Source organism: Lytechinus variegatus, chromosome 2 (genome assembly GCF_018143015.1).
Source record: "Lytechinus variegatus isolate NC3 chromosome 2, Lvar_3.0, whole genome shotgun sequence".
NCBI classification, from domain to species: Eukaryota; Metazoa; Echinodermata; class Echinoidea; order Temnopleuroida; family Toxopneustidae; genus Lytechinus; species Lytechinus variegatus.
In genome coordinates, this window is record NC_054741.1 from 41,265,888 (window position 1) to 41,337,976 (window position 72,089).

General features: G+C 36.8%; 1 long non-coding RNA gene and 1 pseudogene across 1 annotated transcript; one reads left to right on the forward strand and one right to left on the reverse strand.

Moving 5' to 3' along the window:
* Positions 1 to 15,020: 15,020 nt before the first annotated feature.
* Positions 15,021 to 26,276, forward strand: LOC121408102. Its single transcript, XR_005968993.1, has 2 exons — positions 15,021 to 15,797; positions 26,148 to 26,276. It is a non-coding gene; the product is annotated as an uncharacterized LOC121408102 (long non-coding RNA).
* Positions 26,277 to 42,861: 16,585 nt separating this feature from the next.
* On the reverse strand, positions 42,862 to 56,761 carry LOC121408103 (annotated as a pseudogene).
* Positions 56,762 to 72,089: the final 15,328 nt, after the last annotated feature.

Below are 72,089 nucleotides of genomic sequence, written 5' to 3' on the forward strand. Positions count from 1 at the left end.
TTAAGGCGTTACGCGCGGAAACGCGCGCGCATGCGTGCACGTGCGCAAAATTTTGAAATGCTAAGAATGACCTGAAACGTACTCTGGTTTGGTTAAAAAGTGATTTTGAGCATTTTTAAATTTTGACGCGCGCGTACGCGCGCGTCGTGACGTTTAGGTAAATTTTAATGACATGACCTGATGACCCTTGACCTGAAGTTGATGTGATGTTAATTTGATTGATTTTTAATACTTGATAATGGAGATATGATTGATAATAAGATTTTACAAAATGGCGCCTAGATGACGTCATCATGATCTGATAACCTTGAAAAGCTTATTCTGATGTGTCCATGACAGATCCTATGTATGACGAAAAAATCAGCAAAATTGATTCAGCTGATTCGGAGAAAAAGTGGCGACAAACATAGGTGCGAAAAATAAATCAATGAAATGCTAACAATTACAATTAAAATACTAGAATTTAATTCGTCATGCGGACGAATTAGGTGGTCTGTCTTTATTCTCGCCATCATGATTTATAGACACAGATCTTCACGGATCAACACGGCAATGCCGGCATGATCCGGGGAGGTCCGGGATAGTTTTGCCCCAGATGACTGAACACGGCATGAACACGGCAGCTTCACACGGATCTACACGGATCATGCCGGCAGAGCACGTAGTCAACATGGACAAACACGTCAGCAACACGGACCTACACGTCAGCTACACGGACCAACACGTCAGCAACACGGACCAACACGTCAGCAACACGGACCTACACGTCAGCTACACGGACCAACACGTTAGCAACACGGACCAACACGTCAGCAACACGGACCAACACGTCAAATGCGTTATCCATTGAGCCACGATATTCCCCATAGAGATTACACGTAAGCAATTTTGAGAATTACAATTCAAATTTTGCAAGCGAAATACGGGCATGATCCCGGCATCTGATCAAAAAATGGAGGGCACACTTCCGATAGCCCAGAATCTCAGCTACAACATACTAAAAGCTCAGGGGAAACTGACAAGAAACAATGGAGATATGTCTCACGAAATAGCGGAATGTCGAATCTAGTTTTGAGAAAAAGTCATGTCCCATAGAGATTACACGCAAAATGAGGAAAAATGACATGCCTCTTTTTATCGCTGTTTTACGCAATGATGCGTTTCTCAAAACGAAAATTCATGGTGACTGAGGAGAAAGAGTACATTCTAAACTACAACATATCGAAATCCGGGCGAAAAACAGTCTATATTCGAGAAGTTACACTCGAATTCGCATAAATTTGATGACGTCATTTTTGAAAAAATGAAATTTTTAGTTTAGGCGCCATTTTGATGACGTCATGATATAATTTAGGGACATTGATGACATGAAATCGAATCTACAACTCATACTCTATCGATATATGAAAAAAAAATTGGGGGTCAACGGACTATTTAAAGAGCTACAGTGAATTTTCAATAGGCATGTTTTTGCCCATATATGGCCTATAGTGAGAGCTCGCACGCACACGTGCTGCAGAGTTTAACGGGTGTTAATTTCGTCATTAATGGTCGTAGAGAGCTAAATTTGGTATCAAATTGCTCAGAATTATATTATCAATGCAATGATGTAAAAAAAACGGTGTTTCTGAGTTTCGTTAAGGTGTAATGCGCGGAAACGCGCGCGCATACGTGCCCGCGCGCAAATTTTTGAAATGCTTAAAATGACCTGAAACGTACTCTCGTTCGGTCAAAAAGTGATTTTGAGCTTTTTGAAATTTTGACGCGCGCGTACGTGCGCGTCGTGACCTCCAGGTGACCTTTGATGACATGACCTGATGACCTTTGACCTGAAGTTGATGTGATCTTAATTTAATTGATTTTTGATAATTGATAATGGAGATATGATTGATAATGTGATTTTACAAAATGGCGCCTAGATGACGTCATCATGACCCGATGACCTTGAAAAGCTTATTTTGACGTGTCCATGATAGATCCTTTAGATGACATGAAATTCAATGATATTGATTAAGTCTATTTTGAGATAACCTGGCGACAAGAAAATCCGTAAAAATAAATAAATAAATAATAATAAAAATAAGAAAATTCTGACGAAATTAAGAGGTGATCTGTCATAAATGACAGACCACCTAATAAGGCATATTTCAATTTTCACTATTTTTGTCTCACCTGCAACGCAGTGTGAGACTATAGGCGCCGCTCTTCCGACGGTGGCGGCGTCAACACCAAATCTTAACCGAAGGTTAAGTTTTTGAAATGACAGCATAACTCAGAAAGTATATGGACCTAGTTCATTAAACTTGACCATAAGGTTAATCAAGTATTACTGAACATCCTGCCTGAGTTTCATGTCACATGACCAAGGTCAAAGGTCACTTAGGGTCAATGAACTTAGACCATGTTGGGGGAATCAACATCAAAATCTTAACCTAAGATTTACTACACTGCGCTATACTTACCTATACCATCTCATCAAATTGCTATTCGTTACCCTGACTCGAATAGCCACCGGTAAAAAACTCCCCGAAAGAGGCTAACTGCAATCAGATAGCCTGGGAAACCCGTCACGGGACGAGACCCATAAAACCCCCTCGCCACATACAAGCCTCCTCTTTCGTTACCGCGACGTCGTTGAGTACACTCGAAACGTTTAGCCACCGCGCAAATTTTTTTTATGAATCACGATGTCTGAAGAAATAACTGAAATAAACATTATTATTTTCCAACCCTAAAGATCTCAATAAAAAGGGGAGATCAACTCGGTCAAGATAAAGCCGAGGGCCATTATCTCGGTCAAGACAAAGCCGAGAAATAATAACAGCACGATGATAAGGCGGCCAAGATAAAGCCGAAGAATAAGAAGTCTAACACTTATAACCCGGCCAAGACAACGCCGGCTAATGACACTACACAATCAGACACCCAGCCCCTTAGGCGGGAGGTAGACAAGGGTACGGATAAATCGGAAGAGGCTGTTTACACTCCTTCCGATCGGGGTAACTCCTCATCAAAGAGTATAGGGCGGGCAAGAAGAAGCCTCGCGATGACCACTCGTGTTCTAATGACAATCAGGCTCGAGTTAACGACCCACTACAATCCCTATATTTTATAAGAAGCTTCGACTGGCCCGGGATTGTGACCGGTCAGTCCATTCATTGCCAGACCCCGCCGAGACGGGTCATCATCAGTTATCTATAGTACAGTCCACCAGGTTGGTGTATCATCGTACTTGTAGAATTGTGCAAGAGTTCATACAGTGCTGTGGAATTAAGATCTATTCTACGTACATGCGGTCTAAAATAATAATTAAGAGAAATTATTAACAATTGTAGTAGTTGGATCTTGGAAGCCTTGCAGGCGATCCTCCCCCATCGGGTGCTGCAATCGACCCATCCCGACCCCTAGCCGCCCGAGACAATGAGCTAATGAAAACTCGACTCATTCTAGACCATAATTCAATGCTCTAGACGTAGAGAGAGAGGCCTAGATCGCCTCATGCAGATCGCGGAGTTGGGGCTAATGATAACTCGCCTCGTACTAGCCGTAGATAATAGGAGTTTTCCATCGTGGGAGAATCTGATTCGGAATTCGATTACCACCGACCCAATTCATTAGAAGAGATTGGGGGCGATTTCCCCCCATCAAATTCTTATACACTGTAAAAAAAAAAAAAAAAAAAAAGTGATTTTACAGAAAATAAACAGAAGATTATGCAGAAAGCAATAAAAGAATCATTCTGTAAATTCATTAAACAGGAACTTTTCTGCAATTCAACAGAACAGACCCTGCTGCAGGAACTTCTTTTATTTTAAGGAAAATTTTTCTAACAGTGTAGCAGCTCCTTGCATTCCCTGAAAGCTGCCCAGCAAATGGGATTCGATTGAAGAGATTCACCATTAGGGGTACGAGAGAGTTCTGGCTTACTCAAACGCGATACTCCGACTAGTGGGAACATGCTTTTTAAATACTGCCCTCATCTTCGGGCCGAAAACAGTATACCAGTAGCGTATACGTAGCGAATAATGAGCGAGAGAGAAGTCAATCTTCCGCCTGAACTCGTCCGTCTGCGATCAAGATGGACGTTCCGTATATAGATCCTGCTTTCGGGACGTCCGCTCTCAGATAAGCAACACTCTCGGCTTATACCCATCAGTAAAGAAGTCTCGAACTTTATCGGTTTGCCGCTCAAGACTTTGAGGATTTTTTTGTGCATCCCTTCGGCCCCGGACGTTGCTTTCCGTGTCGGGGATGTGGGAGCGAGGAAGACTAGATCGGGCCGTAACCCTCGCCGCGGCACTGGTTACCACTCAGCCGACTATCAGCTTACAGTTGCAGCGCTGGACGTGGCCGCCCGGAGCGGTATGGTTTTCGCGATGTACTAGGGGTATCTGATATCCGCTCGTAGTGAAGCTGAGCGGCTTGGACCGAGTCTCTACCAATGACAAGAACTTATTGCTAGAGTCACAAAATCGCTGATCTCCTGTATGAGCAAGCAGCAATCAACACTGCTATGCACAAGGGCAAGGAGGGCTAAAGACTAGATGCTCTCAAGATGATTGAGAAAGGGGCAGCTACTGAGCTGGACTTCTCATTCTCAATAAGCTTCCTTGCGAAGGTAAGGACTTGTTTATGGACACTTTCAAGAAGTATTGCACAAGTCTTTTTCAGCCAACACCACAGCTGACAAGACATTTTATTAGCTCTCCTCGAGTAGACCTAGTCCGCCAGGCCCTAGTCCAGGGCCAGGCCCAGACCAGAGACCTCCATACGCTAGCTCTAGCTCCATACCCTAGACCTATAATGAACTTAAAGGGTCATCCCCCTCTTCCCTCGCTCTGGTAGCGACGCCAGGAATGAAAGGGGCCGCTGGGAAAGTCATAGGAATCCTCATGGTGGGGGACGGGGCCGCCAGGCGTTCTTTCAATGCACCAAATTCAGGGCCCCCACTCATAACCGGGACTTATGACAATCTAACACTAACCCTTCCCCACAAGCAGTAGGGAGAAGACTATTTCTTTGCCTTTACTTTTCATTATTTGAAATCTGTTCCAAGTCCATAGCTATATGTAATATTGAGGTGTTCATGTGCCAAAAAAAAAAAAAAAAAAAAAAAACTACCCTTTCATATCAGAAGAACATAGAAAGGAGGAAATAGTGGTGATGGATGAGGTTGTCAAAATCATACCAGGCAAATCATACAGGCATAATGGTAAAACTTGCCAAACTTGGGTTACTTACAAAGTTGCGTTCACTTGTATAGAATGTAGACCTAGTAATATTCTTGATAATTTTGTGGCATCTGAGGTATATATCTACACTATTTTTGGCTTATAAAGCAATGACAGAAGTAACTTGTAGATGTGGTTTATGGAGTGGTCTTTGGATGCTCAGACAGTCTTGAGATCTCAAACCAAGGCCTGAGGGTGGTGAACCCTTAAGAATTGCTGCTATTGTCCATCAGTTTCTACCACACTTGCCACAATGATATCAGCTTCTCCTTGGAAATATTTATGACATAAATCTACTGTGTGTTCCAATGATAAAGATTCCCATACAATCCCAGAGTTCTCAATCAGGGATTGTGATTAAGATAATATTTCAATGTTCGTAATAGAAATCTGAGTTTAGAAATATTCCATAATTCTTTTTACCCAATTTATTGTGAGCCCGGCAGCCACTGTGCAGCTCCAGACCGATGAGGCTCTATACTCTAAATGTTGAACGCCGAACAGGGTGGTAGCAAATACCCCCCCACACCTGTTTGTGAGAAGTACATTCTACCAACTGATCCAACTAACTGGTTCTGAAAGTGTACAAGGGGTGGTCAATTTTTTGCCTACATCAAATTGAAGGCCAATATGGTATCTCATTTATTTTGCCTGCAACTTTCATCAGGAATTGGTTAATGATAATAAATCAGTTCTTGTTTAGCACATATCACATTATGTCCAAAGACCTGGATATTATTACCCTGGGGTTTCGAGGAATAAAGTCCTGCCAGGTACCCATTCACCTCTCTTGGATTGAGTGCTGCGCAATGTGGATAAAAAAAAAAAAAAAAAAAATTTGCTGAAGGTAATTATGCCATGACTGGGATATGAGCCCACGACCCTCAGTTACTAAGTTGGAAGACTAATCCACAGGGCCACAACGCTCCACATCATCTGTACGATATTCATTAATATGAAAATGTCATTGGTTTGATCATGAAGCCCTCGTATGATATCAAATAGTCCCTATGGACCTTGCAGCAATCCAACAACTATCAAAAGGGTTGAGCAAGTGCTGTGTAAAGAGGTCTCCATCCAAAATAACTATTTGAAAAGGATAGAAAAGACAATTCTAGATTTGTTAGGGATTCCACCAGAAAGGTTATATCTTATGATATGACAGGTTTGTTCTCAAACCAGGGCCCTGTCTTACAAAGAGTTACGATTGATCCAATCAATCGTCCAATTCATCGTAACTATATTGAAATCCATCAGTGTCGTAAAATTTTTTCTACAGGAAATTTGCATAATGTCATTTGTAAACAAGAGAAGCTCATTGAAATTTTAAGAAAACAATGAATGCATGAATATACATCATAATTAGAACACTCATGATTCTAGACTCCAGAGATACTTCAGATGGTGTGGCAGTTTACAAATTGATCCAATTTCTGCCTCTTTAAGTCAGATAGCAGATTTATTTCCTTTATTATTTGATGAAGGTTTATCAGTCTCTTTTATAAGGGGTTACTGGTCAACCATAGCAGCCATTCATTCAGGCTTCTATAATAGGGAAACTACCTCAATTCAGCTGTCCTTACTAGACCTGATTTCCTAGCTAAGAAATAGAAACCCCTAAATCCTGTGATGTTCTTCCAACCATTAGGGGGATATCATGGCTGAATGGATAACGCACTTGACTAGCGTCCTTGGAGTCCCAGGTTCAAGTCCTGGGGTGAACAATGTGATTTTACAGTCTCTCGTCAGTTTCCGAAGATAGGTTATGTTGTCCCGTACGTGCCTTAAAGTGGTACATTGATTAAAGTACATTCGCACTTCCCACCAACTGTTCATTAGTTCAATAGAACCTCACAGCCCTGTTAATCCAATTACAATTTCTCGAAGGTTAGTGCAGGGGATCAGGTCAGATGGAGAAAATGCCATTTTATCAGGATTCTTTAGAGCCCACGATTCACGGGGCATAGCAGTATCTTGGGCACTTTTCAGGGTACCTCTTTGGAGGAGATCCTCCAGGCATCCTATTGGACCTATTCAATATCTTGTATCTTATTACTTATTTGATGTAATAGCCAAGACACAGGTTTTGCCTTGGCGGTTCTTGTCTTGTCCTAATTTTTCCTAGGCTATTTCCAGTTGATATATTTCATTAACATGGTTGATGATTCTTATCCCTTTATTACAAGAGTAGCTTCTCCAGTTGGGAGACTACTCCATTTTACAGTAAATCAGTTTCTTTATCATTGTTTTGCCTACTTGTCTGGAAAGGGTCTCGTTTCTGCCCCTCCTCCAGTTTTTCCGTGCTATTCTAGCAATTTGATGAGATGGTATAGGTAAGTATAGCGCAGTGTAGTAAATCAGAATGCTCAGTAGTGAGCATATTATTTACTAACAAGCTATACTTACCTATAGCTCCCCTCCCGTCCTCCCCAGCAGACCTCGCCCCTCCTTGGCAACGAAAGAGGAGGCTTGTATGTGGCGAGGGGGTTTTATGGGTCTCGTCCCGTGACGGGTTTCCCAGGCTATCTGATTGCAGTTAGCCTCTTTCGGGGAGTTTTTTACCGGTGGCTATTCGAGTCAGGGTAACGAATAGCAATTTGATGAGATGGTATAGGTAAGTATAGCTTGTTAGTAAATAATATGCTCACTACTGAGCATTCTGGTTAAGTTTTTGAAATGTCATCATAACTTAGAAAAAATATGGACCTAGTTCATGAAACTTGGACATAAGATTAATCAAGTTTCATTGAACATCCTGCATGAGTTTCATGTCACATGACCAAGGTCATTTAGGGTCACTGAACTTTGGCCGAATTGGGGTATCTGTTGAATTACCATTATAACTTTGAAAGTTTATTGGTCTAGTTCATTAAACTTGGACATAAGAGTATTCAAGTATCACTGAACATCCTGTGCGCATTTCAGGTCACATGACTTAGGTCAAAGGTCATTGAACTTTGGCCGAATTGGGTGTATCTCTTGAATTACCATTATAACTTTGAAAGTTTATGGATCTGATTCATGAAACTTGGACATAATAGTAATCAAGTATCACCGAACATCCTGTGTGCATGTTTCAGGTCACATGATTAAGGTCAAAGGTCATTTAGGGTCAATGAACTTTGACCGAATCGGGGGTATCTGTTGAATTACCATTATAACTTTGAAAGTTTATTGGTCTAGTTCATTAAACTTAGACATAAGAGTAATCAAGTATCACTGAACATCCTGTGCGCATTTCAGGTCACATGACTAAGGTCAAATGTCAAGGAACTTTGGCCGAATTGGGTGTATCTATTGATTTACCATCATAACTTTGAAAGTTTATGGATCTGATTCATGAAACTTGGACATAAGAGTAATCAAGTATCACTGAACATCCTATGCAAGTTTCAGGTCACATGAACAAGGTCAAAGGTCGTGTAAGGTCAATGAACTTTCGCCGTGTTTTTTTTTTTTGAATTACCATCATATCTCTGTCAGTTTATTGGTCTAGTTCAGAGAAATTTCTACTGTGCCGTCGGTGGTTAAGTGAGTGCACACTTGGCATCGTGGCTTCGCCCCCAAAAGGCAACAAAAGATGTGGCAAGCCACTGTCTTACTGTCCACCCCCCTAACCACACATGTGACGCACAGAGTGTCTTGTATTGCATAATGTGTACCAAATGCCCGGGGTCTCTTACATTGGTGAAACCAGCACCAAATTTCGCACCAGATTCAATAACCACAAAAGCTCCATCTCCAAAAACAAAAAGGACTTTCCTGTGGCCGACCACTTCAACCTTCCTAATCACTCTGTCAAAGATATCAAAGTCTGCATCTTCAGCGGAGGATACAGATCAGCAGAGGAATGGAAATGGGCTGAGCTGAGACATATTGTCAAAAGCCGCACATTTGAAAGCGGCCTCAACAAAGATCTGTCTTGGCTCAACGCATTCACATTCTTAGATAATCATATCTTTCTCCTTAATTTCCTTAATTCAGCTTTCATGTTCATTATAATCTCTCTGTGCAATGTGCAGCGTGCGCGGTCTCAGCTAGACACTCTTATTATTACTGTCACAAGTCGAGTTCCTAAATTGTCATTTTTTAAAGAATATATTTTGCTTACTTTTATCTCCAAAAATTTAACTGAGGAAAAGATTCCTTAATATTTACGTTTAAACAAAATACTGGTCAATGATTGGGCCTATTCAAATGTATAGCAAAATAGCTTCGTGGCAAATTGCCGCTCGTCACTATGGTAATAATGCAAATTAGTTCACCGAGCGTACGTGGCTCGTAATTGAATCTGTACAAATGTATACATGTACACGTATGTGCCACGCCCAAGTTTATACGTCGGGTAAGGTGTATTGGGTGATGTACAAGCTAGTAGCAGGCATTAAGTTTTTTGCTTTCGTTGAGTGAAGACATGAAGTCGTCTTAGTTTAATTCCTGCCAGTCGCCATTTTTATGTTTCCTGAGTTGTATTTTCGAGTTATTTAGTCACCAAATGAATCTTATTTTTTGAAGTCTTCAGTAATTGTTTACCAAGCTTTTAATCAACTTATGAGACATGTAGAGAAGTCGTCCTTTTTGGTGTATCTGAAAAACTCACTGCGGTGGTAAGCAACGATTGTATTTATTTATCTCTCGCCATCTTTAAGGCAAAATACGACTTTTGAAAGCATGTGAATGCTAAATATTGAACTGATTTCAAATTAATAGTTCTTGAGTATTGCTATAGATTAAACTCAATTACTAAATGGAAAAAACGGAAGAAATGAATAGCTAATGTGATCGAAGCCTCTTTTGTAGATCATTTCCATCATTGATTGTTAATTTATTATTCTTGTGAAATGTTTTAAAGAGCATATGAAAGGATGGTTCAGTCTTTTGAAATGATTTATTTATAAAAGATTTGTTTACCTCGATCTTTAATGCGTTAGGTAAAATGAGGAAATGTAATCCAAACGGACATGATTGGCATGTATGCTTCGGGATGAATGCGAATGTTTGTTTGGGTAAATATAATTCTTAATCTCAAAGATCCTATTCTCGAAAGACATTTTGGATTATTGTTTTAATATAAAGTTCCATCGTCGGGACTGGGGTCGGCTACCCTATTGGGTACGATTATGCAGCCAATACTGATCGTCAAGGACAGCTCAAGGTCGTTTTGGGACGTCGCAACATCGTTCAGATCACCAATTTGTCGCAGAAATATCGACAGCGCCATCACTGGCAAGAGTTGGAACTGTGTTTCAAAACCAAGGGGCTCCACCCTACCGCGAACTGATAATCAGGTTTCGTGTGAATGCGTGTGTGTGATTGGGTGTGGGTGTTTCATTTAGTCCGTGAATATTTTTCCTCTTCAATTGATATATGAGTCAAACTCTCAAATGTATTTCGAACACACTAGTGTTCAATTAGGTTTTCCAAGCTTTTGTAATTAATAATAACTCCTTTCCTCTGTTGTAAATTGACATGGGAACAAGAACTTATTAATTAAATGATATTATGAAATTTACTCAAAGTGTCAGGGTTTGTTGCACTGAGTATCCATTCACAAGTCTACCTCTCTCTTTTCTTTCCGGACCCCAATATAGGGCCGTGACAATTACGAAATATTTTTATTGTTACGAAACTTTAAATCATACTCTTTTATTATTACGTAACTTACGTCATTAATGATCATTTACCCCAAAGCGTGCAATATACATTCATAACATCATTTTGCGCACCTAGCAGCAGTTACCCTAGTCCCGCTGAGATCGCGCACGCTACAACTGTCATTCAAACTTGTCACAATTCACAAATCTTCCCTGAAGAAGGTAGAGGTCTACCGAAAATTAGGAGAGTGAATAAAAGAACTAGGGACAGTGATTTTCCGTTTCAAAAAATGCCTTTTCCATTTGAGAAAATCCCAAATTCCGTTTCAGCATGTCAGAAAACGGAAATTCCGTTTCCCCACAGACTTTGTACACACGAAAAAGTGGCAATTCCGTTTACACATTGAATAGCAAAATCACAACACGTACACTCGCACTGGTCAAAATTTGTATCTGCTACTGTATCAACAACACAATAGAATCCGTTCTAATCGGATCTATGCGGGTGCATAAATTATTTTTATGAACATATTTAGCATGCATACATCCTCACCGTTCACATTATTAGCATTATTTTACGATGAAATGATATTTCATCGATTATTTTGGGCTTTTTTTGACATCGGTATCATCTGTCAACGACTTTCACCAATCCGCCATCTTGCATTTTAAGACCACGATATCGTGCTGTTACATCTTCAAACATAGAGGGCAGCAACACACGACCGTGTAGTTGGAACGATATGTGTGCATATATGAAGCTCAACCCAAAGGGCCTTGGCTCAACCCGGACGGCGCCGGGGTACAATCGAGTGTGCTAATGTCGAATGCAGTAACGATGTGTGAATTGTCATGATTGTAGCGAAGTGAGATCGTGTTTTCTGGGGTTTTGTGGCCATTTAATATTCTCATTTTGTTGTGATTTTGGAGTAATTTCTGTTGATATTCTGTGTATTTCGAGGGAAAATACGTTTTCCGTGATTTTCCGTTTGAAATGCCACTTTCCGTTTCAAAAGGCCCTTTCCGTGAATTCCGTCCGTTTTCCGCGATCGCGGAAAATCACTGTCCCTAAAGAACTGAATTGTTGGCATTGCAAAAACTGCATTACTCATGAGTTTGTTTCGCATTTCTGATGTATGTATAAATACATATACATATATAGAGAAAGTGAGAGAGCACCATATAGTAACGAGTCAACAGCAACTTGCTTTTAGATCCAAGTGGTTTAACCCCTTCATGTAGATTTGTCATTATTATTGTAACTGATGATTATTTGATCAACAATACAGGCTCTTATTTTCGAAACATGCAAATTGCCTATACCCGATGTTCGTTATTAAACCAAAGATGAAAAAGGGTTTGTTAATTCGAACATTTGTTGCGTTATTCCGAAGCTTCGTTATTACGAAGGTTTGTTACTCCGAAAGCAAAATAAGGTTCTTAATTCAGAAGGTTCTTTAGTCTGAAAACGAAATAAGGTTCATTAATCCGAAGGTTCGTTAATCTGAAAAATGAAATCTGTGGCGAAGCGGGGAAAACCGAAAGGGCAAGCTTGGTGGGGGGGGGGGTTAGAAACACTGTTTCATTTTCAACTGTTAAGAGGATGGGAAGGCAGTTGCGTGGCCAAGCGTAATTTCTGGGGGGGGGGGGCGCAAAGCCAGAAAGGGGCACTCATTATATCAAAATGGGCCTTTTGGTAATATTTCCACCATGGGATTATCATCTATGTGATTTCATTGGGTGTTTCGTAGTATTAAATTTGAGCAAGCCTTTTTTAAAGTGATTTCTGATTATGATGGTATATTATGAAGTTCTAAAACTCATTTTTTTTTGTCAATTATGGGTCTCATTAAGCTGTACTGTTAAAAGGGCATCCCTCGTGCATTTTTTTTTGCCGTACTGCTAATGCGTAAAATCACACATTTTCAATCGTGAAGCGGCTCGATTAGAGGCATGTACACCCCCATCAAAATTTTGAAATGCCCCAAATCAACCATGAATGGGTATGTTTCATTTCATTTTGAACATTTCAACAATTTTGCGGGTATGCGTGTGTGTTTTTGCTTGTAACATCTTTATGCATCTTCGAGCCATCAATTTCTTTTACAATGTGTATACTGTCCATTGTCCATTACCTTCTGATTAATTTGATACCTCCCTCAGCCTCTTACGATCAATAATACGGGAATGGGCATCCATTCAAATTTGCATCACTCGCACGTGCAAACTTAAGGACAGTGACTTTCCATTTAAAAAAATTGTCTTTTCTGTTTCAGAAAATCTTTTATTCCATTTCAGCACGTCAGAAAATGGAAATTCTGTTTCTCCATAGACTTTGTGTACAAAAAAATTGACAATTCTGTTTACCCATTGAATAGCAATATCACAACACTCGCACTGGTCAAAATTGGTTTCTGCCACTGTACCAACACCGCAGTTGAATCCGTTTTAATTGGATCTATGCGGGTACACAAAATATTTTGACAAACACATTTAACATGAATACATCCCCACCTTTCACAATATTAGCATTATTTAACGATAAAATTAAATTTCATCGGTAATTTGGTTTTTTTTTGGACATCGTTTTCAGCAGTCAACGATTTTCCCCTATCCGCCATTTTGGATTTCAAGACCTCGATATCGTGCTGTTACATTTTTGAAGGTAGAGGGCAGCAACACACAATCGTGTTGTTGAAATGTGCGCATGAATGTTTTCGATAAGCTCAACTCCGCCCGGCCTGCACCTGGCCAAGCCAGGGTACGGTATGGGCGCGAGGGGGGGACGATCGAGTGTGATGAAGTCATGTGCAGTCACAATGTGTAAATTGTCATGATTGTAGTGAAGTAAGATCATGTTTTCTGGGGTTTTGTGGCCATTTAATATTTTCATTTTGTTGAGATTTTTTAGTAGTTTCTATTGCTCTTCTGTGTGTTTTGAGGAAAAACATGTTTTCCGTGATTTTCCATTTGAAATGCCACTTTCCGTTTCAATAGGTCCTTTCTGTGAATTTCGTTTATTTTCCGCAATTGCGGAAAATCACTGTCCCTACAAACTCTCAAAATAAGTCATAAATGGGTAAAAATATGCCTATATGTAGGGACAGTGATTTTCCATTTCTAAAAATTGCCTTTTCCGTTTCAGAAAATTTCAAATTCCGTTTCAGCATGCCTGAAAACGGAAATTCTGTTTCCCCATAGACTTTATGTACAAGAAAAATTGACAATTCCGTTTACATAGAAAACCAATATGCAACGAGTAGCGATGTCAAAATGCTAGCGCTGCTCAAAATTTGCATCTACTAATGTACTAACATCGCTTTAAAATCCATATTAATCGAAGAGATTCGAGCTCATAAAATATTTAGGGAAACATAATCAACATGAATATATTCTCACCTTTCATATTATTAGCATTATTTTATTGTTAAATGGGATTTTATCGCTGATTTGGGGACTTTTCGGACATCGTTTTGAGCAGTCGACGACTTCCGAATAGCCGCCATTTTGGATTTGATGAATCACTGTGATCATTATATTATTACCGAACGTAGAGGGCAGCAACACACGGCCGGATTCTGCCTTCTATGCGGACGTAAGCGTAAACAAATTTGGATACGATCGAGTGATGGAGAGGATCGAGTGTAGTTACGATGTGTTGATTGTCACGATTGTTGTTGCAAAGTGAGATCGTGTTTTTTAGGTTGATATTGGTATTTTGTTGAGGATTTGGGATTAATTTCTGTTGCTTTTTTGTGCATTTTGATAAAAAACATGTTTTCCGTGATTTTCTGTTTGAAAAGCCACTTTCCGTTTCAAACAGCCGATTCCGTGAATTCCGTCCGTATTCCGCGATCGCGGAAAATCACTGTCCCTATATATGAAATTCACTGTACATAGCTCAACAGAAAGAACAGGGACTCCTATTTTGACTGTTCATGGTTGGATCAATTATGATCCATACATATGATTTCATGTCATGTTTGACTTTTATTAAGTACATTGTGACGTCATCAAAATGGCGTAGGAAGTAAAAATGAGTGATTTTTTGATTTATGATGTCACCACACTCATGTAAATTTCCAGACTGACGATATTGTTGATGTTGTATTGATGTTGGCCCAACACTACTTCTGCGACATTAGAAAAAAATAAAAGTTGCAATCTCGGTCCAGTATTTATGTGTTGACTCTTTGCCAACCTTTCCCTATTGTCAACATTGTTTTGTTGGCATGATGTTGGACGGATATCAATTTTTGCGGTATTTACATTGGCCTAACATTATAATCTTTACCAAATGCCAACACTTCGAGATTGGCGATATTCTTGTCTTATTAATGTTTGTCCAACACTACTTTTGCGACATGAAAAAGTTGAGATTTTAATAGTGGCTTAGCATTTATATTTTTTACCTTTACCAGATGATGTTGGCGTAATCGGATATCAATTTCGCGATATCATTTTCAGGTCTAAGTAATTACGAAGGCCCAACATTATTTTTTAGACTGTTTGCCAACGTTCCACAACTGACAATATTGTTGATGTTGTATTTATGTTGTTCCAACACGACTTTTGTGACATCATAAAGAAGTCGAATTACAACGTTAGCCCAATATTATATACGTTGACACTTTTCCAACCTTTCCTTATTGTCAACATTTTGACGTTGGCATGATGTTGGTGGATATCAAGTTTGTGATATTGTAATTGGGTTAGAATATTTACGTTGGCCCAACATAATTTGACTTGTTGCCAACATTGCATAAATGCCGATAATGCCAAAATTGGCACAATATTAGTTCAATGTCAGCCTTACCGATCACGATTTGTGCACTTTATTCTAACACTTTATTGTTCTTCATGTAAATGTAATACTCTGATTCTTGTAATTTCAATTCCATATCATATTGTTAACTTCATTGTTTCAATTGCTTTCACAGATACTTGATTGACATTGACGAGAAATGTTTTAGTAAGTATTGATTTTTCTGTTCTATAGTAAAGGGACACAACACACCTTTCATGAAGATAACCAATATTTTTTATATAACTGTGAAGTTAAGTTAAATGTGAAAAAAATGCCTCTCTCTCTATCAGATTGTCTTTTCTCTCTACATGTTAATATCCAGTATTTTCATCTCTTTTACCTCATACCAAACACTTTAAATGTGAGCCCAATAATAAACTTTCATTTCAAGTTTGAATCAAATTGTGAAATTGTTCACCCTGAGAAAAAGTTTATTGAAAAATACTAGAAAAAAATATTAAAAGATATTGGTGATGGTTTGAAGAAAATCCATGAATTAATTTTTTAGTTGTGTCATGATATGTGAGCAGCTCACATGTATCATACACCTGTAAATTAAAAAAGAATATCAGTGAAATGTGATACTCTAAAAATATTGATACTAGGTTTTATTGTACCTAAGTATATCGAGGGACTGTGATTTCCTTGTAAGAAATGGCATTTTATTTTTTTTAGAAAATCTTTAATTCTGTATCAGCATGTCTGAAAAATGGAAATTTTATTTCCCCATAGACTTTGTGTACTTGAAAAGTGTATTTTCACATATAAATCAATATTACGTATTGAGTAGTGATGTCACAATACTTGCGCTGGGCAAACTTTGTATCTGCCACTGAACTAGCGATGCTTTAGAATCCATACTAAGCGAAGAGATATGAGCGCAAAAAAAATATTTCAAGGAACACATTCAACATGAATACATCCTCACCTTTCACATAATAAGCATTATTTTAAGGTTGAATGAAATTTTTGTCTTGCCCACCAGGGGGCTGTTTCATAAAGCTGTTCGTAAGTTAAGAGTGACTTTAAGAACGACTGGTGAACCTTTCTTACATGACACGTACGTGAAACGCCTATAGGCTATGTATCAACTCAGCGTAGCCTGCCATTATAAAAGCCCTCTCGCGGTAGGTTGCCTAGCAGTCTTGTAAGCGACGCTTGTGAGCATCCTCTCGCTCACTCTGACACTCTCTCCAATATGTATGCGATATTAGAATCCTAAAAACTAATGGAATTGTTAAAATTTAGTAAGGCTATGAGTGTTTGTCATTTACATTGACTCTCGGTGTACCAACCTATATCGAATTTACAAGCAATTGTGGATAAGATTTAGAATTACCAGTAATTTTGATGAGTGATACAATATGCCAAAATTTATGAAAATATAGCGTAAATTATATATAGCATTTCAAAATCCTTATTTTCAATATCTTCATAATTTTTCATTGTTTTAAAAAACATCTTATTACAATTTGCATTAACTAGAATTTTCCTGAACTGTTAACGTTGGTAGGCTATTTTCTCCATCACTTAAAATGTCAGGCCTTCGAAATTAGGTTAATTTTTGTTATATTTCTAAAAGAAAATTGTCAGATTCGACTATACCATTGTTCTCCCGAAGAAGGGTTATCATCTCATAATGTGTAAATGATACATAACAATAAATCTTACAGTTACAAGTATAGCAATCCATGTTGGATAACATTTTTTACGATGAGTTTCGTAATGAAGAGAAAAATTAAGTTCTTTCTTAGCACGCGAGCTGAAGAATGATAAATTTTAGCGTGTGCAGACAGTGCTGATTGCCCTGGCTGTACGTTCAGATTATCCAGTCCGATACTGGAGTCTGGTGGTATATTCCACGTACCTTTGCCCCTTGCGATGACCACTGCAGTTTCAGTGTTTAATAAGCCAGTTCGTAGTTCCTTTCTGCGCATGATCAAAAGATTCTACGCATGATCAGAAGAAGGTCATTTGTACTAAAGTGACATGGTGCTTTAAAATCTAATAAGATAAGCACCAACTTTGATGTCTTGATTATTCATATATTCTTTCTAATTATCGTTTTCATTTACATCCAGAAAAAACAACAATGCTTCCACGAACAACTGGTATTTCCAACATGCTAAGATGTGCATTCAAAGTAGGAATGCAACAGATACCTTCATTAAGTGTTCATTGGTGTACTATTCTAGTCACCTGATCTATTCAATTTCTTCATCCTGCTATGTAAGGCAAGCTTACGTAATATCTTGCTTTGAAATCTGCCTATCATAATGAAAAAAATGAAAGGTCATTTGACCAAAATTGCCCATGAAGTAACTACGAACTGGTCAAAAGGAGATTGCAGGCCGGTAGAATGATAGAGGGGCAAATAATAATAGGGTAACTTTTATTGGAGGAGAGCTTGACCATAACAGAAGGGAAGGAATAATATGAGACGGTGGAAATTTAGATTGGGACAGCTGATCTTTGAAATCTAAAAATGTCACAAACGCAAAAACAAAGAAAGAGAGAACAGGGAGATAGGAGGAAAAGAGAAGCCCTCGCAATAAAAATATGTCAAACAGGCACTTGTCTGGGGCGAAAGTGAGTGATGATATGCCCCCACCTCCCTCCACTCCTTAGTCAATCTTGGTAGCAGAGACCTCGATTGATGAAAAATGGGCTAATGGGCTAACCCGCAGAAAAATATTGACTGATTGATTGATAAATTGATTTATTTAGCCAATACTTATAGTCACCAAAACAAAATACAGTAGCATTAAAATCATTAATCTTGAACAGGACAGCTCGAAAACTTACAGTAGGGTCTTCATATTGTACAGAATTATAATTATGATAAAAGGTAAAATTACACAATAAACAACAGGAATTAATATTCGAAAATAAAGAAGATAAAGAGATGGTATATACAGAAGAAGAGGAAGGAGGAGCAGGGAGCAGGGTTCAGGTGTCTCAAGCAGATCGGGAGAAAGGGGGTTACTTTTCCCACTCTTTCAAATAACCTTTACCTCAGGGGCCTGTTGGAGGGAAGGGCACGCATTTCCTTGTAAACGCGATAACTTCAGTTTGACTTAACCTAGGCTCATATAATATGGTGTGGATGATACTAGCATGATTCCTAGGAAGCCTATTGATTTTGAGGTCACAGTGACCTTTCATCTTGCCCTTCTGCAGTCCTTGTAAACGCGATAATTTCAGTTTAACTTTACCTAGGGTCATATAATTTGTTGTATACGATACTAGCATGGATCCCAGGTCATCATCAAAGGTCATTTTCAGGTTAACGTTAAAGTTTACATGTAAAGGCCACCGCACACCTTACGCATTGCCGGCGGAAGCCAAAAATTTTAGGAGGGGACAACTAAAAAGAAAAAGGTTCTCAACCGAAAAATTTTAGGGGGGACGTAGGAAAATAAATTGACAAGCAAAAAAAAACAAAAAAAAAACAACAAATTTAGGGGGGGGACTGTCCCCCCTCCTCAAATTTAGGAGGGGGGACACGTCCCCCCCCGCTTCCGCCGCCTATGACCTTACGACCCAACTGGTCGGCGACTGGCTTGCGACTGAGTGAGGGGAGATGAATCGCAAGGCAGTCATAAGCCTCGACACTGCACACCTTGCGATACGATCTGCGACTCACGCATGCGCTTTTGGCATAGCATCTGAGAAATTGCGCTTACTACTGCGTATGCGCGTTGTTTATCATAATACGCGTTATGCAACTCTGCTGTCTGATTGGCTGGAGGTTGGATTGAGCTTGCGATCCAGTCATAAGGATTCGACATGTCAAATCCTTCCGATTTTCCTTGCGACTTGTCTCTGACCGGTCTGCGACGCTCAAGCTGACAAGAGCTGTGACGTCACATCTCCCCTCACTCAGTCGCAAGCCAGTCGGCGACAGGTCGCGTCGTAAGGTGTGCGGTGGCCTTAAGACTCTCTTATGACAAATAGCTCTGCAACCGTAAATTACTTTTCAATCACACGTAAATGTTAGATGAACTTAATATATAGTCCAGTAGATATGTGAAAAAGATGCTTGAATCTTCCAGAAAGTGAAATTTGGCATGCAGGGGTATTTTTGGGCGCTGACTTCAAAAATTGCCAGCCCCAAGTGATTTGATCATCAGGTCGGCCGCCATTTTTAAATCCAAGATGGCCACCATGAAAAATCATTAAATGTCATTTTCTTGAGTTTTGCATGCCATGTGACACTCAAATTTGGCATGTAGGGGTAATTTGAGGCACTGATTTCAAATATTACCAGCCCCCAGCAATTTGACCATTTGGTCTGCGGCAAAATGGCCGCCATCTTGAAATCCAAGATGGCCGCCATGATTTATTATTGCAATCATTCTCTCGAGTTTTATATGAACTGCGGTATTGAAATTTGGCATATAGGCTAAATTTGGGGTGCTGACTTAAAAAATTGCCGGCCCAAAGCGATTTGACGAGAAGGTCGGCCGCCATTTTGAAGTCCAAGATGGCCGCCATGAGAAATCATTAAAGGACAAGTCCACCTCAACAAAAACTTGATTTGAATAAAAAAAAATTCAACAGCATAACACTGAAATTTCTTTTTTAGATCGGATGTAAAATAAGAAAGTTATGACATTTTAAAGTTGCGCTTCATTTCACAAAACAGTTATATGCACATCTCGGTCGGTATGCAAATGAGGGAACTGATGACATCACTCACTATTTCTTTTGTATTTTTGTCTCGCCCACCAGAGGTGAAGGCGAGACTTAGGGATCAAAATATCGTCCGTCGTCCGTCCGTCACAAACCTGTAATGACACATAACTCCACAACCGTAAGTCGCTTTTCAACCAAACTTGGATGGTAGATGGCCCTGGGGGACCTGCATGTTATGCTGCAGTCTGAGGTCACATGGTAAGGTCAAAGGTCATTTTCAGGTCAACGTTAAAGTTTACATGCAAGACTCTCTTTTGACACCTAACTCCACAACCGTATGTCGCTTTTCAACCAAACTTGGATGGTAGATCGACTTGGGGGACCTGAATGTTATGCTGCAGTCGGAGGTCACATGATAAGGTCAAAGGTCATTTTTAGGTCAACATTAAAATTTACATGCAAGACTCTCTAATGACACTTAACTCCGCAACCGTAAGTTGTATTTCAGCCAAACTTGGATGGTAGATGGACTTGGGGGATCTGCATGTTATGCTGCAGTCGGAGGTCACATGGTAAGGTCAAAGGTCATTTTCAGGTCAACGTTAAAGTTTACATGCAAGACTATTATGACACCTAACTCCGCAACCGTAAGTCGCTTTTCAACCAAACTTGGATGGTAGATGGACTTGGGGGACCTGCATGTTATGCTGCAGCCGTAGGTCACATGATAAGTTCAAAGGTAATTTTCAGGTCAATGTTAATGTTTACATGCAAGACTCTTTTATGACACCTAACTCCGCAATTGTAAGTCACTTTTCAACCAAACTTGGATGGTAGATGGACTTAGGGGACCTTCATGTTATGCTGCAGTCCGAGGTCACATGGTAAGGTCAAAGGTCATTTTGAGGTCAACATTAAAGTTTACGTGCAAGGCTCTTATGACAAGTGTTATTCCATCCCAGACATTTCACAATGAAGTTTCAATATAATTATCTTGCGTGCCCTCGCAAATCACGATATTTCTGGATATTTTCAAAAGTGGGCGAGACACAAAGTTGCTTTTGCCTTGTGTTATGTGAAATATGAATTCTTTTTCTCGTCATTGTCATGTGAAATGAAGTTTCATTCCTCCCTGAACACGTGGAATTTCATTATTTGAACATTCTGTGCTTCAGGCAAGTAGGTCCTAAACGTCAAATTCGTAAAAATTGAAATCAAACAATAAAAATAAAAATAGTGAGTGACATCATCGACTCATTTGGATGTAACTGGGTCGTTCATATCACTATTCTGTTAAAAATAAGCGAAACTTTGAAATGTCATAACATTCTTTAATATTTTACATCCTAATTTGATAAAATTTTCAGCATTGTGCTTGTCTGATTTTTCTCTATTGATTCAAATCAACATTTTTCTGAGGTGGACTTGACCTTTAATGTCATTTTTTTTCAGTTTTACATGACATGTGACACTGAAATTTGGTATGTTGGGTATTTTTTAGACACTGATTTCAAATATTGGCAGCACCTAGCAGTTTGACCATTTGGTCGGCGGCAAAATGGCTGCCAGCTTGTAATCCAAGATGGCCGCTATGATATATTATTGCAATCATTTTCTCTTTTTTTATATGAACTGCTGTATTGAAATTTGGCATATATGCTTAATTTTGGGCGCTGATTTCAAATATTACCTGCCTCAAGCGATTTGACCATTGGGTAAGCCGCCATTTGAAATCCAAGATGGCCGCCATGAAAATCATTGAACTCATTTTCTTGAATTTTACATATAATGTGCCAGTGAAATTTGTAGTATATTGATATCTGGGTGAGTTCATTTAAAAAATTGGTGGCTCCTAGCAATCTGACAATGAGCTTGGCGAGGTACCCTTTTCTGTCTGTTCTATCCTATCTACTGGTAGTAAGAATTTCATCCTAATTTATTTTTTTTAGAGCGCCTCTTTAACACACGACTCTATGGGAAATCTTTTTGGCCCCTGTTACCTCAGCTGCAAAATGGCAGCCATCTTGAAATCCAAGATGGCTGCCATTAAAAAGTATCATAATTATAACGTAGGTATTTTGAAATTTGGCATCTCGGGGTATTGAAATTTCCCCCCAGTATTCATGTTAATGAAAAAATTCTGAAATTGATAGAAATTCAATCAAAGATGAGACCGAAGCTTTCATACTTTGTCAGTTACGAAAAAGGAATTTATGTCCTGTCTTTGTTTTTATTAAATAATAATAATAATAATAATAATAATATGAACATTTGTAATGCGCCGGTATCCATCATAAAAAGATGCTCATGGCACAATAAAGAAAAGAAAAGGAAAAAAGGAAGGAAGAAAGAAAGAAAAACCTACTAAAAAAAGGGGTAGAAAAACAATTACCTAAAAGCTTGCGTGAACAACCAGGTTTTAAGAGAACTTTTGAAAGTGGTGAGACAAGAAATATTGCGGATTTCTATTGGCAGTTTATTCCATAGGAAAGGCCCAGCATGTTGAAATGATCGATCCCCCCATGAATTATGAGATTGTGGTACAGTGAGTAAGAATGAACTAGAAGACCTAAGGATGCGAGAGGGATTGTATGGAGTAATCAAGGAAGAGTTGTATTGAGGTGCAGTTATGTGAATGGAATGGAAAACAAGTAGGAGGATTTTGAATTTAATGCGCTGTACAACAGGTAACCAGTGAAGAGATTTGAGAATGGGGGGTTATGTGGTTCCTCTTGGGGGACATGGTGACGATACGGGCAGCATTATGTTGGAGTTTCCTAAGGCGATCTAATTGAGATTGTGAAACATTATATACTAAAGCGTTGCAAAAATCAAGACGGGATGTAATAAGTGCATGTATAATTTTTTCTGTACTAGACTTAGTGAGATACTTCCTAATGAACCCTAAATTCCGTAATTGGTACTGTACTGATCGACATATACTAGAGACCTGGGTAGACATGGACATATCAGCATCAAACATAACCCCAAGATTTCTGCACTTATCTGAAACTATGAAAATACAAAACAATTATGACCGATTACAGTCAACATTGATTACGGCAGTATGTAGTTCAATCACACTTTTATACCAAGTTTTGCTTCAAATGTCCTCTCATTTTATGAAGAAAGAATGTCATGGTTATAAATATTCTAAAATTTTATAAAAATTCAATCAAAGACGAGACAGAAGCTTTATAGTGGATTTTAAAAATATATTGTGTGAAATTCTTGTAATTGTTAAGTTGCCATCATAACTTTGAGAGTTTATGGATATAGTTTATGAAATGTGGACATGAGGGTAATCAAGTATCACTGACAAGTCTTAGGTCACATGATCAAGGTCAAATGTCATTTAGGGTCAATGAACATAGTATTATATCATTATATGAATCATGTTTTTTTGTGAATAATTACTTTAGAGTAGTTTTCAAAGTCAGCACTGCTGCTATATTGAATTCTGTAATGCAGGCGAGACTTCCAGAGGTGCTCCATTTATTTATTTTAAACTTAAATCTATATGGAGTCCTTCTGTTGTGTTATTCAATGCTACTAGGTAAAATTTGTATGCCTAAATTTTTCTTACCGAACCAGGCCTTTGTGTTCGGTTCGGTTCATCAGTTTGGCTACGCAGTAATGTACATGTACTACATGTATTTGAATTAATTTTTGTCTCACCTTCATAGCAGAGCGAGACTATAGGCGCTGCTTTTCCGACGGCGGCTACGGCAGCGTCGTCAACATCAAATTTTAACCGAAAGTTAAGTTTTTGAAATGTCATAACTTAGAAAGTATATGGGACTAGTTCTTAAAACTTGGACATTATGGTTATCAAGTATTACTGAACATCATGCCAGAGTCTGATGTCACATGTCCAAGGTCATTTAAGGTCAATGAACTTAGACCATATTGGGGGAATCAACTAATCTAACTGAAGGTTAAATTTTATTTTTTTTTTAAAGTTTTTGAAATGTCATCATAACTTAAAAAGTATATGGGACTAGTTCATGAAACTTGGACATTATGGTAATCAAGTATTACTGAATACACTGATTGAGTCCCAGGTCTCATAAACAAGGTCAAAGGTCATTTAGGGTAAATGAACTTTGACCATGTTGGGAGGTATTTGTTGATTTTCATCATAACTTTGAAAATTTATGGATCAGACATAAGCGTAATCACGTATCACTGAACATCCTTTGTGAGTTTCAGGTCACATGACTAAGGTCAAAGGTCATTTAGGGTCAATTTTTTTGGCAATGTTGGGGGAATTAGTTGAATTGCCATCATAACTTTCAAAAATGAAGATCTAGTTCATGAAACTTAGACATTAGCGTAATCAAGTATCATTGAATATCCTATTTGAGATTCAGGTCACATGACAAAGGTCAGAGGTCATTTAGGGTCAATGAACATAGTATTTTATTATCATGTGAATTATGTTGTTTTTTTTGTAAATGACTATTCAATAGTTGTTTTTCAAAGTTATCACTGCTGTTATAATAAATGGCATAATATAGGCGAGACTGCCAGAGACGTTCCTCTTCTTTTACAAAGCATACTCCTTTTTAAGTACATGAAGATTTCAATTCCAAGTGTTTTACAGTTGACTATTTCTAGTATACGCAATGATGTTTGAAAACATAACATATAGAATATGATTTTTCTCTTGTCTCCCCAGAGTACATGTATACCCTTGTCCCTTGGATCTATACAAATCAAGACATCTTCACTGCTCTGTCTGTGCATTTTTTGTTCTGTAAATTAGGAGTATATTAGTAAATAATGTGATGAAATTAAATTCATTTTTTATAATTGAAATTAATTTACATTAAATCTAGAATAATGGCATTATATTTCAAAGATGCACTTGAGGATATTGTACTCATTACATGTAATTTTCCTGGTATTACGAGGCACTTTATCCATTGCTTTTATACCTCCGCCCAAATGAAGTTTGAAGGGGGTATATAGGGTACGATCGTTCCGTTGCAGATCTTGCGATTCAAAGGTATTCCTAATTATTTTTTAAATCAATTGTCATGAACCTTGGAACACATTGGCATGTGTCGGAAATTGTGTTGCCATGGTAACAGTATATTTTGGCCAAAATAAAGTAAAAATATTGCAGTTCAAACTTATTCCTCAGATTTTAACCAATTCTCATGAAGTTTTGAACACACATTGGTATTGTTGTAAAGATGTGCAAGACATATTTTTGTGTGTATTTCAGAAATTATGTTGCCATGGTAACGACAGATATGCCAAAAGTTGGGTTAAAAACTTGCAGTTTTAATTGCTTCCTCAGTTTTCGACCAACTCTCATGAAATTTGGCTCACACATCGGTCTTGAGGTAAAGGTGTGCAAGACATATTTTGTGTGTGTTGGAAATCGTGTTGCCATGGTAGCAGCATAATATATGCCCAAATTGTGTAAAAATCTTTTGGTTCAAACTTCTTGATCAGTTTTTAACCAATTCTCATGAACTTTGACTCACACGTTGGTCTTGAGGTAAAGATGTTCAGGAGATATTTTTGAATGTGTTGGAAATTGTGTTGCCATGGTAACAATATCTCATGTCAAATATTAGGCAAAAATCTTGTAGTTCAAACTTCATAAGTTTTTAACCAATTCTTATATTTCGCTCATATGTAGGCCTTTGGTAAAGATGGGCAAGACATATTTTTTTTCCATGTGTTGCAAACTGTTGCCATGGTAACGACATAGGGCAGGGTATTAATCACCTTCAGTGATAGTTGTAGTTAGATTTTGCTGATAATAATCTGATATAATTTACAACTGTGGTGCAGTAGTCATTTGTCTTATGAAGTGAAGAATATGTTGACAATTATATCTCTTGTGTGTAAACCTTCCAGCTACTTTCGAAGAAGGATTTGTGGATCCTGGTCATGGCTTTAGCTTGGATGATTTAAGTACAATAGATGGATGCTTAGAAAATGGAACATCATGTCCTGCCTTTGCTTACTATCCAAACAGTACCGTTAGTAAGTATATTAAATTCTGATATTTTTATGAAAGTTAATGTTATATTTTTAATTATGGAAATAAAGTGGATATTTGTGTATATGGCTCCATGATTATTTAAACAAAAAATGCAATGGTGCAGACCCTTCTATTTAAATCCTTTGATGTACATGTTTATTTTGTCATCTTTTTTGTTCTATCTACCTCTCTTTATTCTATTATTATGCATCGGTTCTTTGCCTATGAAAGGTTGCTGAAGCCATTTTGTTTTCAGGTCATCTGTCCACTTGTCTTGTTTTAAGTTTAACTAAAGAATTGTTTAAGAGATCAAATTTGAACTTGGTCCAAATGTAAAATGTAGAGAATAGAAATTTCCTGCTTCAGCATCCAAGGAATACAATCATCACAATTGCTAACAGTAGAATGCTGTAGATAGGAAATAATAGATAGTATACAAATATACCAGGCTTTGACTAAGTATAGCTCATCCGAGGTTGGACTGGCATTACTATTTTTCCCAGGGGCGAAGCCCCAAGGGGAAAATAGTAATTTGGCCAGTACAACCGAGGATAAATAAATCCCTCTATACTGTCGAAATAAAGGCCTGTGGCCTGTAGCACTAAGCGCTAAGATGCGTCTTAAGCATCCATAAGTCCGGTTATGGGACTTAGTGTAAGATGCGTCTTAGCGGGAGTTTCACAAAGACCACTAAGGCTGCGTTTATGCGACCTCAACCCAGAATCATGATTGGAATCACGATTTGAATCATGATTCAAGACAGCAACATGAATCACGATCCGACAGAATCAGCGTTTATACGACCATCTTTCTAACGCTGTTTCTCCCTGAATTCGGGCCGATCCAGTGCGCATCACAGTGCGCAGTTTGACCCAGGAAGTATAGGTCAACATTTTCGCGCGTGTTTCTAACTTCACGTCGGCTGCTAGATTTTTGCTGCCACCGGAGCTAACGCGCGATCGTTTGTGCAAGTGCAACTCGGCTTCCGAAAAATAAATCTTTTACTTCCAGAATTCCGTGTATTGTACCTCGTATTGTTTTTGTTTACTTGTATTCAATCTTGTCGGTTCATCAAAAATGGTGTTCGGTAGCCGTGGTACTGGGCACGAATTCTGTTAATTTTGTCTCGACAGGCGGTGCCACATCTCCGTTGAAATCCCTCCCTTGCAAGCGCCGCTGAAAGGGACTCGTAGATCGTCTTATATTTCTGTGAAGGAAATGTAAAATTTTGGTTAATCTTTTGTTTTCGTCGAGGTATCAAATACAACTTCCACTGCATACATTTCTCTTTCAATAGTTTACTTCTATATGTTGTCTTAAGAAAAAAGGTTAATACCATACCTTCCCGTTATCATCCTACAGTAGTCAAAATTATGTTAAAGTGACAAAATTTCTCCTCCTTTCACTTTTTAGTCGCAGACGATGCAGACGAAAACTTGCGGGAAATTACTACTTTTTATTTTCACACAAGGTCGAAGGACACGAAATTAGGCTTCGTAGACTAAAAATCCAGACGTTTTATTGTTTAAGACGCGTCGCACACAGGACGTAGTAAAGAACTGTTTAGTGGAACTGACGCACCAACAGGATGTCAGTAAGACCCGTCTTAGTGTATGACGCGTCGCAGCGACACTAAGTCCCGTTACACTAAGTACTGTTTAGTGAAACAGGCCCCAGGTATATTTGTTTTATATCCTACATTTAATAACTGAATAAGGTAGAACAATGGTTTATCTACTCTTGTACATGTATATGTAGTTCATCTTTTCCTAATCTGAACTTAAATATAGATATAACGCGCTGCGCAGGCTGATCAACTTTTTCTGAAACCATGGTTAGGAACGCGGATTTGTGCCTGGCCCGCCCCTTCACAGGACTTGCCCGGTAGAGTCAACTCACTGACCGGTGCGCCCGAGAAATTGCATGATCTGTGTCAATGATCTGTGATGTCAATGATGGAATAGTCGACTATTCCATCATTGACGTCACAGTATAGCACATTTTCTTCGATGGGCGTTTCATTTTTGACATCATCGCAAAAATAGTGAGAATATGTTTGGTCACATGATGCTATTTAAACCAATCAGCATACAGGATTTAATTTATGTAGGATACAATAAATAATAGCATAACTCTCAAAAATGAAAGTAAACTCACACTCATTCTCAGTGCTTGTGGTATGGCAAAAAAAAAAGAAAATTCAAAATCTGTTTCTGAAACATTCGTGAAAAACGTGCATATGAATTGTTGGACTCGCATTTCAAAGAAAGCTTCACCTTTTTTGCCTCGTGAAATATGCCTGGATTTTTTTTTGCTTCCATCATTTTTTGTGGGGGGGGGGAGCACAGTACATTCCCCCCTGATGTGAAGATGTTCATGATGCCCAAGGTAACGTCTAATGGGATCACTCACATGCCAAAGTGTCTTTAGATCTTTGGCTGTATGAGATTGCTATTGTAACACTCTTAAGATATAGTAGCGTGGTAGATATGTGGATGAGTGTTAGCTAGTAGAACAAATGATGAAGCACAGTCATAATAGTTAATATTCTGGAACATTTATTATAACAAAGTCATGAAAGTGGATGAACCCAATATTGACCTCTAACCACATTAGTGGTGGTCTGGGTTTTAGAGACAGGTCTACACCTGATGAAGGTGGGAAACAAGATTGAATCCTCCTTGCTTTCCCTCTATGATTTTATGTGAGTATCTGTTTATCTAGTTACTATATCTACAGACAGGCTAATTAGCCAGCTGTACCAGTATATCGTCGCATGCACCACGACCGTCCTCTCTGCGCACTTTGATGCGAAAGATAGTTTTGCAGAAAACGCGTTTAAAGAAAAGCTTTTTTTAAACCAGCATTAAGTGCACCTAAAAGGAGAGCAAATTATTTACCGGTGTCTTCTTTCGATAGTTCAGGTTCCAAAGTTTCATCCCGTATCTTTACATTTTCTTGAACTTAATTATTTACGCCACAATGGGCATCCTAACAGAGAGGACGGTTCATGGAATAGATACAGTGCGCTATCGCGCCTCGCGATTTCACCACGGACGGTTCGTGGAAAAGATGAAATGAACTATTGCGTGTTGCTATTTTCACCACGAACCGTCTGCTCATATTGCGTGTAACTGAAAACTGTACAAACTGAATGGAAGATGAAGTGACTAAGAAGTGGAAACTGTTTTTTTTTTATATAGACATCGGTTTTCTAATTCACATTTTCATAAATTTTGGGGATTTTGAAATGATTCAATATTTTCTACATCCAAAGTCATCAAAAGGTCTTTTTTTCTTTACTTTTTCCTTTTTATTCCTATCTTTCCTTTCCTTTCTTTCTTTCTTTATTCCTTTGTTTCGTTCTGTCTGCCTTCCTCACTTTCATTATTCACTTTCTTTCTTTCTTTCTTCCTTCCTAACTTCTTTTCAGTATTTACTTTTTCTTTCTTTTTTACTTCAGTCTGCCTTCCTTTCACTTACATTTTTCTTTCTTTCTTTCTTATTTTTTCTTTCTATCCTCCATTTTTTCTTTCTTACTCACTTTTTTTTTCTTTCTTGTACATTAGTCTGCATTAATTTCATAAGGAGCTATAAGTTATGAAATCAGATATGGAATTATGGAGTATTTGAAAACTCACATCCAATATCTGCTTCAAATACAAAGTAGAATCATACATTATCAACTGTGTATTTTAGCTTTTAATTGTAACATTATTACATTCCATACTATTTGCAAGATATCAAACTGTAATATTTACAGACAGAAAAAACAACTGAAATAGGCAAGACGAGCTACAATTCCTTTAAAAAATAACACACATTGTCATAATATTTGTTTAGATCTCATTGAGACAAAAATGGAATAATATTTTAATATCATTTTTCCTTCATATAATTATATCCAATCATCAAGATGTCCTCGGGATTTGAGTCTTTAAATTGTATAAGGTATAACACGTTTTTCTCTATTAATAGAAAAACATGAGATATTGGACATCATATTGGAGGATTTTGATAATCTAATTCCTCACAATCCTGCATGAATTACATTAAAATATGCACATGTCTTAGGAATATTTAAAAGGGTGTTTTACTTTTCCTCATTCTATTCATTTCGATTTCCATAGAATCTTGTCAAACTTTATTATTTGCAGATGTAAATATCAAAATTTCACCAAGATTTCTTTAGTCAGATTCATCAAAATGATAAAATATTGAATAATAAGTAACACTTTTCTTCCATTCATGTACTTATTCCATATCCAATAATTCCAATGTTTAATCCATTGTTATTTATAACTACAATATTTACAGATAGAAATGTTATGTTCTAGGCTTTAATACCTCTCGTATTAAGTCATCTAACATTGAAAAATCACAGACGAAAATATTAAAATTTCGCCAAGAACTTTTCAAACAGAGTCATCTCTTATCAATAAAATAATGAATAGAATATATCAACTTTTTTACATTTAAGAATTCATTCCATTTACAAGTTTGCTTCATTATTTTTTTTTAAATGCATTACAAATATAAACATTAAATGTTAACATATCATTTAACAAATGCATTATTTATATTGAATTCTTGCAATCATTTAATCTCTGGAGTATACTGCATTATTTACAGAAAAAAAATAAATAGCCAGATATATATCATGGGAATGCAATGTGTAAAAGAAAACATAATTTATCTTCAATGCATGTTATCAACTCATTATATTTCTTTTATTTCTTAAAAATTGAATATAAATACTAGTTTTAAACTCTCCCAAGAATGTGCCCCCATAAAGAATAAAATTACAAAAGTGAAACATATACACTAGTTCCAACGTCCACCCCTTCCTGAAAATACAAATTGACCTTTCTCAAACATGCACCCGCAAAAAATAGGTAAAAGATATCACAAATATGGAAAAATCCATTTATGATATTGATACTGTTACAAATACCCATTATACAAAATTTTATCTTTAATCCTTCATCATATAAGAAATTCATTACCAATTAAAGCTAATGTGAAAAGTATAAAAATCTTGCAGATGAATAAGGCGCAAGAGATTTAATATCACCTTAGTTCGCACGCGTTCGGAATGCTCTATTGTCTTGCTAATCCCCATAACGAACGCATTCGTATTCCCCCCTGCATACACCTGAACGCAAGGATTACTGTAAACAAAGAAGTCAAAAGAAAGCGCTGAAGTACTCCGTTCACGATACCCACAAACGCAAGGATTACTAATAACAAAGGAGTCAATAGAAAGTGCTTAAGTACTCCGTTCAGAACGGAGAATGGTTCTGCTCAGCTAGAAACAGATACAGCCGGGTCCAGGGGGATTTTCCCCAAGTGATTAATGTGACGAAAAGAAAAGCAGTTTGCCGATGTATGGATTTGAGATTCATTGCAGATCGTTGGTGATCATTTTAAGAAATATCCTGAGTCAAAACGTCCCGCATTTTAATTCTGACGGACGTATTTCTTCATTTTTATTAAAAGGTGATCAATCACAGATGTTTTGAGTTCATGATAAGAAATTTCCTTTGTGTGAAGGGATGTCCAAACGTTGCGCTTTTTAATTTTGACGGACGAATTATATATATTTTTTTCATTTATATTGAAAGTCAATAAATTAGACATTCGTTACAAATCGTCTAACAATAGTGTTAAAATATTTTTCGAGTCAGAAGGGATGTTCAAACATTGCGCTTTTTAATTTTGACGAACGTATTTCATTTAATTAAAAGTTAATTGTCAGAAAACTAACGATGTCGGCTAAATCTGTACGAAATCAGACAAGGCGCGGAGGTCGTCCGCTAGTTTATCCTTGATATAATTCTTCCCGTGGGTATCATTTATTTCATACTCTGACATCGTTGACGTGATCATAAATAGGCTCTGACGTCAGACAAAACGATGTCGGCACTATTTCTCCGACATTAGATCAGGCACGGAGGTCGTCCGCTAGTTTATCCTTGATATTTTTCTTCCCGTGGGTATCCTTTATTTCATACTCTGACATCGTTTACGTGATCATGAAATAGGTTCTGACGTTAGAGAACTTAACGATGTCGGTGCTATCTCTCTGACATTAGATCAGGCGCGGAGGTCGTCCGCTAGTTTATCCTTGATATTTTTCTTCCCGTGGGTATCCTTTATTTCATACTCTGACATCGTTTACGTGATCATGAAATAGGTTCTGACGTCAGAGAACTTAACGATGTCGGTGCTATCTCTCTGACATTAGATCAGGCGCGGAGGTCGTCCGCTAGTTTATCCTTGATATTTTTCTTCCTGTGGGTATCATTTATTTCATACTTTGACACGTTTATGTGATCATAAAATAGGTTCTGACGTCAGACAAATTAACGATGTAGGCGCTTTCTCTACGACATCGGATGAGGCATGGAGGTCGTCCGCTAGTTTATCCTTGACATTTTTCTTCTCGTGGGTATCATTTATTTCACACCATGACATCCTTTACATGATCATAAAATAGGTTTTGACGTCAGAGAACTTCACGATGTTGGCGCTATCTCTACGACATCGGATCAGGTGCGGAGGTCGTCCGCTATTTCATCCTTTTCATTTTTTCTGTGGTCATCATTTATTTCATAGTCTGACATTATTTACATGATCGTTATGACATCAGAGAACTTAACGATGTTAGCGCTGTCTCACGACATCGGATCAGGCGCCGAGGTCGTCCGCTAGTTTATCCTTGATATTTTTCTTCCCGTGGGTATCCTTTATTTCATACTCTGACATCGTTTACGTGATCATGAAATAGGTTCTGACGTCAGAGAACTTAACGATGTCGGTGCTATCTCTCTGACATTAGATCAGGCGCGGAGGTCGTCCGCTAGTTTATCCTTGATATTTTTCTTCCTGTGGGTATCATTTATTTCACACCCTAACATCGTTTACATGATCATGAAATAGGTTCTGACGTCAGACAACTTAACGATGTCAGCGCTATCTCTCCGACATTAGATAAGGCGCGGAGGTCGTCCGCTATTTTATCCTTGATATTTTCTTCCCATGGTCATCCTTTATTTCATACCCTGACATCGTTTATGTGATTATAAAATAGGTTTTGACGTCAGAGAACTTCACGATGTTGGCGTTATCTCTACGACATCTGATCAGGCGCTGAGGTCGTCAGCTATTTCATCCTTTTCATTTTTTTCTGTGGTCATCATTTATTTCATACTCTGACATTATTTACATGATCGTTATGACGTCAAAGAACTTAACGATATTAGCGCTGTCTCTACGACATCGGATCAGGCGCGCAGGTCGTCCGCTACTATATCCTTTATTATTATTATTACTTATTATTTGTACTGCGCTTTTCTCATTAGGCCCAAAGCGCTTACAATGAATAAGATGTAATATTTTATAAACTACAAAGTATGAAAAAGATGAGTTTTTAATGACTTTTTGAAGATTGATAATGGAGACTGTCTAATTATTAGTGGCAGGTTGTTCCAGGATTTTGAAGCCGACACCGTAAAAGTTCTGTCACCAGCTAATGTACGAGTTAATGAATATGTGAGGCAAAGGTGATCACTGGCCGATCTAAGAGCTCTAGTTGGTGTCTACAGATTCAAGCAGTTACGTAAATACTGTGGAGCCTGTTTATTCAGTGTTTTGTACACAATCAAGAGTAATTTGAACGTAATTCTCTGTTCAAAAGGAAGCCAGTGAAGAGAATTAAAGAGTGGTTGGGAAAGATGATCCCGGGAGACCTGTAAAATTAATCGTTGATATTTTTCTTCCCGTGGTAATCATTTATTTCACACCCTGACATCGTGTACGTGATCATAAAATAGGTTCTGACGTCAGACAACTTAACGATGTAGGCGCTATCTCTACGACATTGGATGAGGCACGGAGGTCGTCCGCTAGTTTATCCTTGACATTTTTCTTCTCGTGGGTATCATTTATTTCACACCATGACATCCTTTACGTGATCATAAAATAGGTTTTGACGTCAGAGAACTTCACGATGTTGGCGCTATCTCTACGACATCGGATCAGGTGCGGAGGTCGTCCGCTAGTTTATCCTTGATATTTTTCTTCCCGTGGGTATCCTTTATTTCATACTCTGACATCGTTTACGTGATCATGAAATAGGTTCTGACGTCAGAGAACTTAACGATGTCGGTGCTATCTCTCTGACATTAGATCAGGCGCGGAGGTCGTCCGCTAGTTTATCCTTGATATTTTTCTTCCTGTGGGTATCATTTATTTCATACTTTGACACGTTTATGTGATCATAAAATAGGTTCTGACGTCAGACAAATTAACGATGTAGGCGCTTTCTCTACGACATCGGATGAGGCATGGAGGTCGTCCGCTAGTTTATCCTTGACATTTTTCTTCTCGTGGGTATCATTTATTTCACACCATGACATCCTTTACATGATCATAAAATAGGTTTTGACGTCAGAGAACTTCACGATGTTGGCGCTATCTCTACGACATCGGATCAGGTGCGGAGGTCGTCCGCTATTTCATCCTTTTCATTTTTTCTGTGGTCATCATTTATTTCATAGTCTGACATTATTTACATGATCGTTATGACATCAGAGAACTTAACGATGTTAGCGCTGTCTCACGACATCGGATCAGGCGCCGAGGTCGTCCGCTAGTTTATCCTTGATATTTTTCTTCCCGTGGGTATCCTTTATTTCATACTCTGACATCGTTTACGTGATCATGAAATAGGTTCTGACGTCAGAGAACTTAACGATGTCGGTGCTATCTCTCTGACATTAGATCAGGCGCGGAGGTCGTCCGCTAGTTTATCCTTGATATTTTTCTTCCTGTGGGTATCATTTATTTCACACCCTAACATCGTTTACATGATCATGAAATAGGTTCTGACGTCAGACAACTTAACGATGTCAGCGCTATCTCTCCGACATTAGATAAGGCGCGGAGGTCGTCCGCTATTTTATCCTTGATATTTTCTTCCCATGGTCATCCTTTATTTCATACCCTGACATCGTTTATGTGATTATAAAATAGGTTTTGACGTCAGAGAACTTCACGATGTTGGCGTTATCTCTACGACATCTGATCAGGCGCTGAGGTCGTCAGCTATTTCATCCTTTTCATTTTTTTCTGTGGTCATCATTTATTTCATACTCTGACATTATTTACATGATCGTTATGACGTCAAAGAACTTAACGATATTAGCGCTGTCTCTACGACATCGGATCAGGCGCGCAGGTCGTCCGCTACTATATCCTTTATTATTATTATTACTTATTATTTGTACTGCGCTTTTCTCATTAGGCCCAAAGCGCTTACAATGAATAAGATGTAATATTTTATAAACTACAAAGTATGAAAAAGATGAGTTTTTAATGACTTTTTGAAGATTGATAATGGAGACTGTCTAATTATTAGTGGCAGGTTGTTCCAGGATTTTGAAGCCGACACCGTAAAAGTTCTGTCACCAGCTAATGTACGAGTTAATGAATATGTGAGGCAAAGGTGATCACTGGCCGATCTAAGAGCTCTAGTTGGTGTCTACAGATTCAAGCAGTTACGTAAATACTGTGGAGCCTGTTTATTCAGTGTTTTGTACACAATCAAGAGTAATTTGAACGTAATTCTCTGTTCAAAAGGAAGCCAGTGAAGAGAATTAAAGAGTGGTTGGGAAAGATGATCCCGGGAGACCTGTAAAATTAATCGTTGATATTTTTCTTCCCGTGGTAATCATTTATTTCACACCCTGACATCGTGTACGTGATCATAAAATAGGTTCTGACGTCAGACAACTTAACGATGTAGGCGCTATCTCTACGACATTGGATGAGGCACGGAGGTCGTCCGCTAGTTTATCCTTGACATTTTTCTTCTCGTGGGTATCATTTATTTCACACCATGACATCCTTTACGTGATCATAAAATAGGTTTTGACGTCAGAGAACTTCACGATGTTGGCGCTATCTCTACGACATCGGATCAGGTGCGGAGGTCGTCTGCTATTTCATCCTTTTCATTTTTTCTGTGGTCATCATTTATTTCATACTCTGACATTATTTACATGATCGTTATGACATCAGAGAACTTAACGATGTTAGCGCTGTCTCTACGACATCGGATCAGGCGCCGAGGTCGTCCGCTACTTTATCCTTGATATTTTTCTTCCCGTGGTGATCATTTATTTCACACCCTAACATCGTTTACATGATCATGAAATAGGTTCTGACGTCAGACAACTTAACGATGTCAGCGCTATCTCTCCGACATTAGATCAGGCGCGGAGGTCGTCTGCTAGTTTATCCTTGATATTTTCTTCCCATGGTCATCCTTTATTTCATACCTTGACATCGTTTACGTGATCATAAAATAGGTTTTGACGTCAGAGAAGTTCACGATGTTGGCGAAATCTCTACGACATCGGATCAGGCGTGGAGGTCGTCCGCTTTTTCATCCTTTTCATTTTTTTCTGTGGTCATCATTTATTTCATACTCTGACATTATTTACATGATCGTTATGACGTCAAAGAACTTAACGATATTAGCGCTGTCTCTACGACATCGGATCAGGCGCGCAGGTTGTCCGCTACTATGTCCTTTATTATTATTATTATTATTACTTATTATTTGTACTGCGCTTTTCTCATTAGGCCCAAAGCGCTTACAATGAATAAGATGTAATATTTTATAAGCTACAAAGTATGAAAAAGATGAGGTTTTAATGACTTTTTGAAGATTGCTAATGATGGAGACTGTCTAATTATTAGTGGCAGGTTGTTCCAGGATTTTGAAGCCGACACCGTAAAAGTTCTGTCACCAGCTAATGTACGAGTTAATGAATATGTGAGGCCAAGGTGATCACTGGCCGATCTAAGAGCTCTAGTTGGTGTCTACAGATTCAAGCAGTTACTTAAATACTGTGGAGACTGTTTATTCAGTGTTTTGTAGACAAGAGTAATTTGAACGTATTTCTCTGTTTAAAAGGAAGACAGTGAAGAGAATTAGAGTGGTTGGGAAAGATGATCCCGGGAGACCTGTAAAAATAATCGTTGATATTTTCTTCCCGTGGTAATCATTTATTTCACACCCTGACATCGTGTACGTGATCATAAAATAGGTTCTGACATCAGAGAGCTTGACGATTTCGGGGAGGGGGCTTTGAGGCCGATATTCTATACTTCAGTTTTAAAACTTTTAATCGAGAAGCATCAAGAAGAAGAGATATGTGTATATTGTGGGAGGATAGATAGTAAATCACGCAATTATGTCAAAATTATTATTTCGTGCTTTCATTATTCAGAATTACGGTCACAGACAATCATTTTTGTCTCACCTGCGAAGCAAAGTGAGACTATAGGCGCCGCTTTTCCGACGGCGGCGGCGGCGGCGGCGTCAACATCAAATCTTAACCTGAGGTTAAGTTTTTGAAATGACATCATAACTTAGAAAGTATATGGACCTAGTTCATGAAACTTGGCCATAAGGTTAATCAAGTATTACTGAACATCCTATTAGAGTTTCATGTCACATGACCAAGGTCAAAGGTCATTTAGGGTCAATGAACTTAGACCATGTTGGAGGAATCAACATCGAAATCTTAACCTGTGGTTAAGTTTTTGAAATGTCATCATAACTTAGAAAATATATGGACCTAGTTCATGAAACTTGGACATAAGGTTAATCAAGTATCACTGAACATCCTGCATGAGTTTCACGTCACATGACCAAGGTCAAAGGTCATTTAGGGTCAATGAACTTTGGCCGAATTGGGGATATCTGTTGAATTCCCATCATAACTTTGAAAGTTTATGGATCTGATTCATGAAACTTGGACATAATAGTAATCAAGCATCACTGAAAATTTTGTGCAAGTTTCAGGTCTCATGATTAAGGTCAAAGGTCATTAAGGGTCAATGAACTTTGGCCGAATCAGGGGTATCTGTTGAATTACCATCATAACTTTGATAGTTCATTGGTCTAGTTCATTAAACTTGGACATTAGAGTAATCAAGTATCACTGAACATCCTGTGCACGTTTCAGGTCACATGACCAAGGTCAAAGGTCAATGAACTTTGGCCGAATTGGGTGTATCTGTTGAATTACCATCATAACTTTGAAAGTTTATTGGTCTAGTTCATTAAACTTGGACATTAGAGTAATCAAGTATCACTGAACATCCTGTGCACGTTTCAGGTCACATGACCAAGGTCATGTAAGGTCAATGAACTTTGGCCATGTTGGGGTTTTTTGGTGAATCTCTGTAAGTTTATTGGTCTAGTTCATAAAAAGTGGACATAAGAGTAACCATGTATCACTGAACATCTTGTGCGAGTTAGAGTAGTATTCAAAGTCAGCACTGCTGCTATATTGAACCGCGTGATGCAGGTGAGACGGCCAGAGGCATTCCACTTGTTGAATTTAATATCCTATACTGTTAAACCTTCATCACTACGGGGGTAAATCCCCGGCCGCGGCACCTATGTTCGTGAGCAAGGCATTTAATCTGCAGTGTTCTTTTATCCTGCATTCAAATAAATGAAAAAGCTATACACATTCTTGGTAACTAGGTTATGGCACTTGTTAAAAAAAAAAAAAAGGGGGGGGGGTCGCCTTTAGCCATACGCGTAGCCAGGATTTCATTTTGGAGGGGGCGGTAAATGCACGCGAAGTGCGCTCCCTAGGGGGTGGGTGCAGGGAGGGGGAGTTTCCCCCTCCCGCGCGAAGCGCGAAGCTTTTAGTGTTTCATAAATTAAAATGAAAAGGAGCCGTTTCTCTTGTCTATAGTACCTCCAATTCGGTTGAGAACAGGCCTGCCAACTACTCCTTTTTAAAAGGAGTTACTCCTTTTTTTGGAAATTTTTAATATCCATTATATCATAGGGAAAGAAAATTCCCCTTTTTTTGTCCATATATTATGTACAGTCATCTATGGGAAATATGCTGTGACTCCTATTTTGTAAATGAATCACTCCTATTTTGTATGTTTACAGGTTGGTAGGCCTGTTGAGAATATTGCGATTTTGAACCTTGTTTTCAAAAGTGATTGTGAACGCACAAAAGAGGTATACAATGGAGGAAATTAAAATGATAAAAGAGGTATACAATTAAAATGATAATAACTCCGCGCGAAGCGCGGAAGCTAAAGTGTTTTATCAATTTTTCTTGCCATAAAAAGGGTCCCGAGAAAAGAGTATTCTCAAAGATATATTGAAACTTTCTTTGGAAAGATCAGATTTAATTACAAACAATTTAGCATCAGTGCATATTTTTAACTCGCAAAACAGAGGAGAAGATTCCTCCCCGCGCAGAGCAATGAAACTCTGAAATTTCAAAGGGCGGACGTTTCATCAAATGTAGATATCTCTAATATCCAATCGGCTCTAATTCAATTGATTTTCTAAGATTATTGAACTTCATTACAAGGAAAACAGTGCGCAAAAAGTTGAAATTTCTGTGATTTATTGAAATTATCTATCTATATAAAAAAGGATGCCTAATTCTTTTGATTTATCCTGAATCGCTTCATTTTTAATATAAAGAAACTTAAGTGTCATTCAAAATTTCAAACTGAGGGCGCAAAACAGGACACGAGATGAATGTATGCAGGGAAATGACATGAAGTTTAATACAATTTGATAAAAAAATATTGTACTTTTTTTTAATTTAATACGACACGAATTCCATACCTTCCTCTTTTTAGATTAGGAACCTGTTTGCCCCCAAATTATGGTTGTTTAGTAATGAGCTGAAAAGCGGGAGAAGTTGACTTTATGGAGGTGACGGCAGAAACTGATATAAAGATTTTACCCGCTCGGAGCCGACCAGACCAGAAGTTGCGCGATCAATTGAAAAAAAAGATAACTTCATATAGTTACTTCGGCCTAACCTTACTCAAATTCATGCCCTAATGTATACAATTTTAACTTTAACTGGCAAGAAGCACATAGCTGAGCTGGAAAAACAGGGTTAGAGCTAAAGGTGGGGGAACAATGGAGAACTTCAATATTGTCATTTAACCGCGCGCAGCGCGGAAGCAAAATTCATATATGAATTTAGAGCAAGAAGAGTGAAGGAGTTTCTCTTTTGAAAAAAAGTAAAGACTAAAAAGAAAAAAATCACAAAGCTACCTTTCTTCCCTTTCCTCCCTTCCATTTTCCTTTTCTCCTGTCTTTTTTCCCTTCTTTTTTTTTTCTTTTTGGGGACGTTTTGGGGGGGGCGACCGCCCCCACCGCCCCCCCCTGGCTACGCGCCTGCCTTTAGCAGTATGGTATTGTTCAAGTTTCTAAGTGTCAAGAATTTAAAAGAGTAAAGTTTACTGCAAGATTAAACGTACATTATTATCGTTTAGAAGTTATTTTGCGACATTTCTCAAGTCGGAAGGGATGTCTGAACTTTGATGCTACCTGATATGAAATAAATGTTTAAAACTGAAGTATACTGTAGAAAACAACCTGAAAGCCCCCCCCCCTCCCTCTCAAACTCCTCACTTTATTGTTGCCCACATTTTTTCTTATCACAGTTCAATATTTGTAAACATTGCAGAAAACACATGGTTTCTAGTGGAAAAAGGTCAATCTCTCAGTTCACGTCAATCAAATCCAGTTGTGGATTGCGCAATAGAAAACAATCGTGGTGCAATCATTGAGCCTCGGTGTGCTCTGTGTGGGAATATATGATTTCGAAAGGTATAGGTTAAAAATCATAAGAAGTATCAAATAACAGTTTAAAACCTTTAGGGGCGATATTCATTTCATGTCGGAGCAGATAAAGAATGAAGCAAATATTTTATGATATTGGAAGATATAATTACTAAAAGTGAACCCGGAAGGTGAATTATAATTATGATATGATGATGACCATCTCAAAATTGTGCTCATTGACGATCGTCTTTGAGTTTAGTATTCTAAACTGAAATGCAATAAAGGGATGAGTTTGAGAATAGAGTGGAAGGAAAGTCAATAGTTGGAGAGATAGAACGAGAGAGAGATATATATATATACATACATAGAGAGAGAGGGGGGGGGGAACTTCTGCGCCTGATTTCGGAGAGATAACCCCGACATCGGTAAGTTTTCTGACGTATTTAGCAAATTAACACATTTCTCATTGTTGCAAATGCCTACAGGATATCTTAATCTAACATCCATTATAATGTTGATTGATTTGACTTTTTTTAATATTACAAAAAAATGAAGTTTAAGATACATGTACAATATTAAAATAAAACATAACTATGGAATATATTAAGTACACTAATATAAGAAAAACAATTATTTGCATAGTAATGGTATAATGGTATATCTTCATTTTTTTTTTATTACTGGTTACTTTTTTGCATTTTGTGTCATTATATTTCATTCCTGAATATTATTAATTTTTGTTTTGCCTGAATGCACAAAATAAAAAATAAACATGCAACATTCCAACAAACTTTAATAATGTAGTTTTCTTTTAGAATAATGATAAGTGTCATCTCAAGTCAATTATTTACAGTATATTAACCAGGGAGAAAAACAGAAAAAAAAATGGATGGTCGGGATAATCTCGCTTCCAAAATTTGAAAAACAGCTGCTGTAAATTGCCATATGCTTCTATCCAAAAGAATATCTAGATAGTATGGGAACATGAAAAGTAATGTGGACGCTCGCGAAGAGATCTTCAGAAGTGGATTTGTAAACCGGTTTAGTGGAAACTGATTTACAAAACCAGTTTCGAAAAGATGTGAACAAGGTCAAACACAATCTATTAATGAGGGAGATTCTCATAAAAAGCCTTATGAGCAGGGTGCCAGCAGCCACACCACAGGTGTGGTGCCGCTGCACAAAGCCATGAGATCTTGGAATTTACCTGCACGAAGCTTTAGTTGACCATTCCTGTACAGCGGTTGTGGTGTTACTTCGGTAACCTCTCCAGAGCTTCTTAGGACCTGGCTTGTCCTGATTGCATCGAACTCATCATTGGCATGAGAATACTTGAAATGGATTGTGTCCACTTCTCCTTTCAAAATTTTCAGTGACATGACCTTTTTCCAGTCCACTGATTGGCCAGCTTCCGATGTGCGTACTCGAAGGGTTCCTTTTTGCTGGCTTACTAACTTCCAATCGGTGATATCTTCTGACTGTACTTCTACCACATGGTAGGGATGCTCAAGTCGAGCCATCCTGCAAATGGTAGCTAGCTGGGTGGGCACCATGACCTCCCTGAGTTTGCGTACACAACGTTCAATGACACTGTGCATCGAGTCCCCCTCACTCTGTCCATGATTTGTTGGAAAGTAGTTAACTGTAATGGACTCAATGTGCTTTGACTTCTGTACAAAGTACTGCAACATTGAAGGGATAATAGAATTCTTGTTCTGCCCTACACATCCGTCGCTGTAAAGTTCAACTTCTTTCACGCCTCTATATGAAGGTATGAAGGTAATGGTGGACATGAGAAGCTATCTCACATGACCCTCGTCTAGTTTCGCACTCATGTGACAGATAACACCAACCGTCTTTCGTAGCTAATTCGTAGATGGTGAAATTATAATTACTCAATTGACGCTTGTAGAAAATATCTGACAGGGGTGATTTGGGAAGGTATATTACCTGTTGAAGGTCAAAAAATACTGCAGCGACAAAGCTCTTGTCCTGTGATGCTCTAACCTTAGCTTAGCTTTCAGTTCTCTCACCTTGTCCTTTTCAGTGATATGATCTTCATAGGCCTTGGTGACTGCCTCCCTGTCCTTTGCATTACCACGGTGAAAGGTCTCACATAATGGACACATATCCTTCTTAGGATGGTGAAATTTGATCTTCATCTCACGAAGTATGTTTCTATAAAGAGATAGAGATGCACATTCAGTTGTAGTGGACAGATACATTCGGTGCATAATCTCAGGGTTCAATTCATCTGAGAGATATTCCCATCGGCTGCTTGCACGACAATAATGACTCTCCTGTCTTGGAAATTTGTTAATATGATTCCTCACCGACTCCCGCAGTCTAGCATCTCTTTCTGCGCTCTGTCTCCCACCTCACTTTTCACCTTCGATGATACTGCAAGTTTGTTTTTTTGCAATGACTGTCTTCACCTGCCTTTCAGATATACCTAAGGTTCCTAAGAACATCAACCTGCAAACAGGAACTTTTTGAAATGGGTCTTTGGAGTTTGGTAAGAAACTGTATGCAAACCTACGAAGCTTCTTTGTCCCTTTCTCGCAGATCAGGGATATGTGACGCGCCATCCACTCTCTTTGCTCTGTTAAAGCACCAATATCATAAAAGGTTGATCTGATAGCCTCTTTGTCCTCCATACTCAAAGTAGAGCAACTGAAACCCTTGAAATGGCATTTCTTGCATGACATCTTGTACTCTGCAAATCTTCACCCTGGTTTCATTTTTTTGCTTTTTTCACTTTCATAAGCATATCTAGAATTTCTCTTTTCTTTTACTACCCTATTTTTACTTTTGATTTTTGTTTGCTGTTGTGGTATTTCAATTGCTCTTTCACCATCAACCTGGAAAGATGGAGACTGAAAATGCCCTTCTAAAAGTAAGAGATCTTCTTCATCTATTACTTCTCCAATATCAGCTTGGAAGTCGGCAACTTCTTCATCTTCAATCTGATCTTCATCTCTTACTTCCTCCATATCATCTTGATCGCCAGTAGCTTCTTCATCTACAGTCTGATCGTCATCTTTTACTTCCTCCATATCATCTTGATCGCCAGTAGCTTCTTCATCTACAGTCTGATTGTCATCTCTTACTTCCTCCATATCATCTTGATCGCCAGTAGCTTCTTCATCTACAGTCTGATCGTCATTTCTTCCTCCATATCATCTTGATTGCCAGTAGCTTCTTCATCTTCAATCTGATCTTCATCTCTTACTTCCTCCATATCTTGATCGCCAGCAGCTTTTTCATCTACAGTCTGATCTTCATTTCTTACTTCCTCCATATTATCTTGATCGCCAGTAGCTTCTTCATCGTCAATCTGATCTTCATCTCTTACTTCCTCCATATCATCTTGATCGCCAGTAGCTTCTTCATCTTCAATCTGATCTTCATCTCTTACTTCCTCCATATCATCTTGATCGCCAGCAGCTTCTTCATCTTCAATCTGATCTTCATCTCTTACTTCCTCCATATCATCTTGATCGCCAGTAGCTTCCTCATCTTCAATCTGATCTTCATCTCTTACTTCCTCCATATCATCTTGATCGCCAGTAGCTTCTTCATCTACAATCTTACCGTCATCTCTTACTTCTTCCATATCAACTAGGCATTTAGACAAAGGTAAGTTGTGTAACATCATATCAAGTGGAATCTCACAAAGATTACTTACATCATTAAATGCAGCATTATGACACAGGCAATCATCGTTATACTTGAAATGTTCGAAACAAAGAAAACACAAGCATTTAGGACACGCTGCCCATACTTCCTGGTTGCACACAAAATTGTCACAAGTCGCAGGATTTCTTGGTGGCCCACACTGCATATTCGGATGAAGTGGAGACTCTGTGACAAAAAAGGAATGGCATAATAAATAAGTACTAAAATCTTGTTTTAATTTACACTTTTTCAAACACATCTCACCTTTTTTATGGGGGATAGGACTACAGGGAATTTTTTCATGGTTTTCTTCTATTTTTGAAAATGATTTTGGACATAGTGAAGTAAATAAACACTTCGTTAAAGATGTTTTTATCTATCAAAATCTAGTAAAATTTGTAAGAAATTATACTTGGTTGGTATCAGTGTTTTATAGTGGATGAGTCTGTTGAAGAAATTTGTGAAGATTATCATTCACTCGGTCAGGGTTCAATGGGTATTTTGATTATTGAACTGTGCCATTGGTCTTTTATTCAATAACAAGCGGAACGCCTCTGGTGGTCTCGTCTGAATCACACAATTCACGACAGTATTTTTTTCTTTTTCACATGAAAATACCGCAAGACTTGAAACAGGAAAAAAAATGTTTCATATTGATCAGAGATTCATGTGATAAATACATAAATTGTTGCAATATTTCTCATTTTGGAGAACCATGATTTTGGAAAAACAGAAAAAAAATATTTTATATCAGAGATTCATGTGATAAATACCCAAATTGTTACAATATTTCTCATTTTGGAGTACCATAATTTTGGTCACAGGACGACATATTTGTTGTGATTGTGGTTCCATGACATTTGCTCCGCTATAAATTCCACACACTAATCAATGTAATACAGAGTTTGATGGAATGAGGACAAAAATGTTACAAGTTTTAGAAATATTTCCACTTTTAAAGTAAATTTATTGACCTGAAATTACCCTTTGCTAAACTATGCAAACTAGAATTCTAAGATGCTCAGATATGTTTGATTATACTGGCCAAGTTTCATGATAAATAAAATTATACTTTTAAAGTTATAGTGAAATAAAAAAAAACAACCTTAAACTCAGGTTTTGATTTGGTAATGACACCACTGCTGCTGTCACCAGAAAAAAAAAACACATTTGTCTCACTCTTGGGTAGTAAATTATTGTAAAATCAGTCAAATAGATTTTTTTTTATGTTGACAGTATAAGAAAAGCTAATTTATCAGTGGCTGCATGAAACAATAAAGACCAACCATGAAAAATTGTTAACGTTTTAGTAGATGAAACAATATTTTTTTTGTTGTTTACCTGCATTTTTTTCAGGATCAGTCACAGATGCATGTACTGAGGACATTCCATGTCTTTTTACAAATGTGGGACCCCTTGATGATCCAGCTAATGGGCAATTCCTCTCCCCTGAAATAAATAACAATTTTCATTTCATTTCATTTATTTTCCACAAATCAATCAAAATACAAAGAAAAAACATACAACTCATTCCGAAATAGTATGCATAATTACAATATAAAAGCAGATTCTAAGTGGATGGACCTAAAGTAAAGCAAAAGCTTGTTGTGGATAGGCCCTTAACAAATAATTTATGTGTAATCATTGATAGATTATAGAAAAAATAGAGCTGAGCTCGGAGAAAGTTACAGAAACTGGACAAGGACGAAAGCAGAGAACGTTACAAAGAACAGGGGCACACAGGTTACTAGACAAGACAAGAAGGACAAAACAAGACATAAAAGAAAGAAAGAAAGAAAGAAGGAAAGAAGACCCGTCTATTATATTGCTGTTCACGATTGCGACGTTTAAGCATGACGTAAAATAATTTGACAGAATTGATCGTATGCCATTGAAATCGTAGACGGGTCCTTTGTAAGGGTATCTGCAGCTGTAAATATGAATACATGTAATTCATTACAATGGTAAACATACGGACATAGTGAGGGGATGGAGCACCTTGCAGACGAGGAAAAGAAAAAAAAAATTGATAGTTGCTAGGAGAGAAAAAGTATCAAAGGACCGAAGAAAAACTTAGAAGAGGTATGTGGTTTTAAAGAGTTTCCCTGGCTACCAGGTGCCCAATCCACTCTCTGACCGTCTTAAAAGTAATACGCAATTGAGTACAAATAGATAAATATATATTGTGTATTTAAAGCTTACAGTTGGGTTCTACGAGGAGTAATATTTTCTCAAAAGAGACGTTTTCAATTTTCTTTTAAATGCAGTTAAGCTAACAGATCTTTTTATATCGATATTGAGAGAATTCCAATATTTGGGACCTGAATAAATAATAGTATTGTGGGCAAATTTTGTTCTGGTTTTTGGAAGATGAAATGAAAATGCTTGGCGTGTTGGATAGTCATGCAACTGATTGTTTTTTATGAACATATAATTAAGTGCCGGAGGCAAGTCATTCTTATTCAGTTGAAACATAAAAGAACCCAACTGCAGAAAGAAAATATCAGAAACTCTTAAAACACCCTTTTCTAAAAAGAGAGGACCTGTATGAGCCCGTATATGGGCATTGGAGATTATACGAATTGCTCTCTTTTGAATAACCAAAATTTTATCAAGTTAAAGCTTACTAGAATTTCCCCAGGCAAGAATACCATAGTTTAAATACGGAAGTAATAAAGTGGAATATAACATTTGCATAACATTGAGTGGAAACATTGATTTAAGTTTATACATTATACCAGTATTTCTAGATAAAATTGAGCAAATGTGGTTTGTATGAATTTTCCAGGTCATTTTGTCATCAATAAAAAGTCCCAAGAACTTAGTTGATTTTACCCTACTGATCTGAACATCATTCAATAAAATATTGTCAGGTAAATTTGTAAGAGAGTTACTAAATAACATAAAATTTGTTTTATCAAGATTTAGAGAGAGCCTATTGGCAAATATCCATTCACAAATACTTTTCAACTCGGTGTTAAAAATATCTACGAGCATTTGAGGGTTTTTATGTGAGAAAAATATACTAGAATCATCTGCATATAGAATAAAAGACAACAGTGGAGATGAATATTGAAAATCATTTACATATATGATATAAATCAGGGGGCCAAGGATACTCCCTTGAGGAATACCGCAAGTAATTGGTTGGCGTTTAGATTCTACTCCATTCAATGAGACAAATTGTTTTCTGTTTGTAAGATAACTTTTGAACCACTCCAAGGCCTTCCCCCTTACACCATAATGATGCAGTTTATAAAAAAGAATACTATGATCAATGGTATCGAAGGCCTTGGAGAAGTCCAAAAATAATCCGATTGTATGGCAATGTTTGTCAATAGCAGATGAAATTTTGTTAATAAAATGAAGAATTGCATGTGAAGTTGTGTGTTTTTCTCGAAATCCAAATTAATTATCAGATAAAATTTCATAGCGTATGAAAAAATCTATTGTACGTTTATATACCAGTCTTTCTAAAACTTTTGAAAAAGCAGTTAGGAGAGAAATTGGTCTATAATTATGACACTCAAGTGGATCTCCTTAAGGATAGGTATCACCTTCGCAATCTTCATTTTATCTGGTACGATACCTTGTAAAATTGACATGTTGAATATATGATTTAACGGTACAATGATTTCACCGATAATGGTTTTAATCAGTTCTTTCGTAGGATTATCAAAGCCAGGGCTTTTCATATTTTTTAAATTATGAACAATATCAGTTATTTCTTTCTCGTCGATGGGCAATATAAACATTGAAAATGGATTAAAGCCTGGCATAAAATCATGAAACGACCTGTTTGCATTCGGAACAGATTGTGCTAGATTTGAACCTATAGAGGACAAAAAATCGTTGAATGTTTCGGCAATACATTGTTTATCTTCAATAATCGTTCCACAATGCTTGATTTTTGATAAATTACAAGAGTTTGAGGAGCTGGGATTAAGTACCTTTATAGTTTTCCATGTTCCTTTTATATCGGAATTGCAATTAACAAATTGAGCACAATAATACTCTTTCTTTACATGACGAATTAAACTGGTAAGCGTATTTCTGTATCTCGTATATTTTATACGATTTTTATGTGTTGGATTAGATTTATATTTATAAAATAACCTATTTTTTCTATTTATTGACTTTAACAATGACAAGCTGACCCAAGGCATGCGGGAGTTCTTTTGTAATTTGAAGTTGTGCGTTTGATTAATGGAAAATTATTCTCATATGACAACATGAGTGTATTCATAAATTTTTCATAAGACTCATTTACATCCTCTTCGGTTAAAACTTCTGACCAGTCAACAGTGGATAAGCTATTCTTGAATCGATTTGTATTTTCTGGAGTGATTTTACGAAAAAAGTACTCATTTTGCCTATTTTCATTTAATAAAGAGAAAAGAGCAAATATTGAAAAGTGGTCAGAAAAGTCTGTAAGAGTAATTCCCGCTTCAGGAGGGGGAGTAAGATTACAAAAGATGTCGATTAGTGTTTTAGAATGTTCAGTAGTTCTTGTAGGTTTTGTTATAAGTGGAGATAAGGAGAACGAGTTCATAATATTTAAAAAGTCCATAACAAACGCACAAGATTCATGTTGCAAAAGATCCGCATTGAAGTCACCCATTAATATACATGACTTCGAAAGTAATATACAGTTAGACAAAATAGATTGCTTTTCGGCAAGGAAATCAGCAGTTTTAGACTGTGGTGGTCTGTACACTACTCCAATAATGATATTTCTCTTGCCAGGAATAGAAATCTCTACAAATAAAGTTTCAATATTATGATTCATAAAATTCAATTCATGTTTTATCTCACATTCTACGTTGTTCAATACATACAAAGCTAATCCACCTCCTCTCTTTTCCATCCTGTTATTTGTGAACAAATTATACCCTTGTAGAGAATAAAGAGGGTGGTAAGAATCACACATCCATGTTTCTGTTATACCTATGGCAAAACATTCATGTTTACTTCGTTGTGAAAATATATTCAGCTTTTCAAAATTTTGTTCATACTTCTGATATCTGTGTGGAATATGCATAATTTATTCATTTTGTTTTCAATCTTGTCAAAAAACATATTGTCAGTGTAATATTTTGAATCTTGTTTATATATTAATTATTCATCATCATGTGGGGTAAAATCAAAGTTTAATGCTTTGGTATAGATTAACTGCCATTAGCTGATCAAATAAATTTGGGGCAAAATTCCCAGAGGATCCATGAGTAGGTGTATGAACATAAGTTTGGAAAGCTGAATAAAAATCATTATCATCCAATGCTAAAAAAGGAAGAATGTTACACAAACTCATCATGGGTGTGTAAGGATGTATATATCTCAGTGTACATAAACATCATGGTAAATACGACATACATGTACCGTACCAAATAATATTGAACATATATGTAAGTAGCAGAAATATATGGTATATGTTTTTAGGGAATTCAGAGCTGCAGATACCCAGACAAACAAAAACACATGATAAAAACATTTAACGTATAATAAGTGTAGCCGTGAACTAGGTGACAAAGGGATTGGTTCAATTAAATAGTGGAGCAATCTAGTCTCTCCTGCCAGAATTAAAGCAAAGTTTGCATATTCCCTTTATAACTTCATTTAAATGAAGTGAAAAGAAGAGGAAGAACAACAATCTTAATTTTACTCTCGCAAAAATATCTATACCATTTAAATTATTATAATATTGCAGAAACAACCATTCCTCCTATTGTTGTCTTGGTAACAAAAGAGATTAGTTTATCTTTGCCTCTGGTTAAGATTACTTAATCCTCTCTGCAAGTTCAAGGTGACATGAACCAGGCGCAGATCCAGCCCCCCCCCAAAAGAAAGGGGGGGGGGGAGAAAACTTTTCTTTTTTTTAGCTTGTCAGATTTTTAAAAAGAGGGTAAACCTTTTTTTCTGTTTTTGTTTTGCTAGTCTGATTTCAAAAAGGAGAGAAATTTTTTTGTTTGTCAGGAAATTTTACCAGTTTTGGCTCCACCTCCCCATGAAATCTTGGATCCGCAGCTAACATACACTCTCCTTACCTGCATATTGGTTATGTTTAGGCCCTGATCCTGGTTCTGCTACAGCTCTATCTTCTTTGGAAGACTGAGGACAATCAGATGATTCCTCCAGTGGTTCAAACCGTTTATCTGTAAATAAATTTATAAAATATTACATTAGATTAACAACCGGCAACTAAGGATTGTGTCAGTACTACACCTTATGCATTCAAAAAATGTCTTTCTAAGAACCAAGGAAAAAATATAAATGGAAATCAGTTTGCTTTTACAAAAAACGGATTATTTCCATTTCGTCTAATGCCAGTAGACCAGTTCGTAATTACTTCATGGGCAATTTTGGTCAAATGACCTTTCATTTCTTTCATCATGATAGGCAGATTTCAAAGCAAGATATTACGTAAGCTTGCCTTACATAGCAGGATGAAGGAATTAAATAGACCAGTTGACCAGAATAGCATACCAATGAATGCTTAATGAAGGTATTTGTTACATTCCTACTTTGAATGCATATCTTAGCACGTTGCACAATGTACTTGACAAACTGTGAAATACTAGTCGTTCGTGGAAGCATTGTTGTTTTTTGTGGATGCAAATGAAAATGACAATTCAAAAGAATATATGAATAATCAAGACATCAAAGTCGGTGCTTATCTCATTAGATTTTAAAGCACCATGTCACTTTAGTGCAAATGACCTTCTGATCATGCGTAGAATCTTTTGATCATGCGCAGAAAGGAACTACGAAATGGCTTATTTGTCAAATTGCCAACTTGTCTACTATCATTTGGTTTACCATCAGTTTGTCCACTATCCACATGGTCTCATTGGCAATTGTTCCACTCACTATTTGGTCTTATAACCAGTTGGTTCAATAGCCATTTAGTACATAAACCATTGGGTCTAATTGCAATTGATAAGTGTTAATTGGGCGAAATGAACTAAAAAAAATGGGTATTGGACCAAATGGTTTTTTACACCAAAGGGCTATTAGAAGAAATGTTGATGGACGGAATGGGATTAGACTAAATGAGTGTAGACTGTGTCGTGATTTGAAAAGTTGGCAGTAGATGAATTGACAATTTACCCTAATAATTACCAACCTCCAGAAAAAAAGCAAACAAAACAAAAACGACAAAAATTTTAACAACCAATAATAATCATCATGCAATCTTTATTTTTATCATGTAATTTATGTCTGGTCAATTTTTTTATTTATTGTTTAGTTCATGATTTATAATTTATCGTTTATGTTTTACATCTTTTATGTACGGACATGTTGAAAAACAGCTTTGCGGTTGAAAGCAGGTACAAACAAACATACAATGCTTTATCAAATGTAAAACAAAGAGAGAATTTAAACTTTATTCTCGCTTACCTCACTTATTTTCATCTTGAACATTCATGGAGACCCTTACCTGAAAACCTGGGTAGCACATTTCTGTGGCAGCTATTTGTACAAATCCTTTCAATAAGAAGCACTACACTATGTCTAAAATTGGAGAAGGCAGTGCCAGGGTGATGTGATTAGATGGTCAAGATTTTAATAAGATGGGTTGGATGTCATATTTTGCATTCATTAAATAACAACAGCAAGATATGGAAATGTGGAATTTTTTCTCTCCTTTTTTTCTTCCTCTTTATTTTTCCCCTCCTTTCTCCCCTTTCTTACTATTTGCAAAATCATTGGGCACTTGCCCCCCCCTTCCCCCCTGGTAAGGGTAGAGGGGTATCCCTGCTTGCATTATACTTAATTGCAAAACATCTTTACCTGTGCATTTCTCATGTAGAAGTGCCAGAGGAACATCAAACTCTTCATCTGATGAATCAGACTCCTGTAAATTCTGGGAATCCAACACAACCGCTGTGCAACGGAACTTTTTCATGGCATTATAACCTCTATTCCTTTCTTCAGATCCCTGGTCCATTGGAGCTGAGATGCCAGGACTAAGTTCTCCTTGCCTATTCGCTTCAATCTTACTAAGACATCAAAGTCTTCATCTGATCTGAAATTGTTAGAAATTTATATTTCATTCACAATTATTTGACATTAATTAACACAAGCAGATGATTTTAAATATTCTGTTTATTCTGACTGACTTTTCTTATAGTTTTCCGTGACAGATGGAAATAATTTTCTTCAAACTTTTTAAGATTATAATACTCTCTCTTTCTTGTTCTTTATTGGATTGGTAGTATTAAACTTTATTAAACTTTTATCTCAATGACTCTAGGTTCAATACCTTTTCAAGAATGATTGAAATCGATTTTTGGATACAGTATCAAAATTAATTCAGTCCTATCCTTACATTAAAAAAATAGAGAAACAGCCTTTCAGCACTGATTTATGACCGTATCTATTAAGAAAACAATACAATTTGTCAAGATACTGTCTTCCTTAGCCATTGTCTTATTAAAGGAATAACTAACCTTGTTTGATTCTTGCTACTTTGCATATTCAATCCAGACATGTCGATTGCAGGAAAACTCTATTCGTCCAAGGGCATGACCTAAAATAATGATACAGACAAAGAAGAAAATGTTGAGATTACATGTACACAATATTGCGTTTTCAATTTTTTACGTCTATAAAATTGACAAGTTGCTTTAATAATGAGAATCTATTCATCCTACTCTAGTTAATAGCTCAACCTGTGAGTAGGGGCAGTCATCTAAATCTGAATCTATAGATCAAAAAAAAAAACAGGCTCTCGAGTCTAAGGTAATCTATAGAGGTTTAGACCCCTATTTGTAACTTAATAAGTGACTAGGCCTATCCCACTCAGAAGGACACAACATTCAGAAAACTATCAAATTATACTGTCCTAACTTAGCTATTTCTCAATATCAAAATCTCACAAAAACTAAAGTAACTATATCTCAGGAAATATTTTCCGTTTTCACTTTGAAAGCCTATGGTTAGGTGATTCAATTTTCGTTTCATGATCCATGTTAGACCAAAAAATCAGTCTATTTGGTCAGATCGGTGCTTCGCTGAGACTTCGTCTGGCTTCGTGGCAGATCCCCTCTCTCGATGTGTTGGAAGAGAAATGAAAAGAAACAGTGGATTTTTTTCAGTCTAGATCCATGTCTGCTTTTGGATGTGAATAACTTTTATTGGGTGAAGATTAAAAATATATATTTAGACTCCAAACTGTTGTTAGGTGTACTCTCGATCAACATGTAGACCCCGACTCCCTGCTCTTTTCTCTGCACTGTAGAGTCTATCCCATATGTAGTCAGAAATCTTTTTACAGACATAATATATTATGTGCATGGTGTGATGAAGATGAACTTGCATAATACGGGACTTTAGTTTTCTGTGACGTGCCATGTGGACGTACGAGATTAAGGAATTTTAGGAGCACTGCGCATGCGCGAAGTAATCTGTGACGAGCCTTCTCGGTCACTGACCAAATCTGTGACTCGTATTTGAGGGTTTTGACGTTCGGTGTCATAGTGCTCGAACGAGCGCTAGTTCGTACATGATGACGTCATCCCAGCTTGGCAAAAATGAATGAAGCCGCATCAACACTCGAGTTTCGTTGATTCCGCAGGGCTGGTAAACTGCAAATTACTGCTTGTTACCAGCTTTCCATTACATTTAGTGTGTCCTGTTTTCAGACACTACATATCCGATAGGTAATTGATGTTTTATTTCCAAACAACCGTGTTTTTCGGCTTTTTGCGCAAGAGTGCAAATGTTGCACCCACAGTCGCCCCACTGGTTCGTAGCGTGATGCTACACCTGATTCTCCGACCAAGCATCGGCCGCCAAGCATCGGCCCACGGCCCGCTCGCTATCACGCTGGCATATGCTGTGGCGTGGTACGGGTACGTCGACTTAAATCGAAAGTGTTTTCATCAATGTACGAACGTGATACTGAACGAGCGGTGTCACCACTTCCGGTGAACTAGGAATACGTTGCAGTCGCAGACAATCTAAAGCCCCTAATAAGTAGTCTAGTCGACCTAGCCTTTGACAGCAGCTCCAAAACATGAGTTAGGCCTTGCCCAGCTCCCAGACCAAGCCCTGAGCCTGAGGCTTGCCTAGGTCTGCTTAACTAAGTCTTGTACTTAGACCAAAAACTCTCCAATTTGTTCGCCAGCCTCTTATTTGAGCAGGCTTGGGTCTCCTCTAACTCTGCTCTCTTTTCTTAGAGGAGAGCTGACCGTGCCAAAATCAGAGGCAGATTGCCGAATTGGAGACAGAATTTTGAGTCTAACAATACTAATAGGCCAAACGTTAAATCTAACCTTAATCTAGATTCGGACCATTCTAACTTTAACTACTTTAAGTTAAAATTCATGTAAATCAGCACTTTCAAATCAAAATGTAACAAGATCTAAATATAAATCATAAACGTTTTGCATAAGTATGACGCTGAAATGTGCTATCTTCGGGAGATCTGGAATTGACTTCAGGCTACATATTTGTACTTACAAAAAAATGAATAGGTGGGACACATACATTTTGAGTGGATGGAAAGTGTTATCATTGAGTTGAATTTTCTGTACAGACTTCAATTTCTAATCAAATACAGTGGACTATCGCTGATCTTTTCATTAAGTTCTATTGATTTATTTGGTACAAAAAGAGATCATACTTACCGCTTATCCTGTTTATGTGTTAATTCTTAAAAAAATACGGGTACCGCGGCCGGTTCGTGAAACAGCCGACATGCGATCATCCAAAAATTTCTGCTTTAAGAACAGTCTCGATTGTGCACTCTGAAGGAGGACAGTTCATGATACAGAAAAATCTCTTAATTCCAAAGTGGACGCTTTTTCATGATTGCAGTATTACGTAACCATACATTCCCATAGTCCCATCTTTTTACAGGAGGTAGGTAACTATGTGGACACTAAAAAAATGCAAAAAAAAAATGAAAATAATGTGGAATTTTGCCTAAGAGGACGGTTCGTGATGCGTGCGACGATATGTGAATAATATAGAACTTTTATAAAAGAACAGCTTTACTTTATGAGTTGAGCCAAAGCTTAATCCTAGTATTATAGCTTTTATCCCCTGAGTATTCAGTATGGTGTTACTCATTAGTAGTTGATTGTTATGTACCACTGAACTCTAACAATATAGTTCACTGGTTTATACTATACACAATGTTTACAGGTTCTCAACTTAAAGTGAAATGAATGAATATCTTACTCTTACACTATCTTTATAGACAAAAGCATTGAATTTTAGAGTTACACCATATACTACAAACATGACTATAGATATTGAAACCACTGTAAAATATTCAGTTAGTCACTGTATATTTATTAAAAATAAAATGCTTAATAGATTAGAGGAGGCTGCTGAAATGTTAATTTCTCTGTTTGAATAAATCATGTTGTATATTTGTGGTCAAGAGGTTAAATGAAATAGAAACAGAAACAGATCATTTGAAAATTCAAACAGAATGTGTGTTTTGATCACAGTAATTTTGCACCTTCGTCTTTTTACTAAGGTATTGGAATAGCCTGTATAATAGTTTGTAATTCTTCAAAACACACTTTGTTGATTCAAAGGTGCAATCTGAGTGTTGGAGGAGTATTTAGAGTATATTCCTGTCTGACTCTGACAATATCCTGGTGTCTACAGCATAGTGTAAGTGCTTTGAGGTGAATATACTACACATAATGGAATCATTGATCCTGATGGCTCACCAGGCTGTACATGTGATGTCTATTTCATACAAAGTTACGTAATCTTACCTTTATGCAACTTTCCTTTGGGTAAAATCAGAAATGTAGCAACTAGAAGTGAATGAGGATGATTATCTATTTTCTTCACCCATAGCATTTGCATTTGTCCTAATTCAGAAATACATGTATTTTTGGTAAACTAAAATAAGAAAAGGTTTAATTAGAATCTCATCTTAAAGCAGACACCTGAAGATTCTAAATATCATTTTTCTATCATTTTACAGGGGAAGTATTACTCATCAAATAAATTACTTCCCTTTTCACAATAAAGATGAGGCTTGCAGAAATCAGCCTTCAAGAATGATTTATGTTCTGTCCATATTTCTGCCTTCATTGGTCCTCCGTTGAGCTACTATAGGAGTGACGTCACACCAGCGATAGTCTACAAATGTAGACCCACATCTGCAGTGTGTGTAGCTTATTCAAAGAGTCTGCATAGCAGACTAGGTCTACAGTGGCTGCTCGCTTCGCTCGCCCTTTCAGGCTGGTTTGCTTCGCAAACCAGTAGCAGATCCCACCTCACGAGCCATTCAGAGTCTGCAAAGCAGACTATACCAGCGATGTGTGACTCGAGTCTGTTTTTGCCGGACTCAGGGCCCATGACTGGACTCGGCAATGAGTCCGGCACGAGACCGTATTACTTTTTAGCTAATGCACGCATTTTTCATAACCGAAATTTCCCTGAATTTTCGCACAATATTTTACAAGATTACTAACACGAATCAGCCAAGTCGGCTCACAGAGTGCTAACGTTAGTAGTCCAATGCCTGTCTAATGCCTATGCGCAGTACATGTTACGCATGATATAATTATAGTATAAGATCAGTGGTGTACACACCACTGATATACAAACATATTTTGCCTTCCTGTTGAGATTGGTCTCATGGCTCTTATAGATATTGTATGATGCATCGAATCTTGAAGGCGGGGAATATCATGTCATTGTCGATGCGCTATGCACGCACTGTATGCACTGACGGTATGCGCTGGCCGGGTGAGTGCATAAGCAGATAACAGAGCAAAGTTCGTTTGTATTTTCGATGATCACAAAACACACAAAAAAGCCGGGGACCAATGCAGAATTCTTCCCAAAATATCTTCAGCAATGAAATTTGCAGATGACAACATATAAGTTTAAAATGAAACAATATTAAAGACATGAATCATGCAGAGTCGATCTGAATGATTTTTCGGTCAACTAGCATTCGCGGTCCAGACTCGCACACACCAGCCCCGTCCCGAAACCACAGGCGTGCTTGCCAGCTGCGCCAGCCAGCGGGGCTTATGTCGAAAGGGTGGGTGCTGTCGCGTTAGGGTGCGTCAACGCGAACGCGAAGATTCGTCCAAAGCCCCCCCGGTTTGGCCGAAAGGGTGCGTTGGTAGCGCCACGTCGCGTCGCGTTCACTGGAACGCGCCCTTTCGTCCAAAGCCCCCCCGGTTTGGATGAAAGGGTGTGTTTAATAATAATGAATAAATAAATACAAATATTTATAAGAAAGCTGAATAAAAGGTATTTCGTCAAACATTGCCAATTTGCACGTAAAATAGTGGATTTTCAATCATTTAAAGCATTGACAATTTGAGGAAAAGAAAGAAAAGTTCAACTAAGAATAATAATGATAATAATAATAATAATAATAATTATGATAATAATAATAATGATAGTAATAATAATAATGATAATAACATCAGATACCCACCCTTGCAATAAGCCACTTGGCGCCAATTTTTCACTCCAAATTCATTTCCATAAATTCACTCTTTGGGGTGAAATTTATTATTATTATCATTATTATAAGTATTATTATTATTGTTATTATTTTTATTATTATTATTATTATTATACAAACAACACGCACATATTATTATTATTATTATACACACAACACGCACACATACACAACAGATACATCTCACAAAATATACTGAGGCAGGGTCTCAAGTGTAATATATTGTAAGGTAGGGTCTGAAGAGTTAAACGTTGTGAATGCTGACCCGACATCAATTTTGGCCTTGCTCTTCCAGGACACATCTGCCGTAAGTTTTATAATTTGGGGGACACCAAATATCTCCAGGTATACGAATGTTTTCCTTTGTAATAAATACACACCTGCAAAGTATAAAATTGAAGGTAAGTTACTTTTTTTTAACCTTGAAATCAGTCATAATTTTTACATGTATCAATTTTACACCATAATACATTTCCACCGAAAAATCCTCATGCAGCATGCCGTCATTTTTTTTTTTACCTTAAAAAGAATGTTTGTGCCATATGATGATTTATGTTCCAATGCAAATTTCACATATCACTCGTCTTTTTTGTTTGTTCAGCTTTCTTATAAATATTTGTATTTATTTATTCATTATTATTAAACACACCCTTTCGTCCAAACCGGGGGGGGGGCTTTGGACGAAAGGGCGCGTTCCAGTGAACGCGACGCGACGTGGCGCTACCAACGCACCCTTTCGGCCAAACCGGGGGGGGGCTTTGGACGAATCTTCGCGTTCGCGTTGACGCACCCTAACGCGACAGCACCCACCCTTTCGAAATAAGCCAGCCAGCGGAGAGTGCTGTAACTTGCCTGAGATAGTGTAGTTGGATCCAAAACGAGTTCCAAATTGATGGGAATAAAAACATAATTTTCTCTGGTCATTTGAATTGGTATTCAATGCTGATATAGCAATTGTGAGGAAAGATTGTGGAATATGAGTTATGACGGCGTTCGACAATTAATCCTGATGTGATAATCCATTTGTTATTTCAGGAGCATTCGATCGAAATAAATATGAATGTTTCGGATTGAGCTCTGAATTCATATAAATTATTATTGGATGTTAAATAATTATGATTTAATAAGATTGTATGGCCATACTAAAAATATTGACGTTGTCAGCAAAGTATGTAAGTTTCATATGGAAGTATAGTTACTGGCATTGTTTTTATTTTTATTCCATCTCTGGACTCTCCGAGAAAAGAAGCACAATGCGCATGTGCGTTCGATGACGTATGGCATATTTTCCATTCATGAAATCAGAGCCCAAAGTTGGGCACAAACTAGCTTCATATTGATGGGAAAAAATATCAAATGCAATTTTCTCTGTTTGTCATGTAAAATATTATTATATGGTGATATTACGATCTGGAAAAGAGTTTCTGCATGTTGACAATGTTCGAGAATCAATCCTGACGTGATAATTTTTTTTTTTAGACAAGTGCACTCACTCAAGTCGATTGTCATGTGATGTCCGTTATTGAAAATCGAAACGAAATACAAAGTTTCACATCAAGCTCTAAATTCATATTAATGATTATCATATGGGTGTTTCCACGAGGTTGGGTCAAAAAGTGTGACAGAGAAGTGCAAAATTAAATTCTTCCAAAACAATTCCTTAATGATCTACACGTTTTCCAGCACTATTGAACTAACTGATTTCAATAAAATTATGTGTGTTCACCTTCATACTTCTATGTCATGCATCATAACATCGGAATGGAATAACAACGTTATATGGACTTTTTTCTTTAACAACTTGTATATTTTCTATTCTAAAGTAACACAAAATGATTTTCTCATGGAAACTATGGTAATGACAGTAACATTCAATGACAATACTTCTCAAATGCATTTGACAACATTATAACAATGATTATAGAAACTACACAAACATCAAATAGTTTCTCACTTAGTTTTTGAATTTTTCATAGCTTATCTTTTCTGTGATAATTTTTTGGATAGATAACTGACCCATAACAGGTTTATATAAACCTTGAAACATGTCAAATACAGAGACAGGATGGAAAAACTAATAATCCTCGTGTACTTTCTTCTATGATGTGGAATAATATTTGTAACTACGTTACATGGACTTCTTGTCCATGTAGCAAAGGTGCAATGTAAACGACTTGCTTATATTATACTCTACAGTGACACAAAAAGTTTATCAAAACATTTCTTCATGGAAACTGTGGTAATGATGAATAACATTCAATGACAAAACTTCTCAAATGCATTTGACAACATTATAACAATGATTATAGAAACTACACAAACATCAAGTAGTTTCTCACTTAGTTTTTGAATTTTTCATAGCTTATCTTTTCTGTGATAATTTTTTTTGATAGATACAAATACAGAGACAGGATGGAAAAACATAAAATCCTCATGTACTTTTTTCTATGATGTGGAATAATATTTGTAACTACGTTACATGGACTTCATGTCCATGTAACTAAAACAAAACAGAAAAAAAGGTTTAATATCTGAAACAGGTACTGTTTGTAATATGTAGATGTGGCAACATTTATATGAAACAGAAAATAACGAACTTTCTAACCTTATTTTTCCTCCAAGTTTAGATATAGATGGTAACAAAACATATCTATGAAGTAAACTTTGAGCATTGAGGGTAAGTATAAAATAAATACTTTGTCTTCAATAAATGGTGTTAAACATATTTTTCTTTGGCACCAAGATAAAAATGTTGCAAACTAAAACAAGTTTCAGCTTTTCAAATATATGTCAAGTAATAAAAAGTTGAATATTCTTTTTCACACACTGAGTTGTAGAGTCATGTTCACACACTGAGTTGCAAGGTGATGTTCACACACCAAGTTGCATAGTAATTTTCACCAGGGTTGGGCGGTAAATACCGGTAGCGGTAATTACCGGTGGTAAATACCGGTAAATACCCTCCGGTAAATAAGATGGGCGTCCGGTAAATATGTAAAAAACAGGAAATATGATTTATAATTCTTTTTTTTAAATAATTTTATTTGTTTTTAACCTCAACAAATAAAAATAGTGTTCTGAAATAATTAGAATCACAAAACTCATAGAAGAAACACACAAACAGATAAAATCCATACTGCATACATGTACATGTACATACCCAAACACAGGATCTAAGTCCACACATACGCACACAAACTCAAATTATATTCCTGGAAATTGAATGATTATATTAAAACATACAGTAAACAAATATTTCTCCTGGGGTTTAACTTTTTACATGCCATTGTATCTCATTACAATATGATTTTTGTTTTTAAGTGTGAATACAGCTCGGTATTCTACTGTATAAATGATTTATGTACATGTAAGGAGTTTTATCGTGTACATGTATCAGTGTATACTAGTGGTTGCTGGTTTTGAATTTTGATATTGCTTACAGAAAAAGACCTTTTTGTAGCCTAAACAAATACACAACTCATGCCATTTTAATGTTGGAATTATTTTAATATAACTTTAATGAAGAACATCATATCTAAACTAGAAGTGCAATTGTTTCAGAACGATGTGCATGCATTGACGCCTGTGATTTAATAGAGGGCAAGAAACAGAAGGAAATAGAAAACTATTATAATAGATAATATACATTTTCAAAATAATAGAGGGCGCTATTTGTTAAAGGAATTGTCACTGATGTGTAAAACAAAGGTGGAGTATGTGGAATGATACAATTGGCAAACCCTGAAAACATAAGACCAAAATAAATTAAAACAAGGAAGTAAAGATAATTTTACATTTTTAGACTATTAAATAGAGGGCACTATTTATTAAGGTAATGATCACTGACGTGTAAAAACAATTTAAAATATGAGGGATGATACTATTGGCAAACCCTGAAAATATGACACCAAAATGATTGAAACATAGAAGTTATGGCCATTTTACTATTTTCGACTTTTCAATAGAGGGCGCTATTTCTAGGGGCAATGGTCACTGATGCGTAACAAACATGTGAATCATGAAGGATGTTACCATTAGCAAACCCTGAACATATTACACCAAAATGAATGAAACAAGGATATAATGGCTATTTTGCACTTTTAAGTGGAGGGTGCTATTTCTTAAGGGTAATGGTCACTGATGCATAAAAAAAACCCAACTGGATTATGTGGAATGATACAATAAGCATACTCTGTAACAATGAGACCGAAATGAATGAAAACACGGAACTTATGACCATTTTCATATTTCTTTACTTTGCAATAGAGGGCGCTATTTCTAAATGTAATCAGGGGGTGAAACTCTGCTTCTGCATCCGGTCAGACATGGGGAAATTATGGAAGGTCAAAAGTGCACACTGCTCCCATTTTTCGCGTACAAGGCTATGGACACCGCAACTTCATGGCACACCAGCGAAACAGAGGCGTGGTCATAAATTGGCCTGCGCGCACAGCGTAAAAATATGCAAATAAGCAAATTGTCACAAATAAGCATAATACGCGACGTGATTGAATATGAAATGTATTCATAGAGCTGCGTCTTTGGTAAATTCATGTCATTGATCATTCCCCCGTTCACCCTCTCAAGGTATTCAGTTGTTTATTCATCTTTTCTTGTTTACATATTTTTAATTTTTTCGCGATTATTACTACATCAATTAATTCACTTATTTATTTGCTAGATATTTCCCTGGAAGATTGAACTTAGGGATCTGCTTGCTCTATTCATCAGGGGCGGTATTCTGAGGTCATTTTATCTTTAAAATATTTTATTTTATCTGAGATAAAATGGATCTCAGAATACCACCCCAGGTGTTCATCACTGCCCATTATTTTCATTACACATCATGAATAGCCACATATTTGTTTATTATTTTTGGGGGTGCATACTAAAAATGATTAGAAAAATCTGAGCAAGAGAGCAATCAGGTCATTTTGACTTTATTTTGAAATTGAAATGAACAATCTGGTGCAATTTTTTAAGTCTGAGTTTGGGATGGGAGCAAAAGCGTGCCCAGTACCCCCCCCCATGTATTTGCTCTCATCAAGGCTATCTTAAAGGTCACTTCCAAATAAAATAAAAATTTTGTACCTGCCCACCCCCTATATTTCTCTATCGATTCCACCCCCCCTCTCTCTTCCACACACACACATTCCACATAATTATGCGAGCAAACAATTATTCTCATTTCATTTTAATTTCTATCCCACTTTCAAATCAAACTCATTCATGTCGTTAATTCGGCTGCACCTGAATGTCACAGTATGCCATGTTGCAATGGCTTTTATGGGCTATCTTGCCACACATGTTATTTTGATACTAAATACCTGTTGTACTAGTATTATACCCATGGATACCCAACATACAGAATCAATCAATCAATCAATCAATCAGTCAGTCAGTCAGTAGCACCTTCATATTCCAGTCATATAGAAGTAATCTTCAGTGCCATTTCATCACAACACAGTTTGGTAGCAGTAACATCATCATCACATATCTTTCGCGCAATATAAATTGGTAGATTAAGTAAATCACGAATATCAAGATTAGAAAGTAATATTTCAAATTAAAATGTTTATTAATTAATAAATTTTTGAATACATGATAAGAATATTTTTTCTCTTTTTTCTCACCAAAGCATCAAATTACATCAGCAAAATGCCTATAATGAGTGCAACAGAAATTGCAAGGATATTACATGAGAGGGGATGTATTTTTTTGGAAAAATCTAGAGAAAAAATTAAAAAAAAAAGGAGTACGTATATTCACTTACATAGTTATTGATAAGCCTTACATAGTCAATATAAGGGGGGCATCAAGGATGCCATTAATAAAAAGATTATCGATATACCTCTCTCTCAAAGTCAGTTACTCAAATATCAAATCATTTTTTCAGCATTTGCTGATAAGAAATAGCATGCTAATCTAATCGGGGGGACACTTCATAAAAAAAGGGGAGCACATTGCCACATTTCTCTAAAGAGTGCCTTCCCAAATCTGCACATAAGTAAATCAGTAACAAAGTTGCTTATTGTCTATTGTTGTAAAGTGCTGCTAGAGCTGTGTTCTATTTCCAACAAATTCTTTTCTTTGCAGAGTTAATCTAGTTCATTATACAGGACATCGACAATACAGTGTTACAAAAACAAAGAGATTAAAAACGAAAAAAAAATAGTGCAACTTTTCACTTCCCCCAGAAAATGAATTCAACAGCTTAATGTCCAGCAATACATACTGGTTCTTGTTTCATAAGGCCTTCAATTATGGTAAATTGGCCCCAAATGTAACTAGCAACTAGCATGGGAACCCCAATTTTGATCTGTTGCTTTAATGTTTCCATAGTAATTACCAGAATTTCAGTTAGAATAGTGGTTAGTCTTAATGAATTGGGGTCCAGGACTGAGAGTGATTTCTATGCCTTTTGTTCCGTCACATTGTTTTTATTATGCACATTCTTTTAATGAAAATCCATTATTATCACCTTTTATATGTCTGTAGGCATGTATGTTACATAGCCCAGACCTTAGTAAAGGCCCATTCTGCATTGTTTAGATTACCAGAATACAACCTATTCCTTTCAAACTACTAATATTATTCAAAGTGCTTTCACTACTATAAGTACTACATGTAGATGATTAGAACATTAATAAAGGGGGGGGGGGGGGGGTAAGTGTGCCCTTTGGAAAAATATTTTAATCTTGTGTGAAACCCATGGACCTAAATATCTATACTCCAATAACCCAATTATTCTTTTTTTTCTACAGATGTGTAGTTTAAGCAACATTCAATATGTATTGACACATTTATTTAAATTCATTCAATTTTTTAAATCTGTAATTGCAATGAAGTAACTGCTTGTTATGAACCTGGCCTTCATATTTCTTCTTGATCTGCCCTGGTGATACTCAAACAGCCTGTGAAACCTGCATAGTAAACAAAAATAAAAAGGAACAAAATGAGCTGCTGATATAAATTATTCTTACTCATCTAGTCCAGTTTATTTAGAAGTTTTAAACTTTTTATGAGCCCCTACTCTTTCATGCAATACTATTTAGAAAATGCACATGTAGTAACTTATGTTGCCAGATAAAAATCATAGATCACTATTATAGAACATTATTCATATATTTTTTTTATTAAGTGTGAGAACCCATTCAAATATATATCGAAAGATTAATCTCAATATTTTGTCCTTTTTTATTTCTGTTTTTAGAGTAACTCAGATTTGAAGTGATTTTATGTATGATTAATTTAGCTAAGAGACATGGACAATAAGTATGCATTGATGATAATGGAAATACTGGTGAATCTGAATCCAAAAGAATATTATGTCATCATGGAGCTTTACTTTACGGGATAACATGATTCCGAAAAAATAGGTTTTTATGTTTTTATGAAAACAAGCATACCTGGCAAGCTTTTAGATCAGATATCCTGTTACTCATCAGAATGTACCTCTTGGTGATGTGCAAATGGTATTTGACTTTGTACTTCTGACTAGGCTGGGACTGCTAAGAACTGGATCCCATTGGATCTGCAATTCAATATACATACAATACTTCACAGTTAAAAATTTCAAAAGTGATAAACAAAATTCCTCTCTTAAATTTTTTTTTCAGAGTTTCCAGCTTTCACAATTCCCTCCTAGAAAAAAGCAGGTCTTGACCAAAAACTAAATGGTTCACGCATACGTGGCCTACTATAGTGAGGTCTTTTGTCAATCTTCAATATATATATACACCAAGCCAGCTTTGACAGATGTAGGATAATTATCATTTGTGTGATAATATGGCTCTCGCTCATTCATCAGTGTGAGACAATCATTAAGTTTTTTGCACTCGCCTATAAACATGTCTGATTTGAATCTCTATGTTAAGTGAGTTCCTCTATAAGATTGATTTTTGTCTCACCTGCGAAGCAAAGTGAGACTATAGGCGCCGCTTTTCCGACGGCAGCGGCGGCGGCGGCGTCAACATCAAATCTTAACCTGAGGTTAAGTTTTTGAAATGACGTCATAACTTAGAAAGTATATGGACCTAGTTAATAAAACTTGGCCATAAGGTTAATCAAGTATTACTGAACATCCTATTAGAGTTTCATGTCACATGACCAAGGTCAAAGGTCATTTAGGGTCAATGAACTTAGACCATGTTGGAGGAATCAACATCGAAATCTTAACCTGAGGTTAAGTTTTTGAAATGTCATTATAACTTAGAAAATATATGGACCTAGTTCATGAAACTTGGACATAAGGTTAATCAAGTATCACTGAACATCCTGCATGAGTTTCACGTCACATGACCAAGGTCAAAGGTCATTTAGGGTCAATGAACTTTGGCCGAATTGGGGATATCTGTTGAATTCCCATCATAACTTTGAAAGTTTATGGATCTGATTCATGAAACTTGGACATAATAGTAATCAAGCATCACTGAACATTTTGTGCAAGTTTCAGGTCTCATGATTAAGGTCAAAGGTCATTTAGGGTCAATGAACTTTGGCCGAATCGGGGGTATCTGTTGAATTACCATCATAACTTTGAAAGTTTATTGGTCTAGTTCATTAAACTTGGACATTAGAGTAATCAAGTATCACTGAACATCCTGTGCGCGTTTCAGGTCACATGACCAAGGTCAAAGGTCAATGAACTTTGGCCGAATTGGGTGTATCTGTTGAATTACCATCATAACTTTGAAAGTTTATTGATCTGATTCATGAAACTTGTACATAAGAGTAATCAAGTATCACTGAACATCCTGTTGGAGTTTCAGGTCACATGATCAAGTTCAAAGGTCATGTAAGGTCAATGAACTTTGGCCATGTTGGGGTTTTTTGTTGAATAACCATCATATCTCTGTAAGTTTATTGGTCTAGTTCATAAAAAGTGGACATAAGAGTAACCATGTATCACTGAACATCTTGTGCGAGTTAGAGTAGTATTCAAAGTGAGCACTGCTGCTATATTGAACCGCGTGATGCAGGTGAGACGGCCAGAGGCATTCCACTTGTTATTTGAAAACAGGGTTAGCTTGCTGGCAGGTTTAAATGACCCTTTGCCTTTCACCACAAATAACATCAAGTGAGGACAATAAAGATAAATCAATTGGATCAGCCGCTCTCTCTGCTTAGCCTTATACTTAAACAATTCAAAATAGGGCACTATAAATTTTCTCAACCCTTCCAAAAAACAATTGAGCAGTTTGAACCCTGACAAAGAAATGTTGCCCCCCCCGGAAAAAAAAGAATTATTAAACTCCGTTGCTAGGCTAATTATATTTTAGTCCAACGGTCCAGCCAGGAACTAAAATGAAGTTAACTTAAATCTTTGTAGAAAAAAAAGTCAAACCAGACAGATCTAGAATTCTATTTTTAAAAATCTATATCTAAGTTAGACCTATCCTCGGGCCTTACTTTTATTTAAAAAAAAAGAAAAACATTAACATCTGTCTCAAATCATTCCATGAGTGACCATGGCCTGGGCATGGCAAAATCTACCAATATAATTCCAAACAGATTCAGTTCATTTAGATTTAATTTCATTTCATTTTAAATGCAGATAATTATATTGAAATAGCGGTGTCGAAAAATCAGTACTAGGCCCATGGCCTATAACTTCAAATTTCAACTCAAGCTTGTCAAATTTTTAAGGCCGGTTTTGCCCACCCCCCCCTCCCCTGTGGAAAATCCTAGGTACGCCACTGCATAAACTTGAAATGCATCCCCTTTAATTCAGTGGTGGAAGAACTTAGGACTATACTTATATGTCAAGATGAATATAGGATTATATTGCTGGCCCCCTTTTTATTAATAAAATTATACCAGATAGTACCAGTAAACTAATAGGACAGGAGTGGATTAATGTCCCGATTTAAAAATAGGAATACTACAGCTGCGCCACCCAATCCAATATAGCCTATTCTCTCTTTAGCTTATAATAAATAGGAACATCAAATATGTGGCTTTATTAATATATTCCAGAGATGACAACCAGTACCAGTTTTTAGGGTAGTTAGTACGTTTTTGCAACCAAAATGTGCCTGTAGATTCTACATTTTTTTCTTTAAAAAATGTATTTTATTGAGAAAAATCATCTCTATATATGTCTCTATTTTATAAAACTTACACAAATTTGGTAATTAGATGAATGTAATTTTAGGTAAATTTCAAAAACATCTTCCAGTACAGATTATCTTTGCCAAATTTCAAAAGTATTTAAAAAATTTTTTTTTAATGTTTTTATTGAACAAATCAAAACAAATCACAAAAAATCACAAGCCATCAACAGATTTACAAAATTTTGTATCATTTAAAAAAAAAGAAAAAAGAAAAGGAAATAAAAAGAGAAAAAAAAGAAAGAGAAAAATAAAAAGGCAGCCTTTTTTTATAAATTATCAAATTTTACATCAGCTCTAATCACTTGAAAAAAGAAATCAAACTTGAATTATCTTGCAAAGCATATACAATATAGGCATGATAGGGGTGATCAAAATTGGAATCTCCAGTTTTTGAAGTGACAAGAAAGTGTGTTATTTTTCTTAGCAATAGAATATTCAATGTCTTTGCTGGTTTTTACATTACATTTATAACCTTCAAAGTTAGGTGGTTTGCTCTGAAATTGACAAATGTAAACATAGTATTTGAGCAAAAGAAATAAATATGTAAGAAATTTATCAGAAAGTAAACCAAACATTTTCTCAAATGCAGAGACAACCTCTTATTAAAATGTCAAAACTATTACAATTCAGTATGTGAAAATCAGGGTTGGCATATTTCCCGCTTCGGAGGCTTATTTCCCGGATGCCGGGAACATTTATAACTTATAAATTCAGATTAAACATCATACGACATTACACCGGACAGAGGCAATTTCGCAGCTCTCCACCAGCCAAACGATAGGAGATCGACAGGTGATGGTTTCCTGCTATTGACACTTAAATAGCCGATAACTTGAGCACACACGAATGAAGCTAGTCGCTAGTACAATACGATAGCCGCGATTTTCCTTCACGACGTTACAAATTCACACAGACTTTTTTTCGCATTTTGAAGGAAACTTCGGCCGATTAAATATACTTTTAGCAGGATTTTGACACTTTATTTTTAAGTATGTATTTAGTGATGTTTGAATAACATTACATATTCAGATGAAATTTGTGAGAAAAATACTTCACAATTTTTTACACCGTTGTGCAATTAAAATGTTACAAAGAATTCTTGGCGGACTTTTTATGTAACGTCGTGTCCCGACTTTTTGAAACAGGATTTTATAATGAATTTGTGTCATGCAAAGATTCTCATTTGGGGCATGATGAGGGTTTGGTGTGGGTCATAGTTTGTACTGATCTTACTTATTTATGATGCTTTGTATGAAAGTGATAGCATTCTGATTTTTTGATATTTTCTTGTCACAAATTTTACTCACATTTTCAGTGAGACTTTCACACTTTCACTCTTAAAAATAAAGACTTATGACAACCAAGCTGTTATTGTATGATATATTTGTATCATCATATATATCTCATAAAAGATACAAACTTTAAATATCCAATATCATATAACTTTGACAACAATTGATGATGATACTAAAAATGACCCATTTATCTGGATTGATCCCAACCTCGTGGAAACACCCAAAACAGATAGACATGTAGATAGAGGGACAGACATATAGGTAGATAAAGAGGCAGACATATATATAGATAGAGAGACAGACATATTCAATACAGGGAAAAAGAAACTTGGCATGATTTTGTTGGATGCGCATTTTCCTGTTAGCCACTTATTTGGTCAAAACATGACGCAATCTCGAAGCAATCATGATGCAATCCCGTCATTTCTTGGACACTTCAAAATGGATAACGGGATTGTCAAGAATGGGTATATACACGCATACCAACCCGATAGACAGAGAGTTGAAAATCCTAAATTCCTGATAGACAGCGGGTTGAAAAACTGCTTCGAGCGCACGCATCAGACGTATCCCCGATAGAAATCCATGTGCGCAGCTTTTGACCGAGTGACCCATTTATAGTTATAGTGACGTCTTTGGCTTAAAGGACGAGTAGATTATCTTTCCAATGTTCATTTACAGAGCTAGCTCCATGGTTTATTTTCAGTGTTGATGTTATCAATGACGTCTTCCGTTTAAAGGACGATTAGATAATCATTTTTTATCTTTCATTTTTATCTTTTGTTCTTCAATTCTGTAATCTTATGAAAATTTAATCAGTTACGTCTTTTATTCAAAGAAAATTTGCTTTCCATCATTTTCTGTTCATTGTTTTTTTTTATCAGTAATACGTCGTCTATTTAAAGGACGAGTAGATTTGCTAACCATCATTTTCTGTTTATCAATTCTGTGTTTTTTTATTTTATTTTCATCACTTACGTCTTTTATTAAAAGATTTGCTTTGCGTCATTTTCTGTTCATAAATTCTGTATTTTTATTTTATCAGTTATGTCGTTCATTTAAAGAACGAGTAGATTTGCTTACCATCATTTTTCGGTTCCATTTTTTTCCATTTAATCGGTTATGACGTTCAAAGGACGAGTATAATTCAGATTTGAGCTTTATTATGAAGTTATGAAATAGTGATTTAGAATCAAGTTATTGTAACAGAATTAATCATAATTATAGAAAATTTAAATAAAAAACACAACCTTTGAGATACGAAAGCCATTAAGAATGGAACAGAGATGACTAGTTTGCTAGCCATTTTTTTTTTGTTTATCAATTCTGTGTAGTTTATTTTCATCACTAACGACTTTTAATCAAAGAAGATTCACTCTCAATCATTTTTCTGTTGAATTCTGTATTTTTATTCTTATCAGTTACATCGTTCATTGCAAGAACGAGTTTATTCCCTTGCCATCATTTTTTTAGTTCCATCAATTCTTTTTTTTTTCATTGTTTCAGCAGTTACGTCTTTCATTCAAAGAACAATTTCCTACCATCATTTTCTGTTCATCAATTCTGTTTTTTTGTTTTTAAATCAGTTGTATGCGTCGTTCATTCAAAGAACGAGAAGTTTCACTTTCCATCATTTTTCTGTTCATCAAGACAGACATTGCAACTAATCCTTGCAGCATAAGGGGATTTGAATAGTAAAATAATGGAAATGATCAAAAACAAATTTTAAATGCCTTCATTTTCTTAAAATAATAAATTGTTAAAAAATAACTGATAAAGTAATACTATATTTCCAAATTTTCCCAACATGAAACACACTTTCAGTAGATATCATTTTCAAGAGACCAAACATTTTTATGGATAGAGGGGTGCGATATTCCAAAGCTGGTATCGTATCATTAAAAAAAAATCGTATTAGGCCTATCCTTAGTTTGGTGTAGGTATTTGTATTTTTTGGTGGAAGTTCTGATTAATTTATAAAATATTGTGTTTGATGTGATTATTATATAGCAGTGTTAAGTCATACGATCTACTGGCATACATTATAAATAAACTTAATGGCCCGTATTCTGATAGCAGGTTTAATTTAACCCTAGTCTAAAGTTAACCCTGGTTTAACAAAACCTCCTCTAAACCTCACCTCTGGTTTAATACTCTTTTCATAAACCCATCCTCCAATTAGCCGCCTGAGAGTAATGCAGATAATTCAATAAAAATTGCGTTCACAAACTCCAAAAATAAGCGGCATTATTTTTACGAGCGCCCGTCCTGAAAAAGGCAGATAACCGTCATGACAACTGGACACGCCCCCTCCGATGCGGTTGTGTTGGAAAAGGGTGACCTTGTGACGGCACCATGGCAATTATCCGCATTATTTGGAGATGCGTTCATAAACTCAAAATCTTGTCCCGATGCTGCTATTATGTGGATAATAGCTCAGCATCAAAATAATGCGGATAACTCTGGTCCTCCTCCAATTTTACGACCAAATTATGCTGCTATTAGCCGCATAATTGGGTTTATGAAAGGGGTATAAGTGTAGTTTAATTATTTTGGTACTCTTATAGCCAGGTTTAACTAAACCTGGGTTAAACCCGGGTTTAAAATTCTTTTTGGAAATAATAACC